Source organism: Armigeres subalbatus, chromosome 2 (genome assembly GCF_024139115.2).
Source record: "Armigeres subalbatus isolate Guangzhou_Male chromosome 2, GZ_Asu_2, whole genome shotgun sequence".
Lineage (NCBI taxonomy): Eukaryota > Metazoa > Arthropoda > Insecta > Diptera > Culicidae > Armigeres > Armigeres subalbatus.
The window spans coordinates 418,541,020-418,613,108 of NC_085140.1; the positions used below are offsets into that span (position 1 = coordinate 418,541,020).

Here is a 72,089-nt window from a genome sequence, read left to right on the forward strand (position 1 = left end):
CAGTGGCGTTGTCATCGTAGAATGCTATGCCAAACACCAGAGAAAAAGAATGAAGTGATAGCTGCGGTTGTTTAAAAATTGAACCGGAAAGAGGAACTGGAACAGCAATAGCATCCGCCATTATGGCGAACGTGGAAAGCTGAATAGGAACAGATACCCTATTTCCTGCTTTGAATTATCGAATGATTATTATTATGAAGAATTTCCAATGGAAATTCTAGATTTATCTCAGCAGTGATTTCCGGAGGATTCTAGAAGATATCCCAAGAAAATCCAAAAGAATTCTTGGAGGAATGTCCTAAAAAAATTTGGCACAAATTTAAGAATGTCGAAAATTCCTTCTTTAATTTGGAAATTCCGTTTGGAAATTCTAATTCAGGAAATTCTTTTGGTTTTAATTCTGCATAGGATGCTGACACATGCAGATGCATTATTAAAACCGTAGTTGTTACAATTATTGTGAAATTGTACAGAGAATCATATGAATGCGCTTATGATTGACTGTCCATTCTCAATATTCAAGGGGTTGGGTCTTACGACAGGTTTAGACGCCAACTCAAAAAGTGAAGAAAACCTAACTAAGGGGTTTTCAGGGGTCATTTCGAGCTAAGAGCGGCCATCAGGACAAGAAACCTATGAATTTCACTGTCTGGAGTATGTTAACAGAACCAGCGGTACGATGGGTTCCTCCATATGTGATATGCTTACTTGAGAAATGGAATGAAATGGAAATGAAATATTTTTGTTGTGATCAATTTGTCTTTTTATTCAATAGCCGGATCCTGTAAAGCAGAACAAAATATCTCTGATTGCGCTACCGATGTGGGTTTCTACTGGATTTTTTTGTATTACCCATAAGAAAAACCTTTCCTGTCGTTTGGCTGAAAGCCATTGTCCGAGAACCACTTGGCCGACGATCAAAAACAGTAAGTACTGAACAAGGTTGCTATTCGTGTGCTTGAAAGAATTTCAAAGCTGCACAAGTGTTTCGGCTTAATTCTTTATATATCAACCTCAACGCAAAAAAAACATATTCAAAAGAAAGCCTGTAATAAAAATTGTGTCTTTGGATCTAATAGGCTGACCATTAGAGTGATTCAAATTTTGACTTTTTCGCTCCCCGATGCTTAAACGATCACATTTGCCATTTTAATGGTCCTCCCAAATTTTTAGCTAATTTGGATGTAATTTGAGTGAGCACGAACAGTTTAAAGTTTGTATGAAAATCACTATGAAAACAGTAACTTTTGTAGAAAACCGTTCCCAACGCTTCCCATTAAACTCTAAAAATATATGATTACATTAACAACATAGGAAATTTAACAAGCTAGCAGATCGTCTTTGTTGCGAAACGTTTTGATGCTTGCCAGAAAAGTTATTAAGGAAATACTGAATCGTGGGAAATTCAATTTAACACGTAAAAGAATAACATCAATATCAATATCACCGTATTTCCATTCCAATGCAACCAGAGCAGTGGCTTCGGATGTGACAATGAGGTTTACGAGGCCGAACAGCAACGTCATGCAAAGTTTAAATTAATTTTCCTTAAGAAAATTATTTTCATCGAATTTCCAAATTTCCATTAATTTTTCTAATTAAAAACGAGCAAGATTTAATGGAAATGTTCATGAATTATCTAACGTGGCAATAGGGTGAAAGTTCCGATAGTCGTGGGTGTTCCTATAGTTGCGGTAGCGCGGTTTTCAGAAATTCTAGTAATTAAACGCAGCAACCCACCTTACTAGTTAATTAGTTGACCTGTCATAACACGATAGAGACAAAAAAGTTTTGGAATTCCTTTTAAATTGGTTAAGTATCTTGAAAACAACTTATTTTTTGCTCGCCTTTGCACCAATAGTTGCGGTAGTGTTCCCATAGTTGCGAATCTCGTATAAAACCTATAAGATTCGCAACTATAGGAACAAGAATTACAAAATACCGCAACTATTGGAATACTGCACCAATGGTTGGAGGATTAATTTCAGGCAACAAAGACGGATCCTGATAAAATTTCAACACTCTTTGAATAAAATAGATTTTATGAGCTTTCGAATGCAGCCTCCAGGTAAGCAAAATGAAATATAGATTAGATGTAATCGAGAAATAAGTGTAGTGACGTGCTTAAATCCTCCACTATTGGGTCTTTTACCCTAATTAGTATTCATATCAGTCATTGATCAAATATAATTTCCACTTCATTCGATTGACCCAGTACAAACATTTTGTCTTATCCCCATTATTCATACCTAAAAGCAAATAAAACATCTTGCATGAGATAGGTATATGTAATTCTGCGAAGAGATATTATATTTTTGTATTTTTTTTTCCTATCATATTTAACTAGTTACATCGTAAACGAATACAACTTCTATTTATTTTTTCAAATGCACTACCGTGGATGAACTTGTATGCAGTTACGGAAGTTTGATTGCATTGCTGCGCACAATCGCTCAAACACACCCAAATTTCCCAGCACCCATCGGTACTTTCGTCGATTGTAAGCGGTGAACGTTCTAGACCCCATGTGGGTGCGTTTGCTTAAGTGCCCAGTTATGGTTCTGAGCTTGGCATTATCAGCACCGTTCCAAGCCACCTGCAAGAAACCAGTAGGGTGAAAGTTCCGATAGTCGTGGGTGTTCCTATAGTTGCGGTAGCGCGGTTTTCAGAAATTCTAGTAATTAAACGCAGCAACCCACCTTACTAGTTAATTAGTTGACCTGTCATAACACGATAGAGACAAAAAAGCTTTGGAATTCCTTTTAAATTGGTTAAGTATCTTGAAAACAACTTATTTTTTGCTCGCCTTTGCACCAATAGTTGCGGTAGTGTTCCCATAGTTGCGAATCTCGTATAAAACCTATAAGATTCGCAACTATAGGAACAAGAATTACAAAATACCGCAACTATTGGAACACTGCACCAATGGTTGGAGGATTAATTTCAGGCAACAAAGACGGATCCTGATAAAATTTCAACACTCTTTGAATAAAATAGATTTTATGAGCTTTCGAATGCAGCCTCCAGGTAAGCAAAATGAAATATAGATTAGATGTAATCGAGAAATAAGTGTAGTGACGTGCTTAAATCCTCCACTATTGGGTCTTTTACCCTAGTTAATTGGCCAACTATTTTCGTCTGAAAACTTAACCTTAGCGTCCAAAGAAAAAATGGCAGGACAATTTGTTTACATCTGTTCACACAGATCATCAGCCTACTACATATTTTTAAGAGAAAATTTTAGTTCATTGGCAACTGCAAGGTTAAAAGAAAAGCAGATAAATAGTCAAGTGTCAAACTTGGGTACCGAGGGACCAAATGCAGTACTAGAAGTGGTCCCTAGAATGAGCTCTACAGTGACGTCTTAATTAGTCTTTGGTGATATCATCACGAGGTTGTTCAAGATTCTTCTCTAGTACTTCATGAGCACTAAAAAAGTATGCTCTTGTATGCATGTATGTCCCATGGGACATGAACGTCTTAATTAGTCTTTGTTCAAATCGGATTCCTTAAGGATTGTCCTTTAAATTTGGCCACATTCATCAGTGGATTGAACGGAACCGGTGACTTGGTAGGCAAGTCAGGTTACGTCTCAACGTCAATAAAATGAAGCGCAGGACTTCCAGATAAGATTCATTTTTGATTTTTTTTCTTGCGAATTAGGTAATTCTATTTTTTTGTTGCTTTACCACACATTTTTCAAATATTTGATTCCTTTCGAAACATTCAAATAATAATTGAAAAATGACGGGAACACCGTCTTCGACCATAGGTCGTACAGACTGGACACTTAACACCTAAAAAAACACCTAGGGAAAATTTGTTCGGATTTCAGTCCTTATGTACTTTAAGGCGTGTTTTCAGATCAGGAGCTTGTCTGCAAATTTCGCGCGATTTATGGGATTCAGGTGTGGAAAATTATTCCGATTTAAAATACAATCCTGTCGGAAACCTCCGAGAGCTGTAATCCTGCCGATAGCCAGGGTTTGTTTTACTTTTCGCAACAAAATTGCATGAGTCCCACCTTTTTGGAAGCACATGGGAAAAATCAATGAACAAGATCCCCGATGTGTGAGGAAGCTTTCAGCGTCATTTAAAAAAAAAACGATCAAAAAGGCCTGTGAATTGATTAGATTTGGCAATTATTTACATGCGCCAGCTAAATTCATGGAAATAATTAACACTACTTTTTATTAATGCTCTTTGTTTGTTGAAATTCTTGTTATTCTTATCCGCAGATTTTCCCTCACTTATATTCACGAAAAAGGGTTTTAGCTCGGGAAATCAACCTATTGCTCTTTTCGCATTTGTCTTTTGACTTTTTTTTTCTTTTAAACTATTTTTCCTTATTTCTCTAATACCCAGACCGGCTTAAGGCAGGAAAAATTTTCTATTTTTTTTTTGTTATTTTCAATTGTTCAGAATTGGATTTTTTTTTATATTTATCAGTGATAAAATCCTTAATGCATTTTTTTAAATGGAGCTCAACAATGGGTAACTAATTATGAATCGTTATGGTAATATTTGTTCATAAATGTCCTACGGATCATATGAGTGAGGTCATTGTGACCCTGGGGGTGCATTATGCACTGTTCTCTCCTATGTGTAGAAATGGTGTATTTTTGTTGAATTATGGCATTGTTGCTTACAATAGTCGCACCTTGCCAATGTCGTATTTTACACTAGATGATCTTTTCAATATTCGCGCGTCCTGGAAGTAATTTGTTTCAATTACGTATTACTAGTTCGTTGAAATACAAGGGGTTGGAATTAACGAGGCTTGATCATCAACAAAGAGACGCCATGTTTAAATTGGAATAGAGCGTTTGCTGTCAAATCGAGCACAAGGCGCCCCTTCTATATCCAGACACTACCGTTTGAATATACCTAGTAAAAGAAAGGAAACTGAACTGGTTGGATCCAACAGTTCAATACATGGTTTTGCGGTAACTGGCATTCGAAGTATAGCGTGAAAGAAATTGTGCCAGAGCCAGTGGAAATTCAAAAAATCCATTTTTCTCTGTTATTTATTTAGCATAGCATTGTTACAGTACACTACGTAGATTGAAAAATATTGATATTTATGTTTCTATAGAAATTTGTATCCAGATTACTAAAAGAAATCAAGGTGGGCGAAGGTGGGTTTAATACTTGACTTGAGTAATCTATGGCAAAAATTACATTATACATACAGATTACCATTCCTTATTATAGGCTTACCGGGGAGGAAGTGTTAATACAGTACTTACTTCACGAAAGGCTACCGATTCGTCGACAGTGCCACGGAGTTGGATAATGATGGAGGCAATCATTGTGTCAATGTGACAAGGGTAGACGAAAGGAATCTTCGCAGCATTAGAATTAAATCAAAGCATTTCTTCTAACTAAGCTGAACTCTCATTTCACCAAAATGTCGTTTATATCAATCTGTTTGTATGCCCCTCACCTACGGACAACAAAACAAAGGAGTTGTGATATGGTTCACATGGTACGAATGATACAAAGTTTTGCTTCTATTTATCTTTTGAATATCACATGAGTGTATTTTATTACGCTCTTTTTGCGGTTTCGACGGTTCTGTTTCTTATGTCTACAATAATATAATAGGTTGTGTCTTCTCTCTGTAGTGTCTTACATATCTCGTTATAATCTGCTAATTTAGCTTTCTCTCTATTTTATTTCCTTAAACCTACGTGCTAAGCTAGGAATAATTATATCGATTGGTAGTGTTATAGCAGCCTAATTATAATATTAGAGGAAATAGCAATCTTCTTGAAGCAGAAACTAACAGATGCCACGATAAACAGCTCGCTTGGAGCCAGGAAAGTATCAACCCCCGTCCATCATCAAACCGAACCTATCGCACATTGTATATCTGGTGAACAGTAGGAGGAACACTCTAGGCGCGCTTATTGCTATGTAGTAGGTAGCTCTGTAAGTGATCCAAAACCCAACCAACGACCGGATCGCTTCGAAGCATAATTAAACATAATTTAGATTAGATTAGGCAAACAACGAACGACACGGGGGCAAAAACTGAACACTCCTACCACGCAAAAGCCGTTGCGAAGTATTCGGTCGTGGCGCGGTCTACGCGCTTTTGGACCATTTCCAACAACTACTACGGGGCAGAGATTCTTCATTTTATTTCGCGCTGAAATCCTCCGCATTTTGTTTTGATCCAATGCAGAACAGCTAACAAACAGTCTTTCGATTAGGGGGGATCATTTTTGATCAAACTAAATTCACGTTTGTACTGTGTTGGTTAATACAAAATCCACTGAAGCTAATTAATTAGTTCGCTGAGTTGAAAAAAACATGTTCATTAAAAAGTAATGTAATCGGACATCCCTAAGTACGTCCGGCGCCGACAGATGGCTTCAGTGTTGGTGTTGCCGCGTTTGGGAATTAATTATCAGCTTTGTTCCTCACTACTTTCAGTGGCTAGTTGTGCATTTTCCGCGTGGGAATCATCAACCTTAGGCAAAACGACCGGTAAAGGAAGGAAGGCAGGCTTATCTGTTTGGTTGGTTTTTGCACCGTGCTCGGCAGCTAGTATAATACGATCGCTGTTAATCTCAATTAAATTTTAGTAGCTAATTTTTTACACTCGACCTTCTTACTGCGGGGTCTCTCAGAACCAACGGGGGATTGGTTTATGTACACGCGTTGAGAGGGCTTCTGATTGCTTCATAAATGGCTTCTTCGTCTGTGTTTTGCTTGAACAGTGTGCTCTGTGTCTATAAATTTGAACGTAGACTATTTAAAAGCTGGAAGAAAATAATTTACATGCCTGCGAACATTTGCGTCTAGAATTTACACCATTTTACATTTGATGAGGTCGAGCTCGCAACAATAACTTGTCTAGGTTTATTGCTATTCAGTTTCGGCTGCTCCTTATCACGATCTAGATGGAAGGAGGTACTGCAAATGAACTGCCATGAGCTGTTGACCGTTTTATTGCACCACAATACGAACTTATTTTCAACAAAACAAGCTTATTTTTGAGAATTATTTATATGTGACCATTTACAACAAATCTGATCCTTAGAGACAATTGATTCGAACAAAAATATTTCCCGTGGTCAACATTTCTTCTCAGACAGTGCATTTGCCTTCTTCCATCCATCTTTACAAACAAACATTTACAAAAAATTGCTCTACTTTCGACATCCATACGTTCCGCCTGACACTTGTCCACTGATGGGCAGTGCGTGAGAAAGTTTCCTTCCCCTTGCAGCGAGCAAGGAAGCGTACATATTCATCTTTTATTTATATATTTACATTATGCAGCATCTTTCACCACGCCATCAACACGATGGCCTCGGCTCAGCATTTTAGTTCATCACTGGGATTTGTTTGTCTTACACGACTTACTGGGTGTGCGACCGGAGCGCGGAGGGCGCCCGTGGGGTATTAATTCAATTATTTGAACGTAATTGTACTCCGGTTTTGTTGTTTTTCGATTCCTACCCCTCCGAATCGCCGTCAATCTCCTTTCACACTTGAAGCCTCGTCTGCTTTGTTTACGTTCTCGCACCGTTCCATGACTGACGGATCGCTCGCGAGAAAGGGCTTTCAACGAACGTCACTCATTCGCGCTTGAACGGAATGGGACACGCTGTTCCGCCGTCCGGGATCCGGAAGAAACTATCCTACGGGATCTGTCCGTTCATGCGCATTTCGAGCTCCTCCTCCTCCTTGGTCAGCGGCACCGTCGAATGGTTGTAGAGGCCCTGTGCCATCAGCTGCAGCGCCAGGGGATTCTTTTCGGACGACGTCTTCTTGATCTTGGCCCGTTTGTTTTGGAACCAGATTTTAATTTGCGACTCGTTGAGATTCAACTCAGCGCTGAGCGCCTGCCGACGCTTCTCCGTTAGGTAGCGATTCTCGTTGAACTCGTTCTGTGAATTAGAGGAAAGCCAGGAAAAGGAATTAGACCAGTTTCCAACAGTTTGGAATGTTAACGATAATTTACGTGATAACAAGTTTTTTGGTAAAATATTTTGAAATTCAAATGTTTGACACAAAAAATATTGCATATTTTGAATCTTCAAACTGTATTTCAAAGTATGCTAACACATTATTTTTTTTCTTTAAATTCAGATACACTACTTAATAAATAAAATAACAGGGGTGGACACTTACCTTCAGTCTTTGCAGCTGGGCAGTGGTAAATGCTGTGCGGGGACGTTTCTCCTCACTTTCGCCCTTCTGTTTTGGTGGCTTTGTGCGCCGATAGCGAGGTCCTGCAAAAAATTGAGAAATAAGATGAAATTAATAAAAAATATCCAGACTGGGAAACAACGATTTGCAAATAAAAACAGTAACTGCTTATGAACGACAAGCACGAGCAATAATTAATGCCCGTTATCTAATTCAATTACGGCACGGTTTGAGATAGGAGAATTGTGTTCAACGAACTGAATCGCTTCGAGTGACGGCAGGGGTTAACTTCGGACCGTGCCAATTCTTCAAGTGACACGCAGAGTTAGTTTTCCCCAAGCGTCAGAAGAACGTGATTTTCGCACATTCCTTGCCCTGGCAGTAGGCCTTGTTTCCCCAACTTTTGACAGTTATCGCGTACAGTTTGCGCACCGGGGGTGAGCTTTTATTAGCTTCTTTGTTTGTATTACTTCATTTCGGCGATAATTAGTCAGACCAGAAGCAAATTTATCGTGCGTTGACTGCTCGAACCCTTGCAGGGTACGAAGGCAATCTAAATCGCTTCGGTATGATAATTTTTGGGAAGAATTTTTGGAGCTATTCCGGCATTACTCATTGCCAAGGGGCTGCAGATAGCTCATTCAAATTAATAAGAGGAGAAATAGGCATTCTTATTAACGAGGTTGGTAATTTGCCGCTGCTGGCGATTCACCGGTAGACAAAGTTATATTTCTCTATTTTAATTAATATATAAGTTCGATAATTAATTCCAATTCCGCCACGATGGCGTGTGCGCAGGGCTGTGCTGACGGAGCCGCTGGCCGACGGAAGAAGTTTTTCTTAGTTTATTAACGCCGGTTACCACACAGTTGCTGGTCGGTGTTTACAACCTGTCTCGGGGCCATGAATATTTATCAGAGCAGGATCACACGTTGGTTAACGGAGGCGAAGCGATAATTTGACATTTTAATACACACAGCCGGAGTGAAATAGGCGCTAGCCTTAGACCGGGGGGTATTTCAAGCAGTGTGTAATAAAGTAAAAGTGGAGCTTTTTTCTGGATTTTATAACATTTTGATGTTTTGTTTTAGTTAAGCATTACTTGTGTGAAATCAATCGACTGACTGAATAGAATTGTTAGATGTTTTGAATCTGTAACAACAGTAAAAGGCCTCCGGTTTCCGCGCCAATCTATCTACCATAAATTAGATTCCATTTGTAGCTTCATCCAACATAAATTAATTGAAAATATCAGAGATTCATGAAATATGAATTAATTATTGGCTGCATCAAAGCTCGCTGAAAACTGAGTGAATATTTCTGGCATTAATCAGACCAAATTATGCTCGTGAATCATTTTTTGAATCAAATTCTGCCATTTCATAGAACAGATAGAAGCCGTACCTTTCGGCGATAATAGAAGCAATCGAAACGCGCGGCGCAAATTGTCGCGTGTGCATCCCCATGTTTGGCGTACCGGCGCGCATTCCGACTCGCGTTTGACAGTTGATTGTGCGATCGACAAAAACATTGCGCCCATTGCCAACAATCCGGAGAAAACAAATTGCCCCGGAATGCCGGCACGTATCGGTTTTCGCAACCATAAAGATCCTGGCAACGACGACAGCAGTAGCTCACAGTCGCCGTATCCAGCGATTGAGGTTATCAAGTTGTAAGTGACGACGCGCACCAGCACAAATATGGCCGAAGTGACAGCAGCCCGAGCGTGGCTATCTATGATCGCGTTTGTTTTTTTTTCTCTCTATATTTTGACAGATGAGCCAGATTTGCGCGATTCAATCGGTGCGATAATCCATATTCGTTCGCACGGCGGCCGCGGTGAAAGCGATTATCACACACAAACTCGGCGACTTGGTTGCTTGATTGAGGTCTTCATCGATCGAATGGCGAGTGCGACGCAAAACGGCGCGACACAGTGTGGCGTAACAACTGTCAAAGTTCTCACAAAAGGGAGCCCGATCGTAACTAGTTTGTCAGCACCAAGAACGCCCTCTGGATGGCTAATCATTTGCGGCCAGTGCATTTAGCGCGACGTTGGCCAGTATGGATAATGACATAATTGTCCCCATCCAGTCAGTGGCTATGTTTGTATTTACGTATGCATATGACATTTGCATAACAGAACAGAAGTCCGAAGTGAAACGGGGGTGTTGTCGCCTGATTGGCCCTTCGCATGCATGTGCTGCTTTCCAGTAGCCTGCTTATGGCTTTATTAGACTTTTATGAGGTGGCCGAAGGCAATTAAATTTCTTAAGAAATTCAGGGTCTATGAATAGTAAAAAAAGTAAACAATGACCTGATTGTGCAAACAGTAATAAGAAACTGGACTGGATAGGCGTATTTGCTACTTTCCAGAATATTAGAGGCCGGTATGATTGCAGTGAATTGTTATTATCTGACACGCAATAACTGTTTGTGAAACGTTTGTGAGTTCAGCAATGACCAAAACCTACGGAGATCGTTGCTTCATTTATAAAAAAATATATAAAATTGCTTATCCAAATCAAATTAAAACACACATTCTTAATGGCTAACACAGTTCTATAACTCTACAAGCACTTGATTCCTTCAGTTGAAATTTGACAAGCCGTGAATGTCATCACTTCCACAAATTAGAAGTGTGATTCACCTTTGATCATCCTCTCAAACCTCCAAAGTTTGTTTATTTTGTTTTCTGATTTCCACTTTGTACTTTTTTTCTCCCGCATTTCAAAACACAGCAAACGCATCTTAGATCTCCACTTCAATCCGATAGAACCGAACAGAAGCGACGACATCGCTCAACGAGGGACCGTTAAAGCGCAGTAAGAGGAACAGATGTCAACCGCACTCGTTGACGGTTTGCTCCTCGTGCTCCGTACCCCTCGTCCAATAGGCCTGTCCCCCACTGAAATTAATATGTTCGATGATATGTTGGAACATTTCTGGAGTCGGGTTTTATGGCGGCTGATGATCGATTTATGTTCCACTCAGGGAATCTTTCTCCAATAAGGGACCGACTGTTTACTTCGATAACATTTACTTCCAGGGTGCAGCAGCCGTAAAAAGTGTAGACAACAACCTTCCGTACACCATGTTTACGGTACGCGTCACTGAGTGGCGATACCGGCGTTTCTATCTGTGTTGTTAAGCCTGCTACTCTATGTTCTGAGATTTTCACAATTTTCACCATGAGCTCATGGAAGAATGGTAGTTGGAAATCGATAAAATGTATGGGAAAATCTAGTATTTTGCAAATTTATGGAAAATGGTGGTGTTTTAGGAGAAAGTAGTGATAAGGAATGAAGTATGAGGTGAAAAGATTATCTCCTGCACTTAGTTTGCACTGATTAGTAGTTTAATAGTGATGCAATTTCGATTTTACTACCATTGAAAAAACGCCATCTCTTGCATTAATCGTTTTGACTGGTACCTTATTATCGCTCCCGAAACAGAAGTACGGTGCCCGGGCCGATCGAAAGAACAAATCAGGGAAGCGTGTCATGTCGTTTGTACAAATTTTCTCCTTCTCGAGGTCGTAAAACTTCATCCGATGATCAAGATTCTAGTAGCATCGTTCTCCCGCTCAATGCACTGTGACTGTGATAGGCGAAGGGTTAATAAATTTTAATTATTTCGAAATAAAAACGTTCATTTAGGAGAAAATAATGCCGCCATTGAATGCAGCCTACTATTTAATAGGCAGCCGATTGAAACGTCAGTCGACTTTACGCGGTGGTACGGTGTGGGAGCCCAGCCCTGCGCATATCTAGATCAGCTCCCGCATCCCATCAAAGCCTACTGCTTTGCAACGGGACGGGTCGACTGAATTATCGATACGCGATATTAATTAACTTCAACATCAATAAATGGGATAGCGGTGGCGGCTGCACTGGCCACGTCCTAGCTGGAAATAGAGCAATTCTGTTGCGGGCAAAAGAGCGAGAGCGTTCCGCAATCGGTCTTATCTACTGGCAGGCAGTCAATTTCGCTGCGCAATTCTCTTCAGCTCGCCGCTCGGGGAACTCGAGGCGGAGGAGATTACCTTCGCAAATGAATTTATTTATTTCTTCAATTAATCGGCTATTTATTTCACATTTGTGAGAAGGATGGAGCAAGACTGTTCATTGGAAAAATGTGGAAAATTGTGTCGATTAAATGAGAGAGGAAACCGGTTTGCTAGAGATTTTAGTTTTTTGCGAAAGAAGGGAGAAAGAGTTCATAGAAACGATTACGATCACCATTTTTATTGGCTTAGGTAAGACCAGTTACTATTAATAGATAATTGTTTGCAAATGAATAATAAATCCACGAAAAAAGCTTAGCTTTTTTCAAATATTAAAATCAATAAACAAAATGATAGACTAAGCACTTGGTCGACAAACAAAAGCCACATAAAAATAAACCGACCGTTTGTTGACGGGATTCATCGTTTATTTTTTTATCGAAGAGTCGAACGAAAAACGATCATTAGTTGGTAAAATTGAGCAAATGCAAAAGAATCGCAGACACACTCTAAAATATTTTGTTGGTCTGAGCAATTAGATAGCTGAGATCTCGTTTTTTTAATGAAGTTCAGTAATCCCTTGCCGAAGCCTCATCAATACTTTCCGAAATCTGGAAAACGATTTTATTTCGAGATCTCGGCAACGTTTACCGATGTCACGGTAATGTTTATTAAACTCTTGGTTAAACATTTTCCGAGAGTAGTCAAAATTATCGAGATCTCAGCTGAAGGAACATAATAGAGCGATTTTATCCTCAATTAAAAAAATAATCCTTAAAACCTCTCCATTCCAAGCCTTTTTATAATATTTAAATATAATATTTACTAAAACCATTTTTTTTTGTTTAGTTTTCTTAAGTTTGCGAAGGTACATCAACACGCTTTAGAAGTGTCGAAAAATTAACTTCATAACGAATGAAGCTCTAAAATTTAGAATCATATTAAAATATTGGTTTTTAACAAAAGTGTTTACCGGTAATCATATTATTTGATTTTATGATATTTCAAATTTGACATCCTAGAAATGTGCACAGGTTCGTTCTAGATCATGATCACAAGCCACTGAACAATTAAAAAAAAGACTCTTATGAATACATCCAACAACTTACCCGAACTCGGTCGATCGCTGTAGCGGGTGCAGTACACCCAGGCCGGCCACAAATTGCCACCACCTTCGCCATCCTTGCTGCTGCCCGTTTCCGACCGGGCATCATCCGAAGACATTCCACCGTCGTTGCTTCCATTATGACTACCGTCGTGTCCATTATTGCTTCGGCTTTCGTGATGATGACCACCCATTGACCCATTGCTGTTGCCCGGTAAACTGGACGCAACGGTGGCCGTCGGTTTCGGGATCGGACGTGGGCTCAATTTTGGACTGACACTGCTGGCGATGCTGTTGGGCGTTCCGGCACTGTGACACGAGCCGTTGTTGGTGGATCCGATCGGTGTTGTCGACGGAGAGTTGGACGAAGCAACGTGCTGACCAATTTGCGAAACTGTTTTGCAAAGCGATCCTAGCGGTGGCATCGAATGCGGGTGGATGATGGAGACAGCGGCCGCAGCCTTGGCTTGGCTTTCCAATAGTTTGGCCTGGAATTTCCGATGGCTGTTGATGATCTCTTCGTGGAGCTTTGGGTAACTGGTCGCGCTGAAGCCGTTCAGGAGAGCAGCGCGAGGGTCTATGCTGGGAATGGTTTTCGTACTGAAATCGTACAAGGTGGGCATTCGTGGATGGTAGTGATTGTTGTTGAACATCAGCATATTGGCAGCTGAAGCATGGTTTGGAGTTTGCGGTTCGAAACAGGTCGAATCCTGCGATTCGCTGTCCGTGTAGTAAGGGTTGTGACTGCTGCTTCCGTTGCTGGAACATAACCGCGGGGACTTGCTGATTTCGTACGGGCGAAACAGGCTGTCTCTCCTATGATGCAGTGCATGACTATTCGGGCTGTTTGAATCTGAGCTGCAGGGAGGGCTTGCCATAGGGCTCGGAGGCTGTTGAGTTGTGCTGGGAACCACTGGAGTTCTACCAAAGGCATCGCTCAAAATGTTAGAGATGGAGAACGTAATGCTGGTTTGCTGCGGTGGTGGCGGAGGAATCTGATCATTGATTTCTTGCTTGATGTGCATCGGTGAAATCGGTACCAGTGGCGACATCTCATCGGCAGTAGGTGCAACTCGCGTAGGCCCCGTTGTGCTCGGACTCATCATCGTTGCGGTGGCGGAGTTTACTGGACTTTGGCTGTGGTGATGGTGGTGTGGCGGACTGGGTGCACTCTGTGGACTGCAACGGTCTTCCAATGCCATGCTGGCTGGTCTTCCAACTGTTTTCTCTTAGAAAAGCACTTCTATTCACTTGGGGTTTGTTCAAATAGTTTCACACTCAAATCTTTTTTCTGAATTCACTTAAATAATTCTCCCCAAAAATTTATTAACTCTTATCAATTGTCACTTGAGCTTTTGTCATTCATAACCATCACTTCACTGTACACTTGAATGCGCACCATTCGAACCAAGAGGGTGCGAGCTCATGTGTTTCCACGAGGACCGACACCAACGAAGTGTAACGGAGGGAGTGTATCGCCCAAGAAAAAAAAATCACTGTATCGTCCGGCAAAAACAAACACGCGTACGGCCGATCTCGACCGTAAATTGAATGATGAAATCTCTCCAGGCCGGTCACAACACAATTAACAACGACAAGTTCCAACCACCGAAGAAAGAATGCGAAGAACCGATGATCCGATCGCGCGCGTGGTCCAAGAGAGCGAACTCTTCTATCCTCTATTATAAATTGTGATGTGACATAGTCAAATGTCACCTGTGATCTGAGCCTCTGTGACTGACAGCTGAGTGAGAGCTCAACCAAACTGACTGGTTTGTTTTTTGCTGCGGCTGCTGATTCTCCTGGTATCTCTATTAACTCTCAGTCTATCTCGTTTTCACCTCAAACATTGCATAACACCATCCCATTCCAACCCGTAGGAACTAATAAAGACGATTAGTTTACACAACGCACACCACCAAACATCTTACTCAATTGAATCAGTGAGAAATAAGACCCTCTTATGCCGTAACTATTGGAGTGAGCAAGAACGAAAACAAATAAATTCATCAACACAAACATATTTTCACGATAATTGACCCATGCATGTATTGGTGGAACTGCTCCCGCAGTAGGCGTGTCCTATCGACACGCCCGCCTGAACGCAATGTAATGACAGAATCCAAGAGAATTGACTTGTCCCATCGCACCAACACCACAATCGGCCGTCCATTGTCTGTGCGGTTTTGTTTCTCTTTTCCCTCCACACTTTCGCTTCGCACTCGTACCGGCCGTCGCGAGCGAGAGTGCGGTATGCGGTCACCGGGCACCTTCCATACAACTTTATTATTCAATCGAGATTCCTGTTCGATCGCTCTCTCACTCTGGCTCTCGCGCGATCGGGGCGCGATTGCCTCACACTCTACGGCGAAACCCCACCCCAATCCCTGATGACGTTCAATTGAAAGCAATCTCGTTGTTCAAAATGTATGCGGGGTAGACCACCCATGTCGAGGGAGACCCAGCGCAATGCAACGGCCCAGCGACGGCTGGCCGGCTCGAAATCCAAATCGAGATGTTATTTTAATAATTGTATAATTTCAAAATTAACTGCTCGATGTAAATATAAATACGCCTGCAAGAGTGACTGGCCTGCCTGCGGTAGGTCCGCCACATTATGCTTTGCATTCAATTAAAGACCGACGCCTGTGATGGGGAAACGCCACGCGACGAGGGGAAGCGACACGAACAATCAAGCAACCTGTCAAAAACTAATCACATATTTCGAAGTGTAGTGCATGCACTCGGCGGAACGTTCAACCGAACCGCATGAAAATCGGATTGAGCTGTCATTTACGAGCTCGTCTGGGCTGAATATCGAAATTTAAAAATCAAAAGGAAAAAAAGTTATCAGAAATCATGGTTGATTGGCGACTGCCGGCGCTTCGCCGACGGTCGCTAATTCATTAACCCTTATCGACCCACTCTGTGCACTACAAAAACATGTTTGCGCTGTCTTAAATTGATCTTATCACGCGAGAATCATAAGGTTAGGTTAACACATTAGATTTACTCCGAAAAAAAGTCAATAATAAATATGTGGTGTCGTGATCAGTGGTATGAAATCGCAAACAGTCAATCAGCTAATGACTATTTCTATGTATTTATGCAATTTCGTCAAATCTCTGTTCCGCTTGAATTAAATACCTGAATCAATAAAAATCAGAGAAATGTCGGTCCGCTTGCTATGATCATTAGTTTGTGTGCCGGTTTAGATAAAAACGCAACTGTTCAAATTGGTATAAGCGCCAGAATTTATGGGGCGGTAAACTAAATTTGCAATCCTGTCGAGCTGGTCAATTTGTGCTTCGACATTTAAATCTCTCTAGAGCGGACAGAAAGTTGATTGATTTTACCGCCTTCGTGTATAGATTTGGAATTCGTTGCCATGATAGCCCCCAGCTGTCGTGTTACGTCAAGTTGAGTGACCGTTTGGAATAATTAGTAATCAGATTAAAATATTTAGGATAAACTGTCATCAGATAATGTGTGAATAAGGCTGCTTACCAGGGTTTCGACTTTTCGTTTCAATGAGACCAAAGCAAGCGTTTTTCGGGCCAAGGGAAAATCTTGTTTCATTGTTTATGTTGAGGATCATCTTTCACCTATCAATCTTTTCTCTAGAATTAGCATTGGAAGATGAACGAAAATCTTGTCTATCAGATGAAAATCCTTTTTCGGTTCATCACTTTTATCTCTCACTCACTTTTCGCGAGAATTATCGCAGAACAATTACAAAATTGTATGGCCGCGCCGGGATTCAAACCCAGAATAGTAACAATAATAGCTGTGGGGTGCGCTTACTTTAGCCACACCACCACGCTATCTGTATGAAAGCGTTAAGTTATTTGTTCCACATATGCTACTACCATTTGCATTTATGATGCCACGAAAAGACTCGAATATGAAAGAAAAAGAACAAACCAACGTTTAGCGGCAATCGAAGTGAGCGAAAAATTGTTATCACTCTCCAGGCTGTTTTTCTTTCCCGAAAAGCGATTTCTCCCCGAAAACTTTCGTGAGGGAAAATCATGTGCTCCTGAGATTGAGTGACCATTATGAACCCTGCTGCTTACGAAAAAAAAAGAGACACAATCAAAAGACAATGTTACCCGGGCAGAAGCCATGAACAGAATAACAAAACATGATATGGACTTGATTGATATAGGGGAAGTGTTCCGATCTCCATCTCACTGTACATATATCCATCTCATCGCTAAACAAAGAAATACGGCACCAAATTCGTCGCTTCTTTTTGTCAACATGCGTGCTCACTGCTGAAAAAATCACAAAAATAATAAACAAACCAAATTCCTTTCCATTGCTTTGTTTTTGATGGGATGGAAATAGGAGCTATGCGATGAAGTGGCGAACCGTTCCCCTAAGAGATAAAAGAACAGGCAACAATATCAAAAATTTGCACCGAAATATCATTTAAATATCCATATATGCTATGGATAAGAACAAACTAATGGCACATGATATTGATCACTTCTTACAAATAGCATATATTGATCTCCTCATGATATTTTAGTGCAAAATATTGATATTGTTGTCTGATCTTTTATCTCTTATATCAATCAAGTCCATATCTCATTTTGTTATCTTATCAACATTTGATATTATTGAGCTATTTTCGTCTACTCGGGTAGTCACTCACAACGAGTTTGTGATCTGCATTGAAGATCATTTACCTTTGAGATCGTGTACTTGGGCTTAGTGGTGATCGGAGGGATTCAATAAACGGATGAAAATAGCTCCCGATTTCTTGATAGGTAATGGCCAGACCGGTACGAGAAGACGAGGTGCGCAACGAGCGAGATCGACCGACCGGGTAAGCGCCGATACCAACGTAGTGTTTTTTAAGCTGCGTGCACGCTGCGTCCATGCAAGGTGCCCAGTAAATGGAGTAATGCACACATAATCGTAGACGCTTAAAAAACCGCTACGTGGACATCGGCCCTAAATCAGATTTGTTAGTTCTCCGTATGTGCAGTTATCAGACTTTCTAATGAATTTGAATAAAAACTCTGGATTGATCCAAGAAAATGTTTTTTTTTCAATTCTTCTGTTCAGATTAGGGACGTTCCGATACTTCAAAATATCGATATTTGATTCGATACGATAATCGAATCAAAGTATCGATATCTCCGATATATTGGAATGAAAATATCGATATATCGTAAAATCATATGATATTTCAGGAATGAGAATATTTAGAATATATTTGTTTTATTTATTCATACTATCGTAATACCGTATTAGCCCTTTTCAATAATGATCGGAAATGGCTTTTGTTATATTACTTAATCCAATCTGCTTCTATACTAATAGTGTGCCAGTCCAACATTCATCGTTGTAGTTTTAACCGGTAGTGGCTGCGTTTGGCATGATACTGACCTCCGTTAGCTCGAAAAAATCAACTGGAGTTTTGAGAAATTTGCCACTGACATTTTTTCTATATTCCTATTCGGGTTATTCTGATTCTTAACAACAGAAGATTCTCTCTTCAGAATTTTCACGTAAGTTTTTTTAAATTTAATTAAATATTTAGAATTTTCACGAAAAAATTCATTGTAATATTCTTAATTAAAAAATGAAATTCTCTAAAACTTTCACGAGAAAATATTTTTTTGATTTACATGGAATTTTGGCAGGAAATTCTCTTCATTTTTTTCCGGATATTCTTCAAAATTGACGCAAAAATTTCAATCAGATTAAATTCAAAATTTTCATCTCAAAATTCTTAGGCATATTTTAGGGAAATTCTCTTTAATTCCTACGGGGCATTTTTTTGAATTTCGGAAGGAAATTTTCATTTGTTTTCCAATTCTTCCAAATTCTCATTTCCACGAATCGCTTCCTAATTTCTAAAGCTAATTTATCCAATTTATCAAGTCGAATATTTAATTTAATTCCTGTAAGGATTCAAGGACTAGCGGCATGACAGACGTTGCACAACGACGCGTCAATGCGACACTTCTATTTAGTTGCCAAAATTCTGATGGCAGCGCACACCTCACACCATCCGCCCTACCGAGAAAAATCCCCTTAACCATTAGAAATACGACATTTCAGATCCATTTTGAAGTATTTTTTCTCACAAAATAGAATGCAATTGTTATTTTTGTGTTACAGTCGCGATTCGCTGGTTGGGCCACGACCTCGGCCCAACTAACGAATTCGGTTTTTTAGTTGGGCCAACTGACAGCCATTTGAACACGTGTATTTCGACTTGAACATCACAAATGATGTCCAGTGACGCCCAATCCCGTTTTCCGTGTTTACATTGAATTTTGACGTACGGTTGCTTTTTAGTTGGGCCATGGCCCAACCAGCGGAGGCCCAACTAAAAAGCGACCCAAGTATTAAGATCCCAACCAGCGAATCCCGACTGTACTTTCTTTTGATTCAATATATCGATATCGAAAGCAAAAATATCGATATGACCGATATATTGAAAGCAAAATATCGATACAAAAATATCGGATATCGAAATAAAAATATCGATATTCCGATATATCGGAAGTATCGGAACGTCCCTAGTTCAGATTACGCCATGCATCATAATAAATATCGTGTAAAGTTCAGAAAGAAAATTGAATGTATGGGGATTGACATCAAGTGATGACATTTACTATCATAAATGGCGTAATCTGAATAGGTTTTAAGAGAGCCGTATCGCCAGTCAGGGGCTGTTCAGAAACCACGTGGTTATATAGGGAGGGGGGAGGTGGGTCTTTGGAAAATGATCACGATAAGCAGAGCCGCAGCGTGGTCTTCCAGCGCCCTTGGCGAAACCTTTATTGAGCGCCCCTTTCTTACTAAAGGAATTCAAATTTCGAGATCAATTTGAATCTTACAAGATTAAAGGGTTTAGTAATTCCAAAAAGTTCAAATAAAAGTCATGTGTAAATGTTCAGCGATGTACAGGAACCTGATCCCTGCAAGTCTTTTTCGATTGCAGAGAATAGCCTGAGATATTTTTAAAGTTTTGTTATCATTTTGACCTATTTGCAAAATTTGAGGACTTTCATAGCGCCGAACAGAAAACTCCAAAAATTCCAGAAAGTTTTTAGGTCGTCTCTATAACATACACAACGTATATTAGTGGCCATAATTTTCATAATTTCAGACAATAGTGACCATACGCATGACGAGAGGAGTGGGTTCAAAATCACCAATTTTTGCGTGACATACTCAAAAAAAAATCTTTTATAATTTCTGTACGACCTATGATCAAGCATGATTAAACAGTAAGGGTAGCTAAATAAACTTACTTGCTCCTCAAAAATTTAAATAAACTTGAGTTTTTAACGAATATCTGGTAGGTTGAATAAAGTCTTCCTAATTTGAGAAAAAACCCGATTTTTTGGGTTCTTCTTCTTCTTCTTCTGATGTCGTTTGATCGTTGGTTTGAAGGAACAACTGAACTTAATTAGATTAACAAAATCCAACTCTGGGGTGAGTTGGTAGATGATCGAAATGGCTGTTGAACGTTATCGGATCAATTGGTGGCCGAAACTGTCATTGGACCTAATTGAACGATAATAATCCAGCTCTGGTGAAAGCACTTCTCGTTATAGTTGGGTGAATTAAATCCAACTCTGAAGTGGATTAGTCGATAGTTAGAATTGCCATCAGAAGCAGAAGGATCAAGAAAAAATTCAACAATGGACTAGATAGATATTCATCTTCTCCAGAAAAAAATCTTAGATGAGTACCAACACTTGGAATACGCATCATTAATTTTTGTAGTTGGAATCGGTCCACAGGAAGTTTCTTTGAATAAAACAGGAAAATGATCTCAAATATACAAAAAATCCATATTACTACTTCTCGGAATCAATTTCTAGAATATTAGGGCTTTACGGATCTTAAACAACAGGCTGATTATAGGAGACCGGGGTTGGTTGGCCGAGTTTTGCTTCCATAATGTCTGTTCTAAATCTGGTTCGACTTTTCAAAAAACGGTTTTCACTGTCATAAATATACAAGTCTTGAGCACATTTGTGACATATTTTCATCGTTGAACACAAATTGAGAAAAAAATTATAACAAATCAAATGCGGCGGAAAAAATCGGCCAAGCAACCCCAGGGCTGGAGTAAGTTGGCCGAGTTTGTTGAAACAATTGAAACACATCAAATCAATCAGCGGGCAATGTTTAGAATTGAAAAAATGTAGTGTTTATAGTTTTGTAATTTTTAGGCACGTAAAAAAACCTTAACTCTTTAATTTTAAGTCTTTTTAAAACATTTTTAGTAAACTAGAGTATATTTACATTACTATAATTTCCTCGAGCATTTTCTCTTTTTTCAATGCTGTTTTAAATGGGGAATCGGTAAAAAATAATGCCGATTGGTATTAACAAAGTTTTTAACTCGGCCAAACAGACCACACAAAAGTCGGCCAAAAATTTACTCACTCGAACCAAAATAGCAAAAAACGTGAACGTGAGTAAACGGAAACAATAAAATACCTGAAATTACATTCGATCTAATACCCCACCCAAATCATTGTAATGAGCTTTAAATACGCCTTAAAATGTCACTCGGTCAGCCTGCCCCTTCGACTAACCAGCCCCGGTCTTCCCTATAGATGTAGATTTTGAATAAATCCACTGGAAAGAGCTCTATTGAAACGATTTTTAGTTTAATTTGTCCTTACTGCTGTAAAGCATTATGTATAGCTCTTAAAGTTTCTCGATGATCATAACAGTAGCCAAAAATAAAACTAATCCAATCCGGATATTATCAAACTTCAAGGTTTTCAAAACATGGGGCATAGTGCAGCGGTTGCGGTGCTACCAATGGCGGATCGAATATCTCTCCAGTTATTTTCAAGAGACGCTGCGCGTAGCTGCTCTTCCATTGGGAGTGCCACTTCCACCTGCTGCGCGTAGTCTTGGGCTAGTCTACCGTCTTAGAGCCGCCCAATGTTAAGCCGCGGCGTCCGACTTCGACGCGTGTTGTACACTATCGAGAGTTTTGAGTGCAGGCATACTGCAACGAGGTAGTGGTCGGATTCAATATTCGCACTGCGGTAAGTGCGGACGTTCGTGATGTCCGAGAAGAATTTACCGTCGATTAGAATGTGGTCGACTTGGTTTTCCGTTTCTAGATTAGGTGATCTCCATGTAGCTTTGTGGATATTTTTGCAGGGAAAGAAGGGGCTTCGGACTACCATTCCGCGGGAGGCTGCGAAGCTTATGCAGCGTTGGCCGTTATCATTCGATACGGTGTGCAGACTATCCGGTCCGATGACCGATCTATATATTTCCTCTCTTCATACCTGTGCGTTCATGTCGCCGATGACGATTTTGACGGCCCGCAGTGGGTATCCATCGTATGTCTGCTCCAGCTGTGCGTAGAACGCTTCTTTCTCGTCGTCGGGTCTTCCTTCGTTTGGGCAGTGCACGTTGATGATGCTATAGTTGAAGAAACGGCCTTTTATCCTCAGCTTGCACATCCTTGCGTTGATTGGCTGCCACCCAATCACGTGTTGGCGCATCTTACCCAGCACTATGGAGCTGGTTCCCAGCTTGTTGGTGGTGCCACAGCTTTAGTAGAAGGTACCCGCTCGATGCCCACTTTCCAACACTTTCTATCCTGTCCAGCAAATCTCCTGCAGCGCCACGACGTCGAAGTTGCGGGGATGTAATTCATCGTACAGATACAAAAATGAACGTTTACGAAGAGGTCTTTTAGGTGCATGTAGATTAAGTTGCGACAGTAGTTTTGGACAATCGATATTTTCGGTAAGCAAACGTGGCTTGAGTGGCTATTCGTCTTACCTCCAGTGGTTCAATGTCAGTCGAACGACAACGTTCCTCGGACGGTGCCAAGTTCGTTGGGTTGCGCCACCTAAGAAAACGGAGAGCATATCTCACAAACTTTCATTGAACGGCTTCAATTATTGCGATCCATGTGACTTGCAAAGGTCACCAAACAACAGCAGATGATTCAAGTATTGATCGCACGATGGAGCAGTGTTTTTTTAACTGATTTTATTTGCTAATTATCTAATACATCATTCATCTTTTAGACTAGGTGTTCCGTGTTTTCTTAACACTATCATCCTTATTTGTTAGGATACATTTTCAGTTATCATTATTACTTTTCAAAAAGGTACAAAGAGCTAAGGGTGCGTCCGCAAATTACGTAACGCTTAGAGGGAGGAGGGGGGTTGATCGAAGTATGACGATCCATACAAAACTTTCAGATGTTACAAATCAGATCTTACAAAAAGTGTGACATAGGGGGGAGAGGGGGTTAAAAATGCCCAATTTTTGCGTTACGTAATTAATGGATCTTCCCTAATCGTTGCAATAGAAGATTGTAAGTAAGTCAGTCAGTAAAAATGTTATTATATAATTATTATACATTATGGGCCCCAGTGTGCTGCCTTGAAAAAAAAACAGCTCTTACAGATAATCTATCAGATTTCAAATTCTGATAGTTTACCTGCAATGAGCGATCTGATAAATAATTTTGGATCAGTTTAATAATGTACAGAGGAAAATTAAAATTCATCAATTTTACAATCAAACCTGCCTGCCAAACACTGTCAAATGGTTTTTCTATATCAAGAAGAGCAACTCCAGTCGAATATCCTTCAGATTTGTTGAGCCGAATTAAGTTCGGAACTCTTAATAACTGATGAGTAATTGAATGCCCATAGCGAAAACCAAATTGCTCATCAGCAAAAATAGAATTGTCATTAATATGAACCATCATTCTATTTAAAATAATCTTTTCAAACAGTTTGCTAATTGATGAAAGCAATCGGATTGGGCGATAACTAGAAGCCTCAGCTGGATTTTCGTCCGGTTTCAAAATTGCAATAACTTTGGCCTTTTTCCATTTATCTGGGAAGTATGCCAATTGAAAACATTTGTTAAATAAATTAACCAAGAAGGATAAGGAGCTCTCAGGAAGTTTTTCGATAAGTATGTAGAAAATACCGTGATGATGGGGCTTTCATTTTTTAGTGATGGATCTCACTTCATCCACCAAATTAAAATCCAGCGAAGGGTCAAAAACATTCTCTTGATTGTGAATGCCTTCGAAGCTCCGCGTAACCTTATCCTCTATAGGACATTTCCATGCTATCTTGGTTTTGGCTTGGGCAGTAGATTGAGATTATTCGTGATTAACCGGTTGCTGTTTCCACTTCTGCTCCGAGGTAGGACAGTGGTCTTGGAATGCGGAATTGTACAAAAACTCATATTCTTGACATAAATTACAACTCCACCCACCACTGGAATTGCATCGAATTAGTCGTATGGTTTTGAATTCCTGCATCAAGAGCCTACCCTTTGGTGTGAGATGCGTCTCAGCGATCAATCCGATGTCACTATCCTGCTATTCCAGAAATGCTAGCTCAACATTTTTTGCTTTAACAGAGCGAGCATTCAAGCAATTTAAGACCTTTTGGGGGTTCATGGGAACGTATTTGATGACGTTGTTGGTAAGAGCATTCAGCTGTTCAATTTCCGGCATGTGAAACTTAGTATGACTAAGTGTAGAAGGTGCTCTTTAAAATAGACAACCGTTGCGGGACACATCTTCCCAAAAATTAATAAGCAATTAGTTTAATGATTCTCCACATGAACCTCCAGCAACTCGCTTCCATGTGTGGGCTCATAAAATACATTTTGTTGTTTTTGCCGAAACTCACAAACCTGTTGGAATCAATTTTGGCTTCAAAACAATCCTAACAAAAGCAATCCAATGTCATCACATCCAATGGATGAGCCACGCTTAAATCGTAAATTATTTTGACTGTTTCCTAAATTGTCCTTCCCAAGTAGCATTTAGCGAAATGACTTTTTACCTTAATTTTTACAGCCTTCACTGCAATTGGTTCGAGGAATCACAACTAATTATTGCAAGAGCTGAGCCGTTGCCGCTGCAGTCGTGCATGCGAAGCCTTGAAAATCGTTAGAGTAATGATTCGCAGTACAGAAACAGTTCGGTCGACCTTGGAGGCGTGCGACAGTAATTTAGCTGGATATTATTTTACGAACCTTGCTCAATTGTCAATGCGACGTTATGTGTCTGCGTACGCCTACAAGCGGCTGTTAACGGCGATGCGAGGTGCCGATGTGCAGCGTTACGACCTCGGAACGGGAATCTTCAAAGAGAGCCCAAAAAAAGATCATCAGCAATTAAGGTGAAGGTGAGATTGGGATCGTTTACCTGTTGTTGTCAAAACAAGTCACGCAAAGTGAATCCTTGACTCGTTTCGGTTTTTCTTTGCATTTTTGTTTCAAACTAATGAGAGAAATAGGTATTTGAATAATTTTGTTTTATGGCCCCTCGTTTGCTTATGAACTCTACATATAAGGGGTCATAATGCTACTGTAGGAAGCGTATGGTGCATAGCAGGTTTATTGCTTTTCAGCTTCATCGGTACATTAATGTTTCTTGGTATCAAGAGCTTTTGAATCTTGCGCTTATCCGTTGAATTGCAAATTTTATGAAACTTTCAAACAACTTTTTTTTTCAAATTTGAATCCGATTTGTAAAACAATATTACGACTACGGAGATGGTTCGAAATTTTTTTATCTTTCTTCTCATGTTTCGCGCTGTTGGTTTCGTGAAAATCAATTCACAAGGTGAAGATAATAGCAAATAATACTTGACAGATTGAATCACCTAGTACTGTATTCATCCTGAGTGCGTCTCCTTTTCATAAGCTTTCTCTGTTATAGTGGGCACTCTAAACATTTCAGCATTTAGTTTTACCTTTCGGTGCAAACATAATTATCGAGACAAGCCAACTTCGGGTTGAAAGTCTCGCTAGTAAACACAAAAAATGCAAATAAAAATGAAGAGATGAGGCTCATTGTCAAAATCCAAAAGTCAATAGTCCAGTCGCTAAATAGCGACAGGACAGTAATTGACCTATCAAAACATTTCCGAACTCGTATCATGACATTTCTCGGTAGATCCAGTACTGTAGCTACGTCGCGATTTGACTTTCATCGGTTCTTGAAAATAAACCTCATCTTCTTAATTTCACTTTGTTTTTCGAGAACACGCTGCAAAATTGCTCCCTCCATAGCTATATGATCATTGGGTTTGGATTTTCCAGCTAATTTCATGTGAAATTAAAAATTACTCTGGCGGCTTTCTATTGAAGCTCAAAGAGAATGATTTTTTCACGCCTAATTAACCACAATGGCGACTAGTAATCATTTTCACACCGGCAGACTATGTGTGATCTACCTTATTGTTGTGTACGTCCGTGTAGTACAGCTAGTGTTTTGCCATACTTTGATTGCACTGTCGAATAAACTCATTAAAATTAGGTGATTTATAGAGTCAACAAACTAATAGTAATGTGCAGATGATTGAAACACATAATAAATGCGTATTTGTTGGATATTATTATGTTCATGAAAACCAAGTCAGTTAGAAAATTGTGCTTATGAGGTCGTTTCCCTTAATTTTCTAATCTGTTTCATCTATGTCCAACAGCTCGTTTAATTTCATCAACTGTTCAACTGACTTAATTGCGCGGCTCCTTTCTCACTGGAAACTATCCGCGCGTTAATAGTGCGCGGAATCCATCTTCTCTTTTCATGCGAATGAGGGCATTGTTTGTTCGAAGCATTCGAACTTTTTCTGTTTACTAACTGTTACAAAATAGTTTCCATTATTGCCAGCCACCTCGTTTCTCACTTCCTCCGGCCGTGCGGTGCTTCGTACAATAAAGCATTTGATAACCCTTTTCTGTCTCTAACATCAACAGCCAAGAAATTTACGCCTATTGAGCTACCAGCAGCGGTGGCCGCTACCAAGACGGACGATGATGGGCTCGGCGTGCTAATGGAAAGATGAAGCGAAATGAACACTAAATGTTAAAAGGTCTTCTTCATCTTTCACTGGACGGGGGTGGAGGAAAAGATGCCATTGCTATTGAGGTTGAACAATAAAACGTTAGATAATTATCTTTTTCTTTCTCTGCTACCGCTCTCAGCCGCTTCTAATGGTGTTTGGCACTCATTGCGCCGAGTCACTTCGGTTTAATTAAAGCTTCAATTTGAAATTCGAAACGGAATCGCTCTCAGTCGGCATACCAATCGACCAGCCATTAAACTATCCAACCGGCATACAGTGGACTTATTGGAACAAAAGCATGAATGAAACATTTGCCGAGGTGTAATGGCTTCAGCAAAGCTATTGAAACCGTAATTGTGGGGTGTAATCATGGTGCTAGGAATTGTTTTAATTATATAGGTGTGGAAAGTAAATTAAAGCATGGTTTTTGAAATATTTGAAAGGTGAATGTTCATTTTCTTACCAGTAGTGTGAAACCATACGTTAGTTTCTTAATATGAAATCTGTGGTTTTGTTTACACAAATCCCAAATAAAAAATTATTATCAGACATTAAAAAGAAACAACAGTTTAAGAGATTTTCCTTCATAGTCCTGTATGTTAGAACAATCGTGGTAGGTAATGAGAAAGCTTCTTGTCTCAGAGGCATCACATAGTTCAGTATTATCCCAAATTTAAAGATATAATATTACGTTCTGATATCTCAGCGTTTCCTAGGTCCCTAATATCATTGCAGTTCATTGTTATGTTGAGAAAGTTGGCTTTCTTTCAGTTGATGACCAAGATTATTTTCGAAGGGCGTGTAATTATTACCGAAACTGATACGACCGGCTATTCGGTCTATCAGCAAACAACCATGCTTCTCACGTTGAACAACCATGCAATGCGCGGAAATTGCAAACCATCAAGCGCGGACAAGCCTAAGCTTTCTTCCTGGTAAATACCAGCAACAGAAACTGAGAAACACGAAATTGAAGTAGTTGTGCGTGAACCTACCGTTGTTGCACGATTTCTAGCGCTACTAACCGTAGCGAGTAATTAACCCCAAATCGGAATTTGAAATCGACCATAATCATCATCAGCGAATACCGTCCAGGAAGATTTTCAACGGAAAGCGAATCAAATTTAGGGCCCTGAAATCGCCTTACCAAATTGCCAGCAGCGGTGGAAATCAAATAAGTGCAATCAAAATTCCGCCCAATGTGTTTGTGTTAATTGAGCTGGTTAGGCTTTGTGGCTAATTTACGATACGTTTCCGTTTGAGTTGCTGCGTAGAGAACAAATGAGTTATGTGTTTATTGCAAAGAGTAGAGAGTGATTAAATTTTATTGCTCACTTGAAAACGGTTTTGTAATATTTTATTTTCTATTCGATGTATCAAAATGGTTGAGGTAACATTCCAAGTAACACACATTAACGAGTTAATTTGACTTATGTACGATCAAATCTAGTCGTATTTGAGTGGCCGCAACTAAATCGGTTTGAATTGTGCTAGGGAAAAGGTTCGGCACTTCTTCCCATAGCTCCTATTTCCATCCCATCAAAAACAAAGCAATGAAAAGGAATTTGGTTTGTTTCTTATTTTTGTGATTTTTTTCAGCAGTGAGCACGCGTGTTAGCAAGGATAAGTGGCGTTTTATTTTTTTCGTACAACCATGGAATAAGCTGAATGGAGAAGACTTTTATGCACTGCATAGCCTGAAAATAAATAAATAACTATAAAGAAAAAGGTCCAACTGACCACATTTTGACAGAAACATCCTATGTCTAAAACTCGACTTGTGCAATTGCACAATACGTGAAAGATTTAGTTCGAAAAATGTATTGGAGGGTAACCACTTCCTTCGGCGGGGTTTCATCCCACGAAACCAGCAATGGTCGTTTCTTTCCTCCGTCGTCTTCCGGACCTCCATCGTCCTCCCCAGCTCTGAAGGCTACTGATGAGATCGGTAGCTTTCTGAGCTGCGTAGGACGATGTAGATCCTTCGTAACTTAGTAGAGATACCATATATATTAAGGTGGTTATACAACAAAGTCACAAATCGGCCATCTTAAAAACCACGTGCTTTTTCTTGTGATTTTTCAAGAGCACGAATTGAGAGAACCACAATGCCCATGGGGATGCAACATTCGTAGATCGTTTGCTTACTTGTGCTAAACAATCGACTTCAATTTCAGCATTGTACGAAAATTATTACGCTAGATTTGATCTTTTGATAATAGGAGTAGAAAACCGTGTGGTGAATTTGAAATTCACCAAATGGCTTGATTGTATAATCACCTTAAAAGCTAGTAGGGTAACGGCTGTATTTTGGACCGGGCTCATATTTTGGACCACCTAGCTGAATTTCACATTTATATCACACAACATTTTTATTGCAAAAAGAAACTTTTCATAAGGTATCTCCTACATTTGTTTCTTATAAAATATAGCAGTTATTAGAAATATTTTCACGCATTTACCCATTCCGGCTGGATTAGACCAAAACCAAGACGACATTGTAAAATTGAAGTCAATTTTCAAAAGCTGAAAACTTACAGCTTTGTACGTAGATTTAAAACATGTGAATGATGATGTTGACTTATTAAAACCTAATTGAAGCAGATTCACATCTCGAGCAAAACATTGTAAGTTTAAAAACAGTTTTCTGAGGCATGTCCAAAATAGGTTCAGTTTTCATTGAACCGAACATATTTTCGACATATCTTTTTTTAAGTTTTTCTAGATCTCTTAAACTTTTGTTTTTGCCAACCATTTGTTTCTCTAGTATCAAACTATTCATAAATTACTGTTACATACATATTACATACCGCATTTATAAATTACCCTTTATTGATGTAAGCCCTGGAAAAACTGTTAAACATATGCAAATAGTTAAGAAAGCTCAAGCTGACAAGAACAAATCTTTGCTAGAGCTCGCCGCCCGTGCTGCTTGCCAATGCAACAGAGCTCAGCGTTCTGCGATTATGTTTTGTATGGAAAAAGAATGTGCAAGGAGCAAGGAAGAACCGGGCAACCCACTACTGTTGTCGGTGTAGCACCAAATTAGAATTCGGAAGTCGGGACTTCTGAACCAAACATTCTTCCGAAGTTTTATCTATCAAACTAATTGACGCGTTGTTTAGCGTATCTTTAGGCGAATCCAGTGCATTATTCCCGAAGTTGAATAAGTTGCCCGTATCTGGAGAAAAATCCAACTTCGGTATAAAAAGCATTCTAACTTTGTTCCAGATAGACAATATCAATGACAAATGGAACAGATCTATCAAACTACATAAAAACACTGTACTGAGTGGTACTGCAATTGATATTAGTTTCAATACCCTTAGCTGGTAGATATTGTTCTATGCTTTTGAGTGCTTATAAAAATGTATTGCTTAACAACTTCGCAAGCAATACAAAATTATTCGAGTGGTCCAAAATATGTTCAATAGGTGGTCCAAAATAAAAACAGGTGATCCAAAATTAAATCTAACATATCTTCAGAGCGCAGGGTAGATTCTGCTAGTATTTAAAAAGAATTTCAAATATGTCATTTTCACTCATAATTAAGCTATTAGAGTAGAGTGGGGAAAGAGCACTTAGTTTTCAATTGATTATGTGGATGTGGCCCTTATGAAGCAAGCTTCTGCATATCAAATCAATGTCGATGATTCATATACTCTTCCTATATGTTACCCAGCGGAAAAATATTGAAATTATTGAGATTCGTTTTAGTAGAACCATTATTGCAAGACACGTGGAAACGCACTCTTACCCCAACGATGGTGGGTAAGAGTTCATATTTTTCCAATCATATGCTTTAAGTATATATGAACACAGATAATAATTAATAATATTTAATTGATGCTTAATGAAAGTATATTAGGGAATGTTTAAATCTTAGGTATCTCTTTTTTTTCTTCCCAAGCAATGGAGGGGGAATCTGCTCAACAGACATCTTGGGTTGTCCAAGAAGTGCGGGGTTAGGGACTACCTCCAACAGCAAACGAGGGAGGCAAGACTACATCCCCGACCCGCTAAACCGTTTCCATTGCCGCCACGCCCATAGTCCCTTCGGTACAACCAGAAAGTAATGCTTCAAAGGGGAGCCAGTGCACAACGCACCCTCGAGGTTAGCTGCGTGTCCTTGCAGCATCGAACATCGTGACTCGCTTTTTTAGAAGAACACCATGGTATCGTGCCAACGCATTGCCGGCTTTCCAGGTGGCCTATGGTGGCCCTATGTCCTCGGAAGGTGGGAAGGGTCGACTTCGTGCCTGCTTCCCTCTGCACGACTGGTATCAAGAATGATGATGCCGCGTGCACCCCAAATTGACCTTTCTGCGATAGGGCCTATTCGCCAGCACACCGAGGGACTTGCCGACGCGGTGCCTACGCCTGCCCCAGCCTTGACGAGGACCCCTTTCCGTCCTCGGGCTCGGAACCCGCCCGGTTGACCGTCGCCGCGAAAGCGACGATACTATGCTGTTCTTCGCGCGACCACTTGTTCGATAAAAGGATCGAGTTCGACCACAGGGCATGACCACAGGTATGACCCATGAAGCCGACTCCGATCCCTTGGACCACCTCTTATTTGCGCCTGAACTAGCCATCCTTGAGTCCACGCGCCACTTTCTGTGTAACTCCGAGACGATTTGGACGACAGCCGATAAAACGGCGTTCCAGCCAACTTCATCTTTACACATCATCCGAACTAGGTTGTCCGGGGTAGTGTCCAGACCACATGTGGCAAGCATGTGGTCACGCATTGCGCGAAAACGTGGGCACACGAACAACACGTGTTCCGTCGTTTCCTCTAAATCTGCGCACACCAAACACTCGGGCGAGGCCGAGCAAGCCAGCTGCATTACCCTGCATTAGCTGTGAACAGCAAGCACCCCATGGGGGGTTCGAAGTGCCCGGCGTTTAAGCGTGCTGCAAATTCACAGTGCAGCGGCGCCCTTTTGCGAGACGCCCCGCTTCAGCTAGAGGATCATCTCGTCAATCCGGGTACGTCTTATTCGACGTACGTCGGCGCCGAGTTCACCGAATTTGACGTCACTCCTCATCGCCTCTAAGACGTCCGAGCACTTAGCCTCGTCCATCTTGATGACTAGGGCATAATATCAGGGCATACCAGGGGCGCCTTGAGCGATTGGCGCCTACCATAGACTTCTTGCTACCCTCATTCGCCTGGGCCTTCTTTTCGGTCCTTGACGTGTTCGGTTTCCTCGTGTTCTTGACCAGGATCCAGGAGGCGTCATCCCCCTCTATTTCCCTGGTCTGGCTGAGAGTTGTCAGCCTGCCGTAACCCCTTACCACCGTCTTTCCTGGGTGGACGGACCTTTCTAGGTACTTCCTCCCCCGGTTTGGGAGGTACCTGGCCGGGGTTCAGCTTCCCAGCTCCACTACCCTTGTTCGGGGTAGTAACCCTCCGCGTTTTGGAGCGGCCCCCAGGGAGCTCATCCCCTGGAGACTGTCTCCCCCGTTTTTGTGTCTGCTCCGTTGGAGCATCCAACGTGCCCGCGAATACTCAGTCTGGGTAGACTTTGGCACCACCGTCTTCGCTGGCACGCCCTCGGTCGATTTGACCTTGCCCGATTCCGCGAATCCTTGGGCCTCAGTCTGGGTAGACCTCGACTCCACGGATTTCACGGGTTTGCACTTGGCCGTCCCGACCACCCTCTCCAGCTTGGCGTCCAACATCGACTTTCGAAGTTTCAGCAAGCTCCTCTTGAGGTCCTTACTGATATTATGCTTCGATGACGCAAAGTCGATGATGGCGTCCAGCTGTTCCGTCGCCACCTCGAAGGCCGAAAGCCCATCGCGTTTGCGGTTCATCGCCTTCACAAGCCATGGGCCGTCTATAACATCTACCGACGTAGCCTGGGAGATGGTTCAGTGACCCACGCTGGCGCTGCGCACCGAGCTGCCGACTATTGCTTCAGGCCTCCTAGGCGGAGACCTGAACAATCCACCTCTTGCGAAGGGGTTGTCGCCTACACTACTACCACTAATTGAGGAATTGACTTGTTTTTCCATTTTGGTCCCACGAGTTGCTCGGGGAAAAGAGGTCCACCACGCCAGAGCCCAGCATGACGCGGTAAGGGACAATAACTGTGGAGATACGCCAGCTTATGCAACAAACGATTGAGCTGAAATTTTCAGAGATTGATTTTCTCACCCAAAGACACAATTCTGGGGGGTGCCCCGTGGAATTCGACAACATTTTTTTCACCCCATACTAAGCTGGGTCAGTCTAGTATACATATACGATATGTAGCATACGGCGAAAGACTTTTTTCGCAAGCTGTCATGATAGAGAACTGATTCGGGAGGCTACATCCCATGATAAATTTCTTTTAGAAAGCTCCAAATGTGGGGAGCACTGGCTCTGATGATGCATTTCAACTTGTTCTATACAGCTGTGCAGTAACCAACACGAAATGAGCGAAAACAAAGCGAGAATCTCCATTTTTCTGTGGAGGCTGCCTATCCGATACTATTTTTTCGCACTTGTGTTAAAGTTTGATAAATTTGTTATCATGGCTTGTTATGATTCGGAATAGTTTTTGCCTCTCTTTCATCGTTGTTCGTTATCTATTGAGAGCGATTTCTGCAAACCCTGGAATCGGACGAATATAACTGGTTACGGGTGTACACCGAGAGGCCTTTCTCAAGGAAATTATTTGATGACTAAGATTATATGCTGTAGACGCATTGTATTTTTTAATTGAGTGAAGCGAAAAATGAGATATTCGAGGTATATATGTAGTGGGAAGTGGGAAACTGATGGATGAGAACTGAGAAGTGAAAGATGAAATGTATGAATCGAGTACAATTACTGTTAGAAGTGAGTACTGGGAAATGGAAGTGAGTGCTGTGTAGTGGAATGAGCGCAGTAACAAGTGAGAAGTGAGTAGGGGCTCTAGTGATTTCTCACTTCTTATTTCTCCCTTCTCCCTTGTCATTCCTCACTTCTTACTACTTACTTCTCACATCTTACTTCTCACTAGGTATTTCTCCCTTGCAATATTCACTTCTCTTTTCTCACTTATCACTTCTAATTTTTTATTTCTCACATTCCACTTCTCACTTTTCATCGCTCAATTCTCACTTCGCACTTCTCCTTTCTCACTTATCACTTCTCGCTTTTCACTTCTCACTTCTCAGTTTTCATTACCCACTACTTACTTCTCATTTCGCACTTCTCACTAGTCACTTTTCACTTCACACTTCTCCCCTCTTACTTTTCACTTCTCACTTCTTTCTTCTTACTTTTTACTTCTCTCTTTTCACTTCTCATTCGCAATTCTCACTTTTCATTTCTCATTTCTCTCTACTCATTTCCCAGTTTGTACTTCTTACTTTTTAATTTTAACTTTTTACTTCTCACTTCTCACGTTTCACTTATCACACTCACTTCTCACCTTTTACATCTCTTTTCTCAATAAACTTCCTATTTCTCACGTCTTATTTCTAATGAGATGTGAGAAATGTCTCATTCTTCATTTCTTGCTGTGCTCTTCATATCATTCTCACTATTAACTTCTCATTATTTACCTTTCCCTACTTGAAATTTAAGTCTTTTTTCCTAATTATTCGGTCAAACGATATTCGGTCAAATGGTCCGAAACGGTGTATTCAGTGGTCCCCAGTATGCCTACTATCAAGGGCCGCACAGAAGTTTTGAGCTGCTGGAGCGGGCCGCAGTATATTTGCAAGATTTGTTTTTCAGTTCATATTGCATATTACAGAATATTGTATATTTGAACAAAGTATTTTAAACCTGTGAATCTTTTTCAAATCAAATATGTACTTGTAAGGACGTGTCATTCTACAGATTTAATCGCCATTGCTGACTTTTGGTACTTAGTACCGTTTTTCTGGATCTGAGAAAAATTCTATTTGAATTCTGAGCAGCATCTGCTAGAGATTCAAAGAAAAAATCGTTCGCGATTCTAAACATTCCTTTTGAGATTCTGAAAAGAATTCGTTCGGAAATCTGAACAGAATTCGACCAGAATTTCAAACAGAATCCGTTTGGAATTCTAAAGAGAATCCATTCGCCAGTCTGAACAGAATTCTGGCCGATATTCGGGACAGGAATCTTTCGGAATTTGTTTGAAATTTCAGATAGAGTCCATTTAGGTTTCTGTTTGAGATTCTGAACAGAATCAGATTGAAGGCTATGAACAGCATCTGCTTGCGATTCTGAAAATAATTCGAATAGAAATCTGAGCAAAATCCATTGTTGATAGTTAACATGTTTTCTGGCGGTAATAATCCACAAAATTGAAGCTCAATTCCTCCAAAACCAAACTTATTTAACCCGTAATGCTGGGTAGAAACCTTTACGTGGTGTGTTACGGGGTAAGATCTACCACGGTTACATTGCCAGCTACAGGCAAATCCTGACCCAACGATTACCTTCCTTATTATCCAACTCCGTGGTACTTATGAGGGTGCCGCTAAGTCGGTGGCCACTCGTTAAGTAAGTAAGTATCAACACTTCCTTCTTCTCCCTAGTTACGGTGAAGATGGGCGTGGCCAGGAGTAGTATTTTTGTTTAAGACTGGAATCAAGGACCACTCCCCTTCCTGATTTCTGATAGCATTCTATATAAGGATCTCAAAAGTAAAACATGAGTATCACTAGTGTCCAATCTACGAATTATACCGTAACAATGCTAATGCTAATGCTAAAATTCCTCCAAAACCAAATTTATTTTTAAAAATAAAAGCATTCTTTTTACGGAGCAGTGTATGGCAACATTGTTTTTACCGGTAGTTCAACCTTGGCTTCCTTTAAATTCGCGATTAAATACAAATTTTCTATTGTCATAACCCGGGGTGATTACACCGAAGTATATTTGCTGTCAGCCTACATATCATCTATGTATGAAGTTATGCATTTGATGAATCATAATGATAATAACTTTTCACGAAGAATAAATCGTGCTTCAACATCATAAAGATGTGCAGTTGACAGGTTTCCGACTCAACAAACATTGATGTTCAGTAATGCGATTCTATGATCAAAAATAGTCTTTTTCAGCTGAAAAACTAGCTTATTCAGCTAAAATTGTTTGATGGGTAGTACTCCTAGATATTGGGAATGATAAAAAGCTTTTGTTGTCATTTAAAGCTTATCAATGGTCCACATTTAGTGTTGTAGTGGTAACAAGAAGTGAAGAAAAAATAAATAAAATAAAATTTAATATGAATTACGATTTGTCTTCTATATTTCATAAAAACCTACATTGAAAGAATTAATCTATGATGCAAGAAATGTAAGTTTTCCCCTTCTGTGTTTCACCCGCTGCGTATTCCACGACTAATGAATTGGGGCGGAGTTATCTCCACTAGACGTTGCTCCGCCCCTAACCGGTGTCAAACAAGCAGTGATGCAAATAAAACAAGCCGCCTTCTGACTCACGCATTCATTCAACGGACGGACAGCGAGACGAACACATCGTCTCCCAGCAGCATCAGCAGTAGCAGCAAGGGTCGAGCAATCCCCAGCGCCCCGTCGGCTATAAAACCAACGGGCCATCGGCGGTCCGCGTCATTCAACGGACGGACAGCGAGACGAACACATCGTCTCCCAGCAGCATCAGCAGTAGCAGCAAGGGTCGAGCAATCCCCTCCAGCCAGTCGGCTATAAAACCAACGGGCCATCGGCGGTCCGCGTCATTCAACGGACGGACAGCGAGACGAACACATCGTCTCCCATCAGCATCAGCAGTAGCAGCAAGGGTCGAGCAATCCCCTCCAGCCAGTCGGCTATAAAACCAACGGGCCATCGGCGGTCCGCGTCATTCAACGGACGGACAGCGAGGCGAATACATCGTCTCCCATCAGCAGCAGCAAGGGTCGAGCAATCCCTTCCAGCCAGGTCGGCTACAAATCCAACGGGCCATCGGCGGTTCGGGTCATTCATCGGACGGACAGCGAGACGAACACATCGTCTTCCAGCAGCAGCATCAAGGGTCGAGCAATCCCCACCTTCCATCTTGAGTTGATGGAATAATTTTCTAAGGGTTTGGTACCGAGCCTACGAAAGAGTTAATTAAAAAAACGCGATAATTTTCTAAACTGCTGATTATCCATTCAGTTGTAAGAGCGATAGACATCAAACATGAATACTGGAACTTCCCAAACATCACGTCTTCCCAAGGAAGGAACCTCAAATCACGACAATGGCGCGGTTGGGTGCGGAACAACCAATTCTCCCAAACGGTAGGTATTATCAACACAAGATGAAGGATCTGTAGTCGAGGCAGTTTCCTTCAGATGAATAGGAACTCTGGTAGTCGAGACAGAGTGTCCATAAAATATGTTCTCTGATAGTCGAGGCAGAGTAACTAAATTTGATTTTTTCTTCGTTTCACAGAAAAGCGAAAGTGAAGGTCACGAAGAAAATGCTACTCGAGGAACTTACAGCACTCAAGTCTGAACTAGCCACAGTAAGAGCAGAAAAGGAAGCGACCACTGAAAAAACGAGCTCTGTAGGAAACGATGGGGTGAATTTCAAACCCAGGGAGACTTTTGAAGTTTATCAGGATACTTCCTCAGGGCACGTTTCCCTATTGGCAACCATGAGCAATATGTCTTTCGGTTCCCTGAACATCCCCGAGTGCAGACCATCGGAGGGTGAAACTGACTTAGACAAAAAGGCATACGAGCATTGGAAAGAGATCCTGAATGCGTCTTTCAATTTAGTACAAGCTACAGATGAACAAGCCAAAATGGATATATTTAGGATCAAGGCCGGTGCAAAACTTTTGGAAGTTATGCAAGGAACATCGTCTATAGTGAACATGCCAAACGAAAGAACCCATCCCTTCACCAATGCCATCGCTAGACTGGACAACTATTTCGGATCACGAACCTACATTATTGGGCAGCGAGGTAAATTGATGAATATGGTACATCATAGTAACGAGTCCAGCGTGGCCTTCGTTCGACGAGTGGCCGCATCTGCTAAACTTTGTGGTTATAAATGCGAAGAAGAAATGGAGGCAGTGGTGCGTACTATCGTAAAAGGTACCACCGATAGCCGAGTACGTATACTGGCTCATCGGAACTGGGTCAACCAGGGAGACATGAACAGCTTAATATCCATGGTACGTGATCGAGAGATGGAAATGTTCAACGAAGAAGAGTACCAGAAGCTAAACCGACAAAGTATTGCGGCAATTGCAGCGGAAACAACGGAGCATCGAGGAGCATTTCGGCGTGGAATCGGAACGCGATTCAGAGGTTTTCAACGGGGACGAGGAACTTTTCGCCGAGTACAGCCACAATTTCAAGGAACTTCCCGGAGCTCATGCTGGCGTTGCGCAAGCATGTATCACGGTCCTTCTGTTTGTCCAAACATTGACAAAGTTTGTCATACTTGCAAACGTCGTGGGCATTTGGCTCGTACATGCGCAACAGTTCCCCAGCTTGGAGCAGGACAAAAGCGTGCCTCTAATGACCTAGAAGATGAAGAACCAAGACCAAAAATTGCGGCAATTAAACAAAACGGCGAAGATATCGACGAGAAGGTAAAGGATAATGTCGATCCAGAATGATGGCTATTTCATCTGATTAAGATCTTTTATTTGCTATCTTGCTATTAACTTGTTTTATACCAATAATACTGAATAAATGATCTAAGAGAATAAATGAGTATAGTTATTTTGCAATATCCTTCATTCTGAATTACGGTTATGGTTGGTATACGTTAATTCTGACTATACATTTTTCGAGCATACAAACTATATTCAACTTAGAGACTAAAACAAACAAAAAAGGGAAAATTGGATGAAATAGCTAAGAGAAAAAAATAAATAAAATAAAATTTAATATGAATTACGATTTGTCTTCTATATTTCATAAAAACCTACATTGAAAGAATTAATCTATGATGCAAGAAATGTAAGTTTTCCCCTTCTGTGTTTCACCCGCTGCGTATTCCACGACTAATGAATTGGGGCGGAGTTATCTCCACTAGACGTTGCTCCGCCCCTAACCGGTGTCAAACAAGCAGTGATGCAAATAAAACAAGCCGCCTTCTGACTCACGCATTCATTCAACGGACGGACAGCGAGACGAACACATCGTCTCCCAGCAGCATCAGCAGTAGCAGCAAGGGTCGAGCAATCCCCTCCAGCCAGTCGGCTATAAAACCAACGGGCCATCGGCGGTCCGCGTCATTCAACGGACGGACAGCGAGGCGAATACATCGTCTCCCATCAGCAGCAGCAAGGGTCGAGCAATCCCTTCCAGCCAGGTCGGCTACAAATCCAACGGGCCATCGGCGGTTCGGGTCATTCATCGGACGGACAGCGAGACGAACACATCGTCTTCCAGCAGCAGCATCAAGGGTCGAGCAATCCCCACCTTCCATCTTGAGTTGATGGAATAATTTTCTAAGGGTTTGGTACCGAGCCTACGAAAGAGTTAATTAAAAAAACGCAATAATTTTCTAAACTGCTGATTATCCATTCAGTTGTAAGAGCGATAGACATCAAACATGAATACGACTCAGACTGGAACTTCCCAAACATCGCGTCTTCCCAAGGAAGGAACCTCAAATCACGACAAGTGTATTCTCAGAAAACCTTCGCGGGCCGCAGGAAAAGGCTTGGAGGGCCGCATGCGGCCCGCGGGCCGCACTTTGGGGATCAATGGTGTATATCATGCATATGAACTGTTCCTAAAACATTGAATTAGCGAAGTGAAAATGGATTACTTCGATTTAGAGAATATCGAGTAAGGGAGGTATCGACTTACGGAGGGAACGCAGTGGCAGTATGTTATTCAAGGGAATTTGATTTTCATCAAGTAAGAGAAAATAACGAGTTACAGAACGAGTTAGGGTGAGTTCACTGTTTCATATTTGAATCGAACAAACTTTTTTTGTTTACGCGTGTAGATTTAAAGGCCTTACTCCAAAGATTCCTTGGATGACCAAGAACATATACTGTACACAGTGGCGTAGCCAGAAAATGGGTCTGGGGGGGGGTTTTCTGAAGATTTTTTTAATTCGAGAAGGTTCGAAAAAAAAAATTCTTCTAAAAATTGTGTCTCTGGGGGGGGTTTTATGTCCAAAACCACCCCCGTGGCTACGCCACTGATTGTACACAATATATTTTCTCTGTGCCACAAAGAGCGAGTACCATATTCAAAACAGCAATACAGATATTTGTTCACGAGTGTAGAACTGATGCTCTTCATTCCAGAAAATTCTTGGATAACTGGACAAGCTTTCTGTCACCTCATCCATAATAACTGTCATGTCAATCAATTTCGGAACACTATTAATTATATGAGTGTATTAATTCTACATGAAGTTGAACGATTTATAATGCTAATATCATCTTCCAAACTTAGACGTACTTATTCATGATAGCATTAGTGGTGAAAGTATGGATTTGATAGTTCCGTTAGGATACGGCAGCCACCTTTCGAAATAGTAGAAATTTTAGGTATACAAGACAAGTTTGGATGAAAAAAAAATTGATTTGGAAGACGTTACTTTTATTATATACTAGTCGACCCGGCAGACGTTGTCCTGCATAGTAGGCGAAAATGCGCGCTGTGAAATACCCATGCGAAATTTCCATACGAATCTTAGTTTTGGTTTTTCACGATTTACTCAACCTAACTCGTGATTTTCTTATTAGGAAGTATCATATAAACCCGTCGGAAACGATAACGAATCTTTCTGCTGAAGAAATGAAAAAAATCCATCCAGCTGTTTTCGAGTTATGCGGATACGAACACAGACCATTTCATTTTTATATATAAGACTAGCGAAAAAGCCGCGCCTAGCGGCAAAGCTAGCGCCTTTGTGATTTTTTAAGGATTAATTTCTTACTTCAGCAATATATATGGCTTTCATTTAGTGCGTAGTGGAAAGCCAGTGTACAAAAGTGTAGTGCAAATGAGTGAAACTTGTGAATTTCGATGCCGATGCTGCGCGTCTTTACTAGGAGAAAAAACTGTTGGATTTCCTTCGTCGCACGAATAAAGTAGGGAATTGTGCAAATAATCTGGATCGCAAAGTTTGTTTGAAATATTTTCAAAGAAAATAACAACGATCATAGCGTACACTTTTTTTAACCCGCAAGGTGATAAGTTCGTTGATTTGAATTATCATTCATGACAAAGAATTACACCTAAAACTAGGGACGAATTAGCATAAAACCCGATGCCATCGCAGATTACCTTTGTGAAAAAATCTCAACATCACCGGCAAATTAATTCATCAAACCGTATCAAAAGTATGTGTGAATTGAAGACTCTTCGACGCCGATTTCAGAGCGAATAACGAAAAAAAATATGAACAGTCACCATCAGACTGCCATTCACACATCGCTCGGAAGGAAAAAAAATCGACCGAAAGAAACAAAAACGTGTTCCTATTCCACGTAAAAAGTGAAAAAGACCCCTGACGTAAATTTACGAAGCCGTTGTCGAAACGAATCCAAAGGTGCGCTCCATTGTAGTCAGTCGGCATAATAATAACAATTACTGGCGAAAATGCGCAGATTGAAACCGTCGTCGGAATAGGTTAATTTAGTACGGATCGATGAAACCTCTAAATTAGGATGGTTCACATTTTGGTCAATTCGTTCCGGCGTCGTTCCAGTTTTTCTGATTGCACAAGATCGCTACCCAATGTGCGCAAGAATGAAGAATTGAATCGATTGTTCTGACATATACATCAAAATTGGATTCGTCAAATTGCACTGAAGTGGTCCTAACTTGACGGCTATCACCGAAGCAGGCGAGACTTGACGAAAGTTAGAGCGAGACAGAACTTGACGACAGCCGTCTAAGTGGAGCTGGAATTGAGTCAGCTTCTAGAAATTGGTACACAATAAAAGAATATATTTTTCCAAGCCATTGAAATTAATCGAATCAATAAAACATTTATACCCTGATCGGGGCAGTCATAAATTCAAATTATCATACGTTTACTCGTTGCCGTCGGCCGGCCGGCACGGCAAGCTCCGACAGGCTTTATTTCACATGCAAATGAGCTTTTGCATCATTTCGATCGAGACCCATCGCAATGAAGCAGGGCTGCGAAGAGGAGGTGGTAAACCAAGCGAGAACGAAATGCGGTTCGACATTTTCCGATTATTATTACCACACTCGAAGCCGGAGCATCGCGGAGAGCATTTGGAGTCTCTCGGGCACGCTGGATGCTCCACGGGCAATTGAGGCGAATAAATTGCCAATAAAATATTCGATGGATTAATAAAATTGTTCATTTATAACCGGGAGTACGTGCGAGTTGCAGCAAATGTTCCGATACCGTTGCGAATTAGTTGGGTTCAGATGTGTTAGTATTTCATCCATTCGACGTGAGGGAGATGGTGTAATAGAAGAAAGAGACGTTGTCCCGTTCTTTCCAGTTGAGATCAAAGTAGGCCAATCGCAATCTCCAAAGAGAAAAGTATATAAGTGAGAGTGAGTGGATTTATGGTACGAGGAGAGAGCATGCTCAATGCAAAGCTGGAAGCCCTCTCAACCGACATATCTTTTTATAGCAACTTACGGAAAGGGACAGCACTATACAACATAAACCATCGAGAAAGAGATGCATGATTTTAAGGAAAAGGCGTTTCTTATGTTTCGAAGTTAAACTTTTCGAACACATTCTGCCATGCCGGTCTCGTACATAGAGCATGGTTGCATGAACGTCCAATTCAGAAAAGGAAGTCTCAACTTTATCTTTCTCTTTCGCACCTACCAAGGGAAGCTCGGTGCGTGAAGTGTTTGCTCAGAGCGCACGCGGCCGTCCGTTTGTCGGCGGTCGGATTTCCTCTATTATGGGGTGTTTTAGAGTGCCGTTGTGTTTGGGATTAGCTGATGGGCTTGCAGCTGCTCTGCGACAGCAACCTACCGCTGGGTTTGATCACGATGATGATGGCGTTCTTTGGCAGCAGCGTGGTGTGGTTGGTTCGTACGGATGGGAATTTTCTATAAGCGCATGCCAACTGGTGGCAGATTAGTATCATCATCTTTTGGAATTCATATTCTTACTTTTCTTTGCAATGATGGTATTGAAATATGAATCAGTCAAGCCAAGCCGATTGATGTACGATCGTGTAAAAACATCCGTAAAATTGTTTTATCGACTCATTTTCGATAAGGTTTAAAAACCTCCTCGTAATTGTAAACAATTGGAATTTCCATTGTTATTGAAGAGAAAATATTTATTATTGGAGTCAATAAAATAAAAAAAATATAAACTATATATAGACTAAAATAATGGTCCGAGGATCCAAGTCCGTAAATACCCAAGCGAACTTTTTATTTTTGGCGCTAATTCCCGTCATATCAAATTCTAATTCACTAAATACTTGCGATTGATCATTTAAATCAATGAAATTATAACCTGGCGAGAAAGGAAAAAGTGTACACTACCATCTAAACTTATTCTAGCCACATTCCGGTGTTACTTTCATTGAAAAACTCTTCAAACAAACTTCACGATTCAGTATATTGCAACATTACCTACCTTTTCTGAATTCTGAACTGAATTGTGAAATTATTCGAAAACACACTCCCGAAAGACGTTAAAAAAAACTTTTTTTCCAAACTTTGGAGATTTTAAATTATTTTCCTTTCGTCACCTTGTTTACAGGCTGAAAACGCGTTGCCAAACTGACGATTTGAACTGGAATAATCTTATATTACATATCTCATAAAACACAATGCAGTCAATAAATTTCGTTTGTTCGCTTATTTTCCGCTAGCGTAATAAAAGTGAAGTCTTCCAAATACATTTTTTCATCCATACTCGTCATGTACACCAAAATTTGCTACTATTCCAAAGTATTGAAAACTGGGAAATAATTTCAAAGTAGAAATTTGATGGCAACACTACCCACGTACATGCTCCGCTCTTGTGTTAGTTGTTTGACAGACTCCATTTTACTGAATAGAAGTACAACCAAACCTTTTTTATGCGAATTAAATGGGATTGTACTGGGAAATTTTTTGAACTGGAACAAAAAGCAAACTTGTTTAGACTTTAGAAATTGACGGACATGATAGTTATTATGCAAGAAGTCGCAAATAGTTCGTCTAGTAATTCAAGAATTTTCTGGAATAAAATGCTTGGGTACTACACTCGTGAACAAAGATCTGTAGTGCTGATTTAAATATGGTACCCGCTTCTTGTGGTACAGAGAAAATATAATGTAGACATTATAAGTTCTAGTCTTCCTAGGAATCTATGGAGTAAGGCCTTTCGATCTTGGAGTAAGGCATATGATCTTGGTCATTCAAGAAATCCCTGAAGTATGGCCTTCCGATCTACACGGATCAAATAATGGAATGCGTTCACAACATATGCTCTTGGTTATCTAAGAAATTTCTGGAGTAAGGCCTTCTGATGTACACGCCATCTATTTCTACACGCTATCTATATCGGTGATTTTAGAAGGTTTTAGTTTGGAATTTTTAGTAAAATAAAACGCTTTCGCTTTTTATGTTTGAGAAAACTAGGCAGTGAAGAAAGGAATTTTAGTAAATAAAACTTATTATATTTGACGTTTTTGGTCTTGAATCCAGGATTTTTGATCATAGTTATTCAGTATGATTGAATTATATGGGATTGGTGCAAATATCTAATATAAGTTATGAATATATATGATTTCGAATAAAATTGGATAAATTGAAAAAGAATGCTGAAAAGTTTGAGGTTAGTTTGACGATATATTTAAAGTCTTGTTGTTTAATTTTGCGGAAAAATAAAATATTTAAAATAAACTGGACTATTTCAACATTTAGCGTAGTCTTTTTGACCAAATCACGAATAGGCGAAAAATTGCTCCAGTTTATAAAATTGATTACCTTATGGTCCAAATTCAGGTCACTTAGTCCTGGTTTACTTCCTTTTTCAGCATAATATCAAATGTGTAGTTAAGAAAATTATTTTGAGCTTTTTAGTGGAATGTTTTTACCTGTCATAAGACGAGTTTATACAATCCCATTGAATTCCACCACTTAATTGTATCTTGACAGATACGTATTTCGACCTCAAAAGTAAGGCCGTCTTCAGTGTCTTGTACTTGACTCGACTTGGTCGACGAGTCAAGTCGAGTCAAGTACGAGACACTGAAGACGGCCTTACTTTTGAGGTTGAAATACGTATCTGTCAAGATACAATTAAGTGGTGGAATTCAATGGGATTGTATAAACTCGTCTTATGAAATGTGTAGTGTTTCCCGAGCTTGTTGAGCAGCGAATTTATTTTTCTTGGATGGGGATGCAAATCTAGCGACAATAGAGAACCAACGATCAAGCTTTGTTTTTGTCGAAGATAATATTGACAAAGATCCGAAATTTTTTGTCAGCAACAAAAAAGAAGACAATTTTGAAGCTAACTTTTCTTTCAGTTATTTTGCATTCTAAAAAAGCGGGTTTATACTGTCGTAGATTCTGCTAACGTCTGCATTAAAAAAAATAAAAAAGAAAGCTAAGACAGATAATGCTGTCAGCAAACCACGTAGATCAAATTTCAATATTTTCAAAGTCTCCCGCCCTTCTAGTAGACTGTCGTAGACTTTTCCAAAACATCCCCTCCTTGAAGTCTAAGTAGACTTTTACAAATTTTACAAATTTTCATATGTGATGAGCAATATGAAGTATTATGTAGATCTATCACGTTTTAAATATTTTAGTTAATTAATTGCTTTTTTGGAATTACAAGAAAAATCAAATTTCAAATAGAACAAAATCCAACAAAAAAATTACAACAGAATCAACGGCTGCTGAAACCAGATCTCGAAGTTAACTAATACAGTTTCCGGTGGATGTGATTCCTTCTTGAGGTGTGTAATTTTTCACGCCTGCTCAAGTTTGTAGAAGTCGAGGAATTTTAAGGACACATTTCGGAGAATTTCAAGTAGACATTCCGAAAAATATCGAGTCGAGATTTTTAGAAATTGGATAAATAACAAAACACTAAAGAAGTTGTCAAGTAGAAAACGAAATACGTATCTGTTGATATAAAAGTGAATATAGCGGAAGTAAATGGAAGAGTGAAGTATTTTAACCTTGCCAAAAAATCCGCCTATATTACGAAAGTTTTTCTAAAAAAATCCCGTAAAAATTAAAATAATTTAGCGAGTCACTTTTTAGTGACGAAAGTCACTAAAGTCACTATTTTTCGGAAAATAGTCACTAAAGTCATTATTTTTGCATCGCTTATTGTAAAAAGTTTAAAATAAATATCATTTGTACCTACTACCAAATCAAATGTCAATCTGGTAGCAATATATAAAATTTGGGAAACATGTTTTTGGCGCCAAGCATGTTGTGAAAATCGTGAGGTTAGGTACTTCCGATTCATGTCAACTATGATCTTCTTCATCACGAATGGAATATACTAATATGCGAAGTGCTGATCTCGAGTATAGAGTACAGAATTGAGAAGTATTGGGACCAGAACCATGTCTTTTGGTGAGCGTCAATTCCCTCCGGTGACTAAGATAATGACCAGCTTTAGTTTTATCACATAACAACGCCGATGTCGAGCGATGTTTCTCAACATCGTCAGGGTGAATGATAAGCGATAAAAACATGTAACAATGTAACAATAAAACGGGACTCAGTTAACTCCTTGATAAAGGTACAATACATGTAACCGAAACGTCGGATAAAAACGTAAAACCCGTTTTTGAGCATAAGAAGACTGAAAGCCATAACCTCAAATAGATAAGGACATCGATGACAGGAAAATACATTAAAATCGTTTATGATTGTTAATTTACGATCTTTCAGGATAATAGTCTCGAAAAAGAAATTATAAAGCAAGTTATTCCAGAAGTAATTCAGAGTTTGCGTAAAGAACAGGCGTTACAAAAAATGAGTTGTGGATTAAGTCAGGAAAAAAAATTGATTACTGGCTTCTTGAGCTTGAGCTTGAGCTTGATTGACTGCTCGTAGTTGCTACTCCATTATGACCAGATCAGCTGTTCTTGCACAGGGAACCAACAGATGTTTGCTTGGGACTAGCACACATCTTCAATGTACAAGTACTGGTGATCTCATTTGTTAGGTCATACTGGCGCCTGCCACGTCAGAATGCAAGTCAATGTAGGGAAGGGGGAGGAAATGATGATGCAATCACTCGCCCACTGCAAGCCGAATATACCTCTGCACTTGCCACGAGTTCATGCGGAATTTGTTGGAATTTCATGGTTAGGTTGGAGAGGCAGAGGTCCGTCTTGGTTAACGAGCTGCCAATAGATAGGAGAAGGTAACTGATGGAATTTTTAATTGGATGAAGGAAACGAGCTCTATAGTTCATTTCCAATTCTAGCAGATTACTGTTAGAATACTCAAGTTGAAGGTATGGGAATAGTAATGGAAACGGTATGCAAGTCCATTGCTAGCTAGAACGATTGCTAGAACATGAGAAATAAAGAGAAAGATACAAAGTAGGAGAAAGGAACGGACCTGGGATTGATCCCACGACCTCCTGCGTATGAGGCAGAAGCAGTAGCCATATGACTACCAAGCCCGCTTCGAAACAAGAGAGATCACGCACTGAACTGATTAATTTTATTACCGGCCGCGCAATGCAGAACACAATAATTCGTCCGACCGCGCGATCGTTCTGCTGTCCGAAACAAGAGAGATCACGCACTGAACTGATTAATTTTATTACCAGCCGCGCAATGCAGAACACAATAATTCGTCCGACCGCGCGATCGTTCTGCTGTCCGAAACAAGAGAGATCACGCACTGAACTTAGATTTGGATTTGGAGAAAGAACAAAAAAAAAAAAAAACAAAATATTAGATTTGATGTCAGTAGCACAAAGAAAACTATACATGGCCTGCATATAGACAACATCACGATCTCCCAAAACACCTCGAACTTCCCTGAAGGGTTGTTTACCTCGGGCCAAAAGGGTATACAATAATTGCTCTCTGGCGTCATTTTCCGTGCAGGACCAAACTACGTGATCGATGTCATCATAACCGGTTCCGCACTTACATAAGTTGCTATCGACAAGGTTTATTCTGTAGGGTAAGACGGTATAATATGCCCCCCCTAAGGCAACTCCTTGATAACTTTTTATTTTTCAACGCAATTTATGCAAACTTTGTGTTATTTGGTAGTCCAGGAAGTCGCAAATGTATTGCCCGTGACTAGTCATATAAAAATATTATAGATAACACGTAATAAAGCTTTTTTGAAAAGTCGTGAAAAATGGATTTCAAAAAGTGCCTGGGCAATACGCCCCACCTTAACCAAAGACGTTTCATAGCCCTTCATTAGTATTTTATCAATCCCATTATAAAAAGGTTACAAATCATTATGTGCTTGACATTAAAAAACCAACGTAAGTCCATTTAAGCAGGTTAGAATTACATTTCAATAGTTTCCATATAATTTGGTAGCAACTGCTGCAAGCTCGCCGCGCTTGTGTCCAGTTGGTAAGGGCATATCGTCCTGCCTACACTGGGGCGTTTTGACCAGAGAAACATATTTTTGAAAAACGTAACATTTTTGAAGATGGAAGCAATTTTATATCAAAATAACCACTGAGAAAAGTTATTTGGTTGCCCAACTGAGTGTTCCAGTGCAAGTTTTGCGGACAGTATGCTAGCGTCGCTCCAGAATGTTGAGCAAACAAACATTGAAAGTTACATCAAAACTGTAACTTTTTGTATTTTCCTATTATTTTTATTACGTAATACAAAAATACTCCCATATTCACATAGTATGATGGATTTACAATTATTTATAGGTACCAACTGATTTTGACCCTTAGTTAGTTATAGTTTTCTAGAAATCAAAGTGGGGCGTTTTGGCCAGGTGGGGCGCATTATACCGTCTTACCCTACAGATGTGCGTTTAGTGAAAACTGATTAGAATAAGTCTTGACATCACGCGAATGAAGCCTCGACTTAAGTCCTCACCTCTGAACCACGCTTGCCCAGAAACAATTTCTTTGCCAACTTTGAAGAGTACACTGACGGACTAATGAGAAAAACTCGTTGTTCGAGTGTTGTCTATCATAAGCTTCACCTTCCTGTGGGCCCACCTTTGCCAGCGAGTCTGCCTTCTCATTGCTGTAGATTGAGCAGTGAGATGGGACCCAAACAAAGGTAATCTTGAATGATCTTTCGACCAAAACACGCATCTGCTTTCTTATGTTTGTAAGAAAGTAAGATGCGTGCTTAACAGGTTTCATCGACCGGAGTGCCTCGATAGAACTAAGACTATCCGAGAAGATGAAATAATGGTCTACGGGCTGATTGGAAATTATCCCCAAAGCGAAGTTAATTGTTGCACCCAACCAGCGGATGGCAGATTTTAATACAGCTCTGCATAAGAACATTACAGAAACTGTATAATAATTTGGCATATACAATTTCGGAAGATGTTAATACAATTTTTGTATTGAAATAATACAGATTTGATACAAAGATTTTATACAATGATTGCCAGATTTGTTTTTTGGGTGTGCCAGCTCAGCAACATAAACCGAACACTCACACAAATGCTGCTGATGGAATGGCGTACCTATCTAAGTATTGCTGGCTCGTGATGCTATGTGCGAATCCTTCATTTCCGCTGCAGAAGATGCTGTTCAAATAGAAGAAAATCTATTTTCTCAATCGTTGCAGACATTGTAGGCGAGCAAGACGATATAGATCATCTAAGAGCCAATAGACAATGACCGAAGCTTTTGAATAAGTAAAACCGAAAATAAAACATTGTTGAAATTATTAAGTAATAAAAGAAATGTGAATATGATCAATAAATATTATTTTGAAAATAATTATTTGGTTTCACTGACGTCAAGTTGAATGATGTTTGTATACTTATGTGTTGTATTAGTATTGAAACGTCAAAATATCTTTACTTGTATTGATGAGTGTGATAAAAATTCGGGTTTGAACAATTCACACAGAACTCCCAAAATTCATGAAACCAGCAATATCAATCGGTTTTACTTTTTTTTATATCATTGTATTGTCTGCGTATGAACCTTTGGTAAATATGAAATGGTTTCTGGTAATTGTTGAGCATCCGCAAAACTTGTTTTCTTAATTTCTGTGCATAAGAAAGGATACATCTTTCCGAAGGCACAATAATTTAGGTTTTCAGCTGCACAGAGTAGAGCTGATTGGATGATTGCTCTGTACCAGCCACATACGGGCTGGATGCTTAAAGGTGGCCATTTATATGCACGGCACAAGCAGGCCGAGGAGGACCAAACAGAAGAGCGAACAACGTCCCATAACGGCTATTTTAAATAATAAACATGTTTGTCATAATTATTACATTACGTGCTCTCATGGGCGAACCGAACGGGGCACCGCTCGCTGAAGCACGGCAGGCGGTCGATTGCTGCAGAAAGGATTATCTGCATGCAATATCTTCTTCGGCGAAGAGTGGACCCAACAACGGTTGTGCACTGCTAACTGCCAGCACGGCCCTATTGTGCTAAGGCATCTTTATGACGGCTTATGGAGCGGCTCTGGTGATGATCAATTTTCAGGAACTGAGGATTGGTCGGAATGCGAAAGATGTTGATTTAGATCTCCTTTGGTCGAGAAATCTAGGAATGGTTATCGTATGTATGGTAGATCTCGTATAACTTCATTAATAGAAGCTATTTCAGTTCTTTGCCAAACATTTCCTATGCTACACTGCAAAAACGAATGGAGATTCCAACTAACAATGAATTAAATGTACGAATCGTTTAAGTTTAAGTCATTGTACAAATTGGTATGACAATTGGACTTAATTGCATTTTGATTACATTGTTACAGTGATTACATTTTAAATGTAGAGCAAAGCATTTTAAAGGATGAGTGACAGACTAAACGTTAGATAGATTGATAGATAGATCTTATGTTTCCTGATTTATTCGATCATCATCATTAATAATGGTGAGCTCTAATACGTTAGACAACGAACATCAGTTTAAACAGTCGTATCCAACAAACACCGCATTTAACTAACTTGTTCGAAAGCAAACTAGACAAGTAATTAAATAATACCCTGAAGTAAAATCTGTAGCAATCCATCGGGGAGACATTTGCAACATTGATCACAAGAAACACGATCGCAGTCATGTGAGAGCCCATCGAGTAGGTAGGCTCCTAAAGAGAAGCTCGTTTGCCGAACGCGCGCGATCCATAACATGACAATTTACGACCGCGAACGAAACTCTGACGTTCGGCTGGTGCTTCTGCTGCCAACTGGCTGCTATTTGCTCTGCTCCGTGCCCGCTCATCGGTAAATGCGTGTACTAATGTATGTTTTGTTTTGTCATTGCCATTTTAATAAGAAAACACAGCACCAACAACGTTCCGCTGTCTGATGTTAAGCAGGTTGCAATGAAGGAGAAGAATTATTGGAGGAAAATCGCGCCAAGAGCAAAACAGAGTCATCTGAAATGCGATCGGTCTCGACCATCATTCAGCGTGCCTACGCCAGGCGACTCCGAGTTAGGACCCCTCGTCGGTTGGCTAATAAAGCATCCGAGCGGGCCACATATCACCCCCGTTGCTTCTTGTTGATTATGATCTACCGGAAACATTTAGATATGGAAATCATGAAAAACTTTAGATTTGATTGTAGTAGAACTTGATTTAACATTCTAATTGATTACAGACAGTAGCATGTGGTAGTTCGGTGTCTTTAATTAAATTGGATGCATTGTCTAGAGCAATGTATAGAGTGATCCAAATAATAAGTTCGAATCTGCAATTCCACCCTGAAAATATTTCATCAGAGTGCAACATACCTTTTCCTTAAACAAGTTTCTTTTGCGCAGCGGAAAAGAAGTTGTACACATCAGCGCCTCTTGGTTGCTCATCCAACCTTTTTTCCCTTTTGGAGAATAAATAAAACGACAAGCGAGTAAAAGAAAATCCAAAATAAATTTATACATAAATTGAATTAAGAGAACAATTTATTATATTTTATTTCACTGCGTATAATGACAACTAACAAGATAACTTGTTATTTGGAGAAATAAAAGGTATACACTTTTTGTCTTGTCCCCGTTTATACCTGCTTCGAAAAGCAACCCCAACTGGAATGGAACATCGGGAACGAGATCGCACTCTTCGGGGAAGGGGCACGCTGCGCCGTTTCACTGCCATCTTTGAAGGACAAAAACACGCAACAAGGGACACCACACCGACCGGAGCGAGCTTCCTCCACCGATGCATTTCCGCAGACATGCCACCCTATAAAACATTAATCGGAGTGCTTCGGCTCTTTGGGAAATTGCGCTCTGGTTTGACGATGGTGATGATGCGTGCTTTTTACGGGGAAGAAGGTTGATCATTTCCAGTCCGGTGGGACCACTTTTTATTTCGAGCGGATTAACAAGCGAGGGGAAATCAGAGATAACGCTAATGAGCCCGCAGATTAATATAATGGGAACGATTAGAGGCAAACTATGGTGGGGCATTTGGGGCTATGTTCCGACTGTCTTAGGTTTATGAATTGTTGAAACTGAATTTTATTCATCCACATCCACGCAACATACTACTTGGAAAGAAATTTTTTTCTGCAGTTTGTTTAGTGGAATGTCTTTAGTTGCTATAAGAGGAATCAAAACTTTTGCATTCCATCCATCACTGTGAAACTTTACAGATTCTACACTGATGAGAGAGATGTGCACCGGTCCGGAAATCGTCAGCAACGGAATTTGTCGTAAAATTGCTTGGTGGTGGCGGTGTAAATAGGCATGGTAAATTTTATAATAGCATCCAGGGCAGTTTTGTCATGATTTTCCTTGATTGTTCTGGATTTTTTCCGGGAAGATAAAATCACAGAGAAACAGACGTTTCACTCAGCACATGTTCCATCGTTCACCTTTTTAACGGTTAATTTAATTATATGTAGGTGGTCAATCGGCCACCGATGGCGCTTCCATCGACTTTGCTTGTGTTTGACGTTTGCGCACTACCGCCATCTGGTTGCCGCTTGACCACACACAGTGATTTTAGCATTGGGGGATAATGTTTTCGTGACGATGATTTTGATTGCATTTTGTTCTAAGTGAGACGTCTGTTTCTCTGTGATAAAATATTGATGAATTGATAAAATTCTCAGGAAAAATATCTAATTTTTTTGGATTTTTTTATAGCATTATTGAGTTTTTCGGGAACATATTTATTCTTACGATGGTTTTTTTTTTAATATTCTCTTGAATCACTATCGAAATTCTGGATATCCTGGAAAAAATCCTATCAGTTCCCACATCTACAACGTCACGGAAATGCTATTTTTTCGGCATTTCTTTGAAAAATTCTTTGATTTTTATGGAGATGCTACTCCAAAATCTTTAGATAAACTATTACTTTCGACTGTAATTTAGTGCTTTAGAGATGGATTTTCAGTCTTGACAAAATCCTTGACAAAATCAAAACCCTGTTATTTAATCTTATCCGACGTTTTGGTCTGTTTAGGACCTTCCTCAGGGACTTAACTCTTAAAGGCTTATCCTCATCAATGGTTCAGCAGAACCACAGTTGAGGATAAACCTGTAAGAATTGAGTCCCCGAGGAAGGTCCCAAACGGACCGAAACGTCGGAGAAGAATAAATAACAGTGTTTTTATTTTATCAAGACTGTAAGGCCATCTCTAAAGCAAAGTTTAGTACTTGAGTCCTTGGGAAAATTTTTGGAAGTTCCTCGAGGAATTGATTGTAGTTCCGTTGGAAAATTCTTTGAAGATCGTAATTCTTCGGATTTTTCTCTGGAATTTTTTTCTTTCCTTTTTCTGTTGTCCTTTTGCCTTTTTCATGTCCTTTATCATATTACTCCTTCCTCTGTCTGCTTCTTTTTTCTCGTTACTTCTTCCTTAACTCTTCCATCTGTGTCCTTTTTCTTTTTTCTTTCCTTTTCTTGTCATCCTTCTGTTTCTCTTTCTCACTTCTATTTTATTCTTTTTTTCAGTGTCCTTTATCATTTTGCCTTTTCCTTTCCTTCTCATTTCTCCTTCCTCCGTCTTCTTATATTTCTTTCTGTGTCTTTTTTCTTTTATCTTTTCCTACCTCTCAATCTTTCTTCTTCGTCATTCCTTCTTTCTTTTTCTATTTTAGTTATTTTTCCTAATCCTTTTCTCACTCTCTCATTTTCCACCGATCTGCCCGTTTCTTTCTTCTGTCCATCTACTGTTTGTTCATCATTCCTTCTTCTTTATACATTCATATTCATACCTTCTCATTTCTTCAGTCTTTCTGTTATTTTTGACTTCTTTTTTTATATTTTTTCTCCTATAGTTTTCTTCTTATTGCTTTCTTCTTTTATCTATCTTTTTCTTAGCTATTCTTTCCATGTTTCTCGCGACTTTTTTCAATTTATTTTATTACCAGACTAAGGTCGATGTGGCCTGTGCAGTGCATAAAGTCTTCTCCATCCAGCTCGGTTCATGGCTGTACGTCGCGTCGCCAACCAATTGAAGTCTTTTATGTAATAACTGTTTATCAGCCACATCACAAATGACACGCGTATTTCACTTATATTTTTACATACACTTATTATTCTTTTTCTTATTGGCATTACATCCCCCACTGGGACATTACCGCCTCGCTGCTTACCATTTAGTTAAGCCTTTTCACAGTTCTTAACTGCGTGGTTTCTTAGCCAAGCTACCATTTTTTGCATTCGTATATCATGAGGCTAACACGATGATACATCTATGTCCAGGGAAGTCGAGACAATTTCCAAACCGAAAATTACCTAAACCGGCACCGGGAATCGAATTTAGTCACCCTTAGCATGGTTTTGCTTTATGGACGCGCATATTACCTCAAGGCCAGAGCGTTAATTTATAAAGCTTCCAATGAATGATTAAATTTGTTATGATTAAATCATTCAACTCTATGATTAAAGATTGTGAATATTGATTTATTCGTTTTTGACAATGATTAATGATTATGATTAACGATTAAATTAATTTTTGACAATGATTAACGATTATGATTAATGAATAAAACGTTTGGAGTATGATTAACGATTATCAATCATGATTAAATGTTGACACAATATGTGTATGATTAATGATTAACGATCGATATGATTAATGATTAATGATTATGAATAATCAAATTGAATGATTTGCATAGTGATCAAAAAGCAAGTAACCTTTCTTTCAAATTGGGTTATTAAAAGGTATAGAAATTATATGATTATGATTAAAGATTATTGAATAGAAGCGATGTTTGCAATGATTAAAATTGATGATTAATGAATAAACTCAAAACAATTATGAATATGATTAGTGATTAATGATTAAATTTAAAATTCTATGATTAACGATTAGTGATTAATGATTAAATCGTATTTTTTGTATGATTATGATTAATGAATAATGATTAAATCTATGATTAATCACTAATGCTCTGCTCAAGGCTAAGGAGGGCCCCATCAAAAATGGTAAACCGATCTTAAATCTTATTTGAACTTGATTCCAAAGGCTGAAATAATAATATAATCCGATATTTTCACGGTTTTCGCGTATCCCTTGTGATTTGAAGCCGTCCATAGAATGTATTAAATGGAGGCAGGATGGAGGCAGTACAGTGAATTCCATGCTTGTCCATATTACAAAATTATCACGTGGACTTTTGATCTTAGAATCCATTTCGAATCAATTTTCAGCTAAATTAATTTCAATATCTCTCATGGGATATTCTCTTTTTTCGTTGGGCTGAAAGTTATAAGAGGATGTTATAAGAAAGAAGTGAAAAGAAGGTCAGAGAAAAGTGAGCAGTGAGAAGTGAAATGTGAGTAGTTAGAAGTGAGATCAGCGCACTGATAAGTGAGAAGTAAAGAAATTAGAATTAATAAATGAGTAGTAAGAGATGGAGGTCTCCAGTACTATCGCAAGCAATGGCGTATATGCCGATTTCGATTCTCAGTTCGATTCGGTTTTCGGGTTGGAAACTTTCTCGACACACTGGGCATAGTGTATCCATTGTACTTGCAACACAAGATACAAGGGTTGGACAGAATGTTCGGGACAGGCAAAATTTTATCGAAATTCAAATGACCATAACTCTGTGAAAAATCAATCGATTTTATTGGTTCTTACAGTGTTCGCCGGGAAAATTAATCAAGTTGTGGAAAACTGGTTCAAATCCATGTTCAGACCGCTGGATACCGGAGATAATCCGGAATATTTGAGGGAATATCAAAAATGCTATTTTTTGAGCGCTTGTATTTTTTGCTTTGGTGAAATTTTGACTGCTTTTATATTTTTTACATAAACTAGAGCTCTTCCTGAGTTGTTTGATATATTGATGTCACAGATCGGACTGCAAAAACCTGAGATATGGCCGTTTCCTTGAAATCCGTGAAACCGGTTCCACCCATTGTCGCATGCACGCTTTTGTTCTAGTATAATGTGACCAGATATATTTTGTGCCAGCGCGGGACAAAATTTGTTAAATCCTTGTTTTTATTCAAAATGTGCTTAAGTCAAAATTTTAAAATTTGATAAACCCCACTGGGACTCGCTTGGCCCTGGATCAATCACATAATCTCACCTCTCTTGTGAATGAATCTGTTCAACTTTTTACAACGGTGCGAGATCCTGATGGTTGACCTTATTTGTATCGATTGAATGATTCATTTAGCTAACATTCAAAGTGATCGTATTTTTCGTTTTATGCAATTAGGCAGAGCGCTCAAATTTGCTTAAAATGCCTACATCTTACTAATCCTATCCCTATCTCCCCGTGGTGCTGGCCGGGATACGAGCAACCTTTTTTGTTATTTTTGCCTTTCTCGTATACAAAGTATACGTAAAGGCTATATGTTCGCTCCAAAAACAAACTTTTTATAGGAGGCTCGGAGACCCATAGTGTTATATACCGATCGACTCAGCTCGACGAATCGAGGTGATGTCTGTGTGTGTGTATGTGTGTGTGTGTATGTGTGTGTGTGTGTGTATGTGTGTGTATGTGCGCAAAAAAATGCAAAAAGTCTAGCCCACTTTTCAGGCACTTACCCTTAACGGATTTGCTGGCAACAAGTTGCATTCGACGCAGAATCCTGTCCCATTGTTTCCTATTGAAATTTGGCTGGATCGGACTATGGGCTCAGAAGTTATGGTCAAAATACTTTTTGTTTAGACAACAACGAGTGGAAAAGTTTAGCCCATTTTGCAGGCACTTACCCTTGACGGATTTGCTTGCAACAAATTGCATTCGACGCAGAATCCTGTCCCATTGTTTCCTATTGAAAATTGGCCGGATCGGACTATGGGCTCAGAAGTTATGGTCAAAATACTTTTTGTTTAGACAACAACGAGTGGAAAAGTCTAGCCCATTTTTCAGGCACTTACCTTAAACGGATTTGCTGGCCACAAGTTGCATTCGACGCAGAATCCTGTCCCATTGTTTCCTATTGAAAATTGACCCGATCGGACTATGGGCTTAGAAGTTATGGTCAAAATACTTTTTGTTTAGACAACAACGAGTGGAAAAGTCTAGCCCATTTTTCAGGCACTTACCTTAAACGGATTTGCTGGCAACAAGTTGCATTCGACGCAGAATCCTGTCCCATTGTTTCCTATTGAAAATTGACTCGATCGGACTATGGGCTTGGAAGTTATGGCCAAAATACTTTTTTTCACATAAAAGTACATTAAAAAGTATAGCTCATTTTTTGACCACTTATCCTTAACCGATTTACTCACAACAAGTTGCGTTTGACGAAGAATCCTGTCCCATTGTTTCCTATTGAAAATTCGCCGGATCGGACTATGGGCTCATAAGTTATGGACAAAAAACTTTTTTCATACCAAAAGTGCGTATAAATTACTAACTCGAAATAAACGAGAAAGGCACCATCACCGCTAGGTGGATTAATCAGGTTTTTTTAATTATTTCTAGTTGTTGACTTCTACTGTAGTGTTGATTTTTGAGATTTTTCGGCAATGCAGTCTGATTTATTAGAACATATTTTTAAAATTTTTCCAGCGTTTCGTCATCGGGTTCGATGTCTTCTTCCAGGAGAAAAAAAAAGATCGCTTTTTGTTAAGTATGATAGGCGTTCCGTAACAAAGAGCAAACCATTTTTTCCCCTGAAGAAGACATCGAACCCGATGTCGAAACGTTGGACAAAATTTAAAAAAATGTTCTAATAAATCAGACTGTATAGCCGAAAAATCTCGAAAATTTATTATTTCTGTGAATTTTGAAATGATTTCAGTTCTTCACTTTAAAAGCATTGTTATTGTTGCAGATTGAGTAAAATATTTCTCAATAGCACGTTCAAACCTTCCATTTCACTTATTATAGCTCTTTTAGTAGATATGCAATTGAATCTTTCCTCGTTCTCGTGTCCATGAGGATTTGACAAGGATCCCTAGAATACACCAAAGCAGGCTTGTCAAAATTCCTCAAACTCGCGAGATTTTTGGACGAAATAAAATTGGAAACCGACAAACACGTGTTTTGAGTTAGCGCTTGTGCTGCCGCTCGGCGTTGCACTACCACGGTTATAATTTTGTGGGAGACGGGAAGATACAAATGACGTTGATGATAATATGAGAAACCATTCGTGAAACCTCTTTTCTGCGTCCAAATTAAATTTCTTACATCTTATATAAAATTATCATCACTAACAGAGTAGGAGAGAGCTAAACAAATTTGTTTAGCTCTTCCTTACTCTGTTTGTTACTGATGATAATTTTATTTAAGATGTAAGAAATATAATTTGGACGCAGAAAAGAGGTTTAAATCACATGCCGTGTGGCCGTGGCATTGGGTGAAAGACCACTCATCAAGCCTCCGGAGCGATGCTTTGTATGTGACGAAAATCGAAAACCATTAATCAATATAATAAATTTTCAAAATCTTATAAGTTCTTGAAGAACGTTTACTAAATTACTGCTAGGGGAAGTGCACCGGCTTTGGCCAACTTAGTGCCTAATTTGGCCAACCCTGAAAAATACACATTTTTCCAAAATAATCGATCAGTTGGAAGCAGCGTTGAAGCGTGAGGGATATATCTCTTGTTGGAACTAATAAAACCCTTGCGAATCGCTTTATTTTTGGAGTTATTCGCAAAATTGGCCAAATTAGGAACATGGCCAAAACAGATACAGTTCCCCTATTTATTAAATATTTCTTTATTTCGCGGGACATTATCTTGAAATAAGTGAAACGCGGGACATTTCGCGGGACACTTTTCAGCGCGGGATAAATGGCGAAAAAGCGGGACTGTCCCGCGAAACGCGGGACGTCTGGTCACCTTATTCTAGTAGGCAGCGTTCTTGCACCAGGTGGTATCCTGTGTTTCTGAGCAAATATTTAAATCCCAATTCTCCTGGACTGCCATCATACGCATATTTGTCCCATGTTTGCTGAGATTTCCTATGTATATGGGACAATTATGCGTAGAACGGCAGTAGAAGTGAGCGCTTGTCCGAAAATCGTCGATGGCGACAGCGCACAATGGTCGGATTCGTCAAATTTCACGACATAATTCGATAACTCGAAAACCATCAGCGCTAAAGTTTTTACGTTTTCAGACGAAATTATCTACAAGAAAAGATCTATTTTTGGTGTAAGTTGTCATTAGGGTGGCCCTTTTGTGACAAATTTTGTAAAATGTATTTTTTAATCTTTCAAATTAGGGGGTCGTACTATTCTACAAAGTTGTAGAAAATTTAAATCTAAGCATTTTTGCTAAAATAATATTAATTTTATCTCATACAGGTAATATTATATGACAAAATTACAAAGAAATCGGTTGATTTTTCACAGAGTTATGGCCATTCGAATTTTGATAAAATTTTGCCTGGCATAGAAAAGCTTTCAGTTTATAACTGAGGAGATGCTAGTATAATAAGATACACCGGGGCAAGTTGAAATGCGGGGTAAGTTGAAACGGAAGCTGTAATTTAGATAGGAAATGACCGAATTTTCTGATTATTTTTTTCAACAAACTACTCCCCTAAACGCAGCTTCTGACTGCTATTTCCGGAAGATTGCAGCTTTCAAAAGCAATCCCTGCCATTGTTTATTTTTCGCCCTTTGCAAAATCCAAACCAACTATTTGACGTGCCGATGAAACAAGTCTCAAAACGACGTTTGGAAGAGTTTTTTCATCAAATTTTCACGTTAGGTAATCACTCAATTTTGAATAAGCATAAAGATTATGAAAAATCGATGAAAGACCCGTTTTAATTAGTGTATTTTGGTTGTTTGATATTGCTCCGCATGCTCAACTCATCGGGGCAAATAGAAATGCGTGGTGCGGGGCAAGTTGAAACAACGATTCAAAACGTCACTCTCGCAATTAAAAGTAATTTTTTTTCAGAATTCAACATGGTCCGTAAATACATACTTTCGAAAAACATAAATTTATAAAAACATGCAAACTTCTGAAAATAAATTTAACAAATTTCCGTCCATTCTGTCATGAATGCAACCCTCCTACAATCTCCACTCGAAGGAAAAGGGGTTATGTTTAAACTGCAGTTTTGAGATTATTAATCTACTGAACACTGACTCTCAGAAAAATAAAACATAGAGTATGTAAACATTTCGTTAACTCCACCTTTCACTTCCCCAGCTGCCTATTTCTCCAATCGAAGAGCTTATGAGAGATATGCTGGCTGGTTAATTAGGTACTCTCAAATATGTCTCACCAACACGAACGCACGGTTCATGGTTGCAAACAATCCCATTTGATTTTGTCGTGACAGCTGCTCGTGGTAGCAATGATGAAGTCCCAACCGAATTAATCAAGTGCACTATATACTGCCATTATACGCATAACTATCTCATGTATATAGGAAATCCCACCAAACATGGGACAAATATGCGTATGACGGCAGTATACGAGTAAACCAAATATTGAACATCCTGAATAGTAATCCGAGTGGTCACCAGTCGGAGAAAATCAATTTGATAAATTTTCAGCGTAGTGCGGTCTCCAGAATTTAGTCTCTGAAAATACGCTTGTGACTTTGTTGTACACTATCCTTATTCGCATAAGAGCCCCATGTCATTTTCTCCGACTTGAGTGATTGTTGTTGAATTTTTCAAACTTGTTTTACATGGAGAAATACAAAAAAAATGAAGAAAAAAAAACTATTATATCTCTCCAAAAATTTGACATAATATTTTTTATCTGTATTTATTGCTGTAGGACAATTAAATGTACCATACTTAAGTTTTTTTTTGTATAAAAGAGTACCTATGAAAATCTAGAGTGTGATTTTTATGCAAGTAAATATCAAGATGAGACAACAAAAGTGAGCTTTGTTTGCGAATTTCTAGAACTAAGCCTAATATTATATAAGTTTTTCTTAAACAGGAAACAATTTTAAGCTAATTTCTGAAAGAAAATCAAAACCGTCAAAAACTTTCATGGGACTCTTATGCGAATCCTGGCAGTATTATAGTCACCTTTACAACCTCATGCTTCTTAAGTCTCACTGAGTACATACATTTTGTTATTAATACGGCAAAATTAGCTCACGTATGAATACAATGCAGTGTTTCAACTTGCCCCGATACGCGGGGCAAGTTGAAACAATGCATATAAAAATATAATTTAAGTAAATAAATAAAAAAGTTTGTTAAGGTTACTTATTTTTTATATATAATCTTTGACCCGAACAAGCAAACACCGCAAACGGATTCAAAATATATCAAAGGGTGATTTTTTTTACAGCACTTCGAATTTCAACTTTAAAAATACCGTTTCAACTTGCCCCGGTGTACCTTACTAAGTTGATAAGCAGGCCAAGTTCCAGTTGGAATGTAGCACCATTGAAGAAGAAGTAGAAGCAAGAAATGGGAAGTGTAAAGCGTGAAAAGAGTAGCGAGACGTGTGAAGTTAGGAGAAAAGTGAGTCGTGAGAAATGAAAAAGTGACAAGTGAGAAGTGAAAAGTGGGAAGCGAGATTTGAAAAGTGAAAAATAAGAAGCGAGAAGTGAAAAGTAAAAAGTGTGAAGTGAGAAGTGGAAAGTGAAAAGTAAGAAGTGAAAAGTGAGAAAAGAAAAGTGGGAAGTAAGAGTGAGACATGATACGTGGAAACTGAGAAATGAGAAGTAAAAGTAAGATACGAGAATGGAAAATTGAGAAATAAATCCTCATTCCTTCCTCCTTTTTTCTTCCTTTTTTCATCTTCTTTCTCCCTTTTTCCTTATTGGTTTTTACTTCTTTCTTTCTCCTTCTTCCTTCTGCCTTTCCCTTTTTTCATTCTATCTTATACTTTCTACTTTCTTGTAACTGCTTCCAGCTTCCATCTTCAACCTTCTATCTATCTTATGTGTCACTACTCACTTCTTACTTCTTGACATCTCGCTTATCATTTCTTGCATCTTTTTTTCTCACTATTACTCATACTTCTCACTTCCAAGCACTCACTTCTAATTCTTATTTCTCACTTCTCACTTCTCACTCACCTCTAAGCTCGAATTTTCATCTATTTTCACTTCTAACTTCACTTAATACGTATAAGACGAGTTTAGTACTTTCCATTTAATTTCACTAATTAACTGTGGTCGAAATACATGTCTGCAAAGATAACGAAATAATTAGTGGAATTAAATGGAAATTACTAAACTCGTCTTAGACAGTTGAATCTTCTTCTTCTTATTGGCATTACATCCCCACACTGGGACAGAGCCGCCTTGCAACTTAGTGTTCATTAAGCACTCCCACAGTTATTAACTGCGAGGTTTCTAAGCCAGGTTACCATTTTTGCATTCGTATATCATGAGGCTAGCACGATGATACTTTTATGCCCAGGGAAGTCGAGACAATTTCCAATCCGAAAATTGCCTAGACCGGCCCCGGGAATCGAACCCAGCCACCCTCAGCATGGTCTTGCTTTGTAGCCGCGCGACTACCGCACGGCTAAGGAGGGCTCCGGTTGAATACATTCCACTAAAAAGAGCTTAAAATATTTTTCCTACACTTAATAAATAAATAAAAATAATAAAAAAATACGACGAGAAACAACTGCTATATTTTCCTTTTGAAAAATACCATGCGTAGTTTCAAGTGTTTAAAGTTTGGTCACATTGGGCGAAATTGTTCTAGTGAGAAAACGTGCGGGAAATATGGAAGCAACTATCACGAAGAATGCGAAAATCGTGAAAAGTATGTAAATTGTGTAAATGTGGAATGCCATAATGAAAAATGATAAAAGATCGAAACTCGAACACTTACGCAGACCAAGTCAGACCAACTAAACAATGAAAAGAAAATTCTTGAAGAAAAGCGTAGAACTGATATCAAAAACCAGCTCGAAGAGAAGTCGAAGGAATATAAAGAAGAAATGAAAAAAGTAACCAATGAAAACGAGGAAAATTAATGCCTTTGAAACATTGTAGTTAACATTGTAAGGCCAACAAAAAAAAAAAAGAATTTTAAAATTTCTGGGAGTATGTCGGAATTATAAACTTTTTATAATCTTAAGAAAATATTTCGATAATATGGGATCCTGAATAAAGCTTTGGAACTGATACTAGATGTCATTTACTAAGAAATTTGATTTTCTGAAATGACTTCTGAGAATTTTGAATTTTTATTAAGAAACAGAGATTATAATACTGTGAGGGAGGTGCATTCAGGCCGCCTATACCTTAGCAAAGAGGCCCGTCGGTATTTCACTTTCCTTTTGCCCATAAAGACGTGCTGCATATTAGAATCTGTTCCACTTTACTGAGCGGGTCAAGCTCTTGCCAATTACGAAATAATGGAAAAAAAGTTGGTCGTTTTTCACTTTATCGATCCAATGAATTTTCAAAATGGGCGTAACAGATTTTGACCTTGGGATTTGAACAGGGATTGTAAAATCTCACGATAACACAAATTTTACCAAGCACTTATTTCTTTATTCAAACAACAAATGTGCTCTACAGAAAAAAGAAAAGTTCCCTTCTATTTGGTAGTAACGTCATATGAACAAAATAGACTAAATCAAATGGGGCCAAAATATGGGGCCCTCCTTAGCCGTGCGGTAAGATGCGCGGCTACAAAGCAAGACCATGCTGAGGGTGGCTGGATTCGATTTCCGGTGCCGGTCTAGGCAATTTTTGGTTTGGAAATTGCCTCGACTTCCCTGGGCATAGAAGTATCATCGTGTTAGCCTCATGATATACGAATGTGAAAATGACAACTTGGCTTAGAAACCTCGCAGTTAATAACTGTGGAAGTGCTTAATAAACACTAAGATGCGAGGCGGCAATGTCTCAATCGAGGATGTAATGCCAATGAAGAAGAAGGAGAAGACTAAATCAAAAGAGAATTAATCTTTTCAATATAATTATGTTTATTTGAGAAAAGTCTCGTAAAAATAAGTGTTTTTATAATTATAATACAACATCAGCCATTACGCATTTTTGTCTCTGGCACCTTTAGAAACTAGCAAAGGGACCCCCTGGGGTACATGTACCCCAGGTTGAGAATCGCTGATCTAATAAATAGAACAACAATAGAATCAATAATAAATTTAAAAGAACTGGGCAGTTCTGAACAACGGTTAGAAAACAGCGGCACATAAATCTGATCTTGCATCAACATTTGCCTTATTTTTCTTTCTCCAAAGTTTGTTTTTATGTTTTTTGTTCTTTTGTCTTTTTTTTTAGTCTGTGCTTTTTTGTTCCGTAGAGCTCCATAGCTCTTGCCATCCGGAAGCTGCTCCCAGGTCTAGTGTAAATAGTTAGTTAGGTTATCAAATTTTAAAATTAACTAATGCCTCCTCAAGGTTAACATGTAAAAATTGAACACAAAACAATTACCCTTACAAAACAAGCAAGAAAAACCAAATGAAGATGAAGGGCCAGGTGGCCAAACACTTAAACTGATACACTATTGTATGAACACAAAAAGAAAATGAAAATAAATCGAATTTAAGTCAAAAAAAAAAAAAAAAAAGCTGCTCGAACCAGTCGAACCATTCCTTGAGCACACGCCACATCGTCACTGACGCCAAATGCCCGGATGAGAAGCTGAAATTTCCTTATCCCAAATCCTAAGCTCCGTCCATCCTTGAACATTGTAAACTAACCTCGAGTCACCACGAGTACGCTGGCTTCTACTCCTCTCTTATTAACTTTATAATAAAATACACGCCTGAGCCTTCCAAATAAACGAACTTGAAAAAAAAAAACATTTGCCTTATCAGCTAGCGTGAATATTGGAGCTTACCGTCTGTGAAGATTCACACGGAAGTGATCATATTCCACTAATTATGTCGACACCGTCAATATTGCCAGCAAGTGATCGTATTCCAAGATGGTAAATAAAAGAAGCGGAATGGGTAAAATTCAAAAACAACATTAAAATTGAGACGAAAAATGAGGTCATCGATCAAGCAGAAGAAATAACCATGCAAATAATAAAAGCAGCAGAACAATCAATTCCAAAAACTAAACCAACAACTGCTGGAAAAAGTGTGTCATAGGGTAACAAAGAAGTAGCCACATTCACGCCTTTACTCGCAAGCCTACTGGAGACCCGTTCTAACTTAGTAAGGGCCGATTTCTTCACCTCCGCTTAGGCCTTAAACCAGGTTTAAACGTATGGGTAAGCACCGCTTAAGAGTTAAGCGAAGGTGAAGAAATTGGCCCTAAGTGTAACTAATAAAGGGATATTTGCGTTTTCTAAATGTCATATCAAACTGTAAAAAAAGGCACGCCAGAGCCACTGACCATTGGCTCTGGCGTGCATTTTTTGACAGTTTAACCGCTACTGTGCCGGAATCTACTGTGGTACATATTCTGCTGCCAGAATCCACACAGAATCTATTTTTAGATTTTTACATTATTCATTGTTGTTGTCGTTGCTGGTCCATGTCACCGTGAGTCCATTGTGTCCATTTGTCCGTGTCGTGAATCTAATGATCGTTGCATTGTTCGGTTGCCATTTATCCGGATACGTTGGAGGAATGCCTCCGAGAAGAACAATTTGTCAGTCGTCATCAGGCAGTTGTAACGGTAAGAGCGCTCCCCAATACGCCACCGTATAGGCTGCGCATCTGGCGACTGACGAGGGTTTGGTGGAGGGGCTGGGAATCGAACCCATGACCATTCGCTTGTAAGGCGGACGTGTAGCCAACTACGCTACGGGACCCCCCTAGTTACACTTACTAAGTTAGGATTATGAAATTGTTTCGATGGAGTAAAATCAAAGAGCTGAATTTTTCGCACAGTGTGTAGGACAACACAGACGGTGTGAATAAAAGGAAATTTAAAGCCAATTAAAGCTCATTGTAGACTTAAATCTACATCTGCGGTCTCTAATCATGGCACCCGATGCCGACACCAGGCCTATGGTAGCCATGTTATGGGCCAGCTGGTCTGGGGGTAGCCATCACTTTGTTTGGATTGTTTGACTTGGAATTGCCAAAAAGTCGGCTTTGTAGTTGATTAGAAGCCTTCGGTGGATAATCTACTGTTTGTTTTGAGCTCCAGCCATACCACCGATGCCTCTAATTAAAGGCACCGCCATTCGAACAGGTTGCATTTCTCGTCCGAGAGTGAATCTAACGACTGCGATTCCCACACCATTTGCAATCTGTTGCGCGCCGAATCGATCCAGATCTACGCCTCTGTGACCAGAATTGTAATTATTTTATTTAAGTTCTCTTTGCTCGATCAGGCTTGAGCTTGCGTGAAACTCCAGCCGAGAAAGATATTTTTGCAATTATCAATCACGATAATGATATAATATATGGTCATTATCATTGAACCTTCGTCGCGTCACTTGGGAGTTGAGCCAACGATGGCGGCCTCCGGCGGTTTCAAGTCAGCTTGGGGAGCGTAAAAAATCCATCCCGTCACCGAGGCGAGGACCAAGTAAACCATTTGCTGCGGTACTGCAACTGGTGGGTAATTATAATTGATTTAATGATGAGTTTATAAGTCTCACTGATCTCTCTAATGACTAACTGCATTGCTAGGCCCGGTGCCACCGGCTCTTGGATCTCGGAAAGCACATTAATTAACTTTTATTATCACCCTTCGTCCGTCCGCTTGCCGGGGCGAAAAGTTTGCAGAAATGTCCTTTCAACGGCCGAGTCAGAAAATCACCTCACGTAAAAATGACAATCTGTCTCGTTGGAAAACGCGCTCTATCGCACTCGCAGGGTTCCATAAGGTTGTGGGCTGCACTCCGAGAACCAGGCGTGGAATGTGTGATTGAATGCTGTCCAACCCGCACCGCGGTGATTGTTGGGTAGATTGATTTTATGGCCTTATGACAGGGGTTGCCAAACTGTGACTCTAGGGGGAGCTCTTGCGAGTTTTTGCCTTTCTCGTGCAGCAAAGTTGTACCCAGAGGCTATAATTTCACTCCAAAATCATACTATTTATAGAAGGCTCGGAGACCCCTGATGTTATATGTCAACCGTATTCATTATAAAAAGTGTCAATTATGTCCTGGAAATGGAATCGAACCGACACTTCTTTTCAAATGGTGCTATGTAGTTCGATTTTGAAGTTCAAATTAATGTGTATTGTGCGTAAGTGCATTTGGTGCAACTTTGAAGGGAATATTTAAAAAAAAGCTATCTGGAAAATACGATTCAAGCATGCTCTTATGATGCGAAAATGATAATAGTTTCATATTTTCCATTGATATATTTTTAATTAATCACTAATTACACGAAGTGATCCGTATTGTCAGCTACACGAAAGATCCCTGCCTCAGAGCTTGGCAGAGTTTAGTTCGCATTTCCTGCGGGAATTTAAAAACGTTCAGTCGTTCGGTCTTTCGGTCGAATCCATCTCTGCCCCATCATAAAACGCTGACAATGACGGATTCCCGGTAAGTGTTCTTCCAAGAAACCCGAGTGAAATAATAACGATAAAAACTTGAACGGCAGCAACTTATGATCGATTTAGATATAGCCGAGAAGTGACACTAAAATGGTGGCTGCGAGCTGCGGCTTCGACCGAGCAATCAACCTAACCAACAACCGCACCAGCAGCGGACAGACAGGTAGCTTATACGACAACATCATCAGCGAGCAACGATCGCCGTACAGAGCCCCTCTCCCTCATAATAGCAGATATCAGCTAATGATGGCGATGATACTGATCGCACAGCGCTGATAGCGGGACCAAAAATTGCCATCTACGGACTGGAGGTACAAATTGATTACTTCGAGTCGTTGTCCCAAGATGATCGATGCTCGCGAGTGCTGATCATTTTTGCACGATCGTACCGCGGCAGCTCAAATGTGTGAGAAATGTCGCCGGGTGGCAGACTGCCCCCGAAGAGATGCAATCACGAGGATGCCGGTCGCCCGGACCCCGAACCTCAATTTGGGTTCAGTCGAAACCAAATACGGCAAGACGATTTCGAACACTCGCCCGGGCGCGAAGGGACACGAAGGGTAAACATGGCCGCCCGGATGATCGAAAACCTATCATTAGCGACCGGAGGTTGGGTAAGATTTAATCCACCTGCCGGTGTTTCTCCGTACAGATTTGGAGCTCGGTTTTAACGTGTTTTCGGAAAACGATGAATACGACATTCTGTTGGACGCCTTGGGGCCTCAAGATAATGCGTTCAAAGGGACCGCCCTAACATTGTCAATCTGTCGCTGAGTGGCGGCTTTGAGCTGGGTTAGCCCTGTAATCTCCTGCTGGTAGCATTGAATTTCCGGCGAAAATAAATATTTGTCTTGTAGTCAGTGTGTTTCGTAACTGGTGATTTAAAAAAAAGAGTATTGTATAATTATTGTGATCACTTAGACCTTTGAAATAAGAAAAAACAAATCTGTAATTGAATTCTGGTATACATTTATTTAGTAAATGAATTCCTGAAATTCATAAGCAAATAGAAATCGGATCAAAAGTTTAGGTTCGTACTGAATTAAACGCCTCTAAGAATTATCTCCATTTGCTTTTTTCTTCAATTTAATACCTTGTAGCTATCCACGTTGCAGAACCTCATTAAACCAGTTACAGTCATCCAAATTGCGTATTCGAGTGCTTTGGACCAAACCATCCACGAGCTTCGCTGCATATTTCATGACCAAATATTTACTTTGTACTCCTTCCCTCACATTCTCGGACACGTGAGGGCAACCTTCCGTGATCTAATCACTGCTCCTCGTGTGGCGTTCAATTATTCAGGAACCGCCAGAACATGCTACACTGCAGAGAAAATTGAATTGCTGCGGCAAATTGAAGACAGCACAGCACGCTGTAAGAAGAAAGCAAGCAATTTCGAAATCCAGAACAAAACTCGACCGGAATTGCCTCCCATTGTTCCAGCGTTGAATCAGCAAAATTAAGGTGTACCACAGAACATACCGCAGCGAAGCACAGCGGCAGTGCTGCCAGCTGGAAACCCCTTGAGCCGAACGAATATTCTCTCCCCTTATGGTTAGAACATGTATTATGCGAGCGGCAAAGGAAGCTTGCTGCGTCGCCATTTGTTTTCCCCTGCCGAACTGACCGGTCCGAAAAGGTGAGGCCAAAGAATGAAGGACCGACCGAAAACCGAAGCACCAGCAGTTTGTAATCAAAAGAGAAACCCCGATAAAAAGTAACCCACCGACCGCCATAAATTAGACATTCTCCTCGCCGGCATTGTGCGTCCACCGCAATATTTAGAGATCCTCACCGCATGATTTGGTTGGAGGAATATCTTTGTTTTTGAAATATTTTTTACTTCTTTTTGGTTCAGAATATGTTTTTCGTTTGGCTTTGTGCTTAGACAGAGCATAAATGATTCAAGCATTGCCAAGCTGAGAAAAATAACAAGAAAAACGATGTGTTCCCTGTGGCTTTATTTTGCTCGCAGAACGGCTACCTTTGGACACCTTGCGGTCGGTAAATTTGGTGGAACGATTGTTGTGTTTGCCACATCAGGAAGTAAAGAACGTTTTGCGTTCTTCCACTTTGGACATTTTTGGCAGACAAATTTAAAAATACTGTGATAAGATGGAATCAAAAACCTTTTCTAGGTACTTTACATCAGCCAAAAATTGAAACGAGCCGAGCCCGAGAAAACGTTAATATGTAAAACCATAAAAAAAAGAATAAAGCAAACGTTATATTCGTTTCACAAAAAAGTACGATGTATGCATTTGTCGTTTCAGCATTGAATTCAACAAATAAATTGTAATGTTTTCATTAAGCTCATAAAGCTTGAGCTTGAGCTTGAGCTTGATTGACTGCTCGTAGCTGCTACTCCATTATGACCAGATCAGCTTTTCTTGCACAGGGAACCAACAGATGCTTGGGACTAGCACACATCTTCAATGTACAAGTACTGGTGATCTCATTTGTAAATTTTAAAGGTCATACTGGCGCCTGCCACGTCAGAATGCAAGTCAATGTAGGGAAGGGGGAGGAAATGATGATGCAATCACTCGCCCACTGCAAGCCGAATATACCTCTGCACTTGCCACGAGTTCATGCGGAATTTGTTGGAATTTTTGAATTAGGTTCGAGAGGCAGAGGTCCGTCTTGGTTAACGAGCTGCCAATGTGATAGATAAGAGAAAACAACTGATGGAATTTCTAATTGGATGTTTTGAAACGCGCTTTATAGTTAATTTCCAATTCTAGCAGTTTACTGTTAGAATATTCAAGTTGAAGGTATAGGAATTGAGAAGGAAACGGTATGGAAGTCCATTTCCAGTTCTAGCGATTGTTAGAACATGAGAAATAAAGAGAAAGATACAAAGTAAGAGAATGGAACGGACCTGGGATTGAACCCACGACCTCCTGCGTGTGAGGCAGAAGCAGTAGCCATATGACTACCAAGCCCGCTATTGTAATGTTTTCATTAAGCTCATAAAAGAAAAAAAGAATACAAAATCAATGCAAAAAAATCGACCAATTCAATGCTCTTTATATTAACTTTATATAAACCCTTCGTTTGCCCATATTTTGCTACAATTACGCTCTAAAGCCGCCATCATATTGATTTTGCCAGTTTTTGGGTTGTTTCCGGGGAGATATTCTGTCAATTTTCCACGAGAACTTTTTCAATTGGTTTAATACAGGACATCTCAAACTTTTTATACAAGAACCCCAAAGTTTTTCAATCGTGTCTGGAAATTGGGGAGGATGCGGAGCGTTATAAAGCATTATAAAGCAGCCACTCTTTGGCGAGATTGGAAGAATGTTTTGGATTATTATTTTCAACAAATTAAAAACTAGGGATCTTATAACGAGAGACATGCAAATACTTTTCTAGACGATTTAGCAACGCTGCTACTTTTGTTAGCTGTTGTTTTTGTTAGCAAACAAACTTAGCACTTGCCGCAGCGCAAAACACTGAAGTTTGTAAATGACTTTGCATTTGATGATAACCTGGCATATGTTTGTCTATCCACTAACAGTGTTTGAATGAGCATTGTCACTAAAATTTAAATGGATTACAAATGAAAGAAATACGATGCATATTTGAACCAAATTACTTCTACTAGCGAAAGTTAAACAAATTGATTATTCGACAGTTCTCAATGCTCGATTGGCACAAAATGGCCGCCTTCGGATATCTCTCATTATAGGAACCCAAGAAAAACCGGATCTATTTCCAATTAAACGGCGCTTCTTCTTATTGGCATTACATCCCCCTGGGACATTGCCGCCTCGCAGCCTAATGTTCATTCAGCACTTCCACAGTTATTAACTGCGAGGTTTCTAAGCCATGGTACGATTTTTGCATTCGTATATCATGACTCATGAGGCTAAGGGGCCCCACACACGCTCCGTTATGTTGTACAACTTTGACTCCGATTCAGTTTGTACAACCGTCTGACGAACAGTTGGTACAACCAAAACTCCAACAAACGTAACATTTAGTCATTTTCTTTCTGTATATGCTGATGTGTTTGGTGCTTTTTCACGAATACTTAGTTGGATGAATTGAATTGGAATGAAATAGGATTAGAGTGCAATTAGATTGGATTTGAATTGGAATGAGTTTAAAATTAGATTGGTTGTGGATTGAATTGAATTTTATTGGAACGTGAATGG

The 72,089-nt window shown here is 39.8% G+C and overlaps 2 protein-coding genes across 2 annotated transcripts; one reads left to right on the forward strand and one right to left on the reverse strand.

Annotated features, from left to right (window-relative positions):
* Positions 1-5,505: 5,505 nt before the first annotated feature.
* On the reverse strand, positions 5,506-15,031 carry LOC134213423 (segmentation polarity homeobox protein engrailed-like). Its single transcript, XM_062692470.1, has 3 exons — positions 13,282-15,031; positions 8,149-8,249; positions 5,506-7,904 (listed from the first exon to the last, which is right to left on the reverse strand). Exons 1-3 carry the CDS (start codon positions 14,477-14,479, stop codon positions 7,656-7,658), a joined length of 1,548 nt encoding a protein of 515 aa, XP_062548454.1. The 5' UTR covers positions 14,480-15,031; the 3' UTR covers positions 5,506-7,655.
* Positions 15,032-36,663: 21,632 nt separating this feature from the next.
* LOC134217721 (uncharacterized) lies at positions 36,664-38,687 on the forward strand. Its single transcript, XM_062696533.1, has 2 exons — positions 36,664-37,350; positions 37,505-38,687. Exons 1-2 carry the CDS (start codon positions 37,250-37,252, stop codon positions 38,685-38,687), a joined length of 1,284 nt encoding a protein of 427 aa, XP_062552517.1. The 5' UTR covers positions 36,664-37,249.
* The last annotated feature ends 33,402 nt before the right edge of the window (positions 38,688-72,089 follow it).

Coding starts and splice junctions, on each gene's coding strand:
- LOC134217721 (XM_062696533.1), top strand. CDS start 37,250: ATGAATACTGGAACTTCCCAAACATCACGTCTTCCCAAGGAAGGAACC. Junction 37,351..37,504: donor ACAACCAATTCTCCCAAACG/GTAGGTATTATC, acceptor TTCGTTTCACAG/AAAAGCGAAAGTGAAGGTCA.
- LOC134213423 (XM_062692470.1), bottom strand. CDS start 14,479: ATGGCATTGGAAGACCGTTGCAGTCCACAGAGTGCACCCAGTCCGCCA. Junction 8,250..13,281: donor CAGCGATCGACCGAGTTCGG/GTAAGTTGTTGG, acceptor AATTTTTTGCAG/GACCTCGCTATCGGCGCACA. Junction 7,905..8,148: donor CCCAGCTGCAAAGACTGAAG/GTAAGTGTCCAC, acceptor TCTAATTCACAG/AACGAGTTCAACGAGAATCG.